Here is a 72089-nt window from a genome sequence, read left to right as displayed (position 1 = left end):
GGAGGAGAACTCTTCACTTTTACAACATTTTAAGACTCAAGAACTCAAGATTATGCCAATACTTTTTGTGCCCTTTCATGCAAAAAAGGATGGGGTTTTTATAGGCCTCAATGGCTTTAAAATTGGAGCCAAAAAGTATCTCATCCCGAATTTCCGGGGTACTAGCGGTACCACCGCCATTACTGGGCAGTACTACTGCCTACACTTTGACATTGGGCGGTACCACCACTTAACAGAGCTCGAAGACCGAGCTCTGACGGTACCATCGATGGCAGTAATAACTGCCAGCGGTACCACCACCTAGTCTGGGCAGTACCACTACTCAGATAACCTAGGGCACTGCTTTCTAGGCGGTGCCACCGTTGGCCAAGAATTCAGGGGCTGAATGGGATGCTCAATTCGGCCCAATTCTGTTGAATCTCGTATTTTGATGATGAAACTACTTGATATATGTTTATGATTTAATCTGCGTTTTGAGTGACGCAGGATGCTTCGATCAGGTTGAGACAATTAAAGCAGGAAAATCATGTTGTGCCGGAGGAACATGTCAGAAGATTGGACGTCGGGCCGGTGGATCGGTCGACGTATCGACAGAAGGCTTCGGGCCGTGGACTCGGGCATCGGGCCAAGAAGAGCGGGTATTGTGCCAAGGATATCGGAGTTGCGGAGCCAACTGGCCGATTGGGCAATAGGCCGCAGGAAAGAACGATGCGCCGAAGAATCGGACGAAGCGTCGAGGGACCAATGACATGCCGGACAACTTGGTTAATCGCTTAGGATTAATTGTCTCGATCGAAGTTTTTGTTTTGAGTGTGCAGGATTAACTACGATGAAAGTTAGACAAGCAGCAGGAGTTGCGTGGGAGTCATGACAATGATCATGTTGGGAGTTCGAGAGCTCGACGGAAGTTCGGACGGTCGTCGGAGGTTCTGCGAGAACAGATCCGAGAAGTCCAGAAGCTTGCCAAGCGAAGCTCGTCGGAACTCGCCAAGTGGATCGTCGCAAAGTCCAGGAGTTTGCCGGAAGTCCGCAGGAGCATCACCGAGGGTTCATCGGATGATCGACGGAAGTTCGCCGGAAACTCGCCGGAAGAAGCGATTGACGCACCGAAGCAAAGCTGCAGAAATTGTCTTAGATCTAATCGTAGTTAGCACGTTGATTAAGTTGGAAAATGGGAGGTGATCCCATTAGCTTAATCTTGGGGCAATTGGGCCCCTGAAAGACTGAAATTGGGCCGAATGGTGCTACCTATTCGGACCCTGATTGCACCAGGAGGTGCAACCGCCTAGGCCAGGAGGTGGCACCGCCTGGGCTAAGCCTCCTAGCGAGACTGGGCGGTGCAACCTCCCCAGCCAGGAGGTGGCACCGCCTGAGCTCAGTCTTCGAGCAAGACTGGGCGGTGCAACCTCCCTGACAGAGAGGTGGCACCGCCTGAGCTCGGTCTTCGAGCTCTGGCAGAGAGGTGCAACCGCCTCAGTCAAGAGGTGGCACCGCCTGGGGCTCAGTCTCCGAGCCAGACTCAGGCGGTGCAACCGCCCCTGACAGAGAGGTGCAACCGCCTGGGCTCAGTCTTCGAGCTCTGCCAGGCGGTGCAACCTCTCCAGTCAAGAGGTGCAACCGCCTGATCCCGGAATTCCGGGATTTGATCGTTTTGAGCTCCAAATTTGAATTGGGTTGGGGCCTATAAATACCCCACCCATTCAACACTGAAAAGATACAGACCTACACCGAAATCTTGATCTTTTCTGTGATTCTAAGAGTTCAAAAGTGTTATAAAGCCTTTAAGTCTCCTCCTTCTGTTCTTCAAGTTTTGAGTTGTAAAGTGAGGAGAGAAAGGTCTGTAAAGGTTGTCTCCTGAGCCTGTCAAAAGGAGAGAAACTGTAAAAGGGCAGTTGGCCTTCGCCTATTGAAGGAAGGCCTCTAGTTGACGTCGGTGACCTCGTCGGTGGAGGAAGCCAAAAGTGGAGTAGGTCAAGACTGACCGAACCACTCTAAATCTCTGGTTTGCGTTTATTTTGAGCACTTTATCATTACTGCAAACCTCCTTCATAACTACTGCTCTCTGCGCTTTTACGAACAAGTTCTAAGTGCTGTTCTTTCCGAATCTGCATTCAGACGTAAATCGGTGTTTTCGTACATTACAGTTTACGTTTACGTTTTGATTCTGCAAAACTGTCTTCTGCGCCTTCACGAACAAGTTTCTAAGTGCTGATCTGTCCGAATCTGCTTTCAGACGTAAACCAGTGTTTTCGTATAATATTTACATTGCAGTTTATGTTTACGCCTTGATTCTGCAAAACTGTCTTCTGCGCTTTTACGAACGAGTTTCTAAGTTCAGATCCCTTTGAAACTGCGTCTAGACGTAAAATTGCGTTTAGACGTAAAACTGCCCAAACTGTGTTTAGACGTTTTTAGACGTAAACTGAGTTTAGACGTAAATCTGTGTTTAGACGTAAATCTGCGTTTAGACGTAAATCTGCGTTTAGACGTAAAACTGCGTTTAGACGTAAACTACTTTTAAACGTAAAACTACGTTTTAGACGTAAACTGAGTTTAGACGTAAATCTGCGTTTAGACGTAAATCTGCGTTTAGACGTAAAACTGCGTTTAGACGCAAATTGCATTTAAACGTAAATTGTGTTTAGACGTAAATTGCGTTTAGAAGTAAAACTGCGCTTAATCTTAAGTAATCGTAAAATCGGCTTTTACATCGAAATCGTTTTTATCGAACGAACGCAGCTTTCATTTTTAATCGCTGAAAGATTTCCGCTGCACTAATTCACCCCCCCCCCCCTCTTAGTGCTCTCGATCCTAACAATTGGTATCAGATCGGGGTATTTCTCATTTCGGATTTACACCCGAGAGAAATGGCTCTTCAAGAGGGCTTTTCGGTCTTTCGTCCACCATTCTTTAACGGATTGGACTACACTTATTGGAAAACTCGAATGAGAGTTTTCTTGATTTCTCTAAATCTGGATTTATGGATTATCGTTGAAAACGGTTTTCAACTTCCCTCTAAACCGATGAACGAATGGTCGGATTTAGAGAAGAAGTATTTTTCTTTAAACGCAAAGGCTATGAATGCCTTATTTTGTGCTTTGGACAAAAATGAGTTCAATCGGGTTTCTTTGTGCTAAACGGCTTTCGATATTTGGCGCACTCTTGAAATCACGCACGAGGGAACTAGTAGAGTTAAATACTCGAAAGTTAATATTTTACTGCATGATTTTGAGCTTTTTCATATGAAACCAAGCGAAACCGTTGTTGACATGTACACCCGTTTTACGGATGTCGTCAATGGTTTAAAATCACTTGGTAAAAGCTTTTCGGACTTTGAACTCGTTAACAAAGTTTTGCGCTCACTTTCTAAAACTTGGGATTCAAAAGTTACTGCTATTCAAGAATCGAAAAACTTGAACCAATTTCCACTTGAAGAACTAATTAGTTCATTAATCACATATGAAATGACGTGCAATGCACGTGAAGAACTTGAGAACCACCTTCCAAAGAACAGGAAGGATTTGGGACATAGAACATTTGAAGACCACTCGAGCATAAGCTCAAGTGATGGTGAACTTAAACTACAAATGAAACGAAAATTAAAAAGCAAAAAGAATCGAACTACTTGCTTTAAACGCAAGAAGAAGAACAAAAATTGGGATGAATTGAGCTCCTCCGAAGAAGAGAAAATCAACAAAAGCAAGGCGACAAACTACGCCTTAACAGCCTACAATGATGAGGTAATCGAAATCCCCCTAATTTATTTTGAAATTACTTGATGCTTTCATGATGTATTTTTCTCTTTTAGTTTAGAATTAATTTTCTTAAAAATTACATGTTAAAAAAAAAATTATTATGATCATACTAAGTAATTTCGAAAATGATAATATTACATATTTTATGATAAACAAATAAAATGATCTTGATTGAAAATATGAAATCATGGTTAAGAAGTAATAATGTGTATTACATTGATTTCCATTGTTATTTCTCGATTTTGATTAAAGATCATGTTTGATTTGAAGAAATGCATAATGATGAAATTAAATATTTTGATTAACAATTTTATGCATGAGATTTTAAGCCGATGATAAGCATGTGTTATTCTCATGAGTATATTTGAAAAACTATGGCAAAAATGTGCTCGAATGCATGAACGTGTTAAGATTATTTTTCGGACATTCTTAATTCAATGTTCAAAACACTTAATTGCCATGATGATTTTTACACTATAACATGTTGGAAATTATATGTTTTGGATACATAAATTTTTATGATCATGAGCATGTTTTATCTTCATAATTGAACTTGAAAATCTATAGCAAAATCTTATCCGAATGCATGAAAGTACTAATTTTATTTTCAGATTCACTTAACAATTGGTATCCTAACAATCGGATTTTCTCATACACTTTTGAAAAATATTTTTCTAAAATGGATTTGATGAAATGATTCCTGCTTATAAATTCCATCTTGAAATATGAATGATAGTGTCTTTGCTTGCAAAGATTTGTTTCACATACATATCTCCTATGATTCATATGCAGAAAAAGAATTTATAAATCATAATACAATGAGATTTCTTATGCAAAAATAAAGTGCTTTTGTGATTCCTTGCTAAAGAGAATAATTATTAAAATCATGATCTTGATAATTATAACATGAAGCTCTTTATAAATCAAGATCGTTCATTATGCTCCCTACATTTATCAAAAAGGAGTTCTTCAAATGAAATGCAACTTGTCTTTTGATTTCATGATATTTTGTGAATTTCGAAATTAATTTTAATGACTTGATTATGAGTTTCAAGTTGACGATTTGATTTGAATAAGTTATGTCTAAATCATAATCATGATCTTGCAAAATTGAAATCACAAATAATATCTTTTGGTATTCATGAATTGATACTCACAATATGAAAGTATTGGTATTCATGACTTGATTTTGATTGAAACATTACATGCTTAAATTAATCATTCTTCTATGTTTCAAAAATTCTTTAAATGCCTTATGTGATGACTGAAAATTAATTTGCTTTATGATGAATCACGAATCATGACTTGATCTATGATATTGAAATATTTTAATCATGATTCTTGGTTATATAATTCCTTTGCCCTATTAAAAGGATTTGTTGAAAGGATCATATCCTTCTTGAACTTTCTTGATATCATGACAAGATTTTGTAATATGGCCTGTATAATAATTAAAAAATTTTGGCCATTAATTTCTCCCTTCTTTTCGACAAAAACAAAGGGGAGAAAGCTTTTGCGAGTTAGAATATGCAAAGAAAAGCAATTGCAATCTTGCACATGAAGCAAGTGTTGAATTGCCATGATTGAACCTAAGAATCTTGCTATGCTTTTGTGCTTATATGTCGTGATGAAAATATAGCTTCATGTTATAAAAACTTGCATATATTTTAAAATAGCTAGAGCTACTTCTCCTTTTGTTGATGATAAAGGGGGAGAAATATATGAATTGATACTATAAGTGCCATATTTGAATTTTCATCATGTTAAGATATCAAGAACTTGCATCGTAATTCTACTTGATGATATCTTGCCATGTGATGAAATGCTACGATTTGTTGCTAAAATGATGCATGCAATACTTATGCTTTCTACGTAATGTATTGCATATGATATGAACCTTGATTAAAATTGCCTTGATTTGAATTCAAGGTTTATCTCAATTATGGAATTTTTAAATAAAAATGATTACTCACCTTTGTCATGATTTAGAAATTGACAGAAAGGGTTTTCCCTTCTTTTTGACAATGACTAAGGAGGAGATAACTTGCATGCACAATTCAAGAAGAAAGCAAATTTTCACTTCTCAAAAGAGAAGAAATTGCTATCTTGAACATCTTAAGAAACAAAAAGAACAAAGGTGCTATCTTGCCTATCTCAAGAAGCAAAACATGCTAACTTACGCATCTAGCAAAGTGGACAAAATTTGCTAGCTTTTTGTTGCCTTCTTGAACATCTCTAATTTGCTAGCTTGCATGATGTAGAACTTGCTATCTTGAACATCTCTAATTTTCATACCAAGTGCTATCTTGTATGCTATAAAACTTGCATATCTAAAACTTGATAGCTTGAATATTCTAAGCATGATTCAACACTTGCTATATTTTCTAGCAAAATTGCATGATGATAAAACTTGATATTATGTTTTTCATGCAATGAGTTGAACCAATATCACAAACACTTGATTGTGATACTTCTCCTTTTTGTTGATGACAAAGGGGGAGAAGTATGTTGATGAAAGTATGTTGATGACATGACATGTGATGCATAAGTTTATGCATATGTTCATGTTGACGTGTTGCAAGTATTCATGATGAATATTGCAATGACTTGAATTCAGTTTGAATTCAAGGTTCTATCAATATGGCATATTGATAGGGGGAGTTTGTTTAAACTCTGGGAGTTAAGTTTAACTCCGTCATCAAGTGGTTGTCATCATCAAAAAGGGGGAGATTATTGAATCTCGTATTTTGATGATGAAACTACTTGATATATGTTTATGATTTAATCTGCGTTTTGAGTGACGTAGGATGCTTCGATCAGGTTGAGACAATTAAAGCAGGAAAATCATGTTGTGCCGGAGGAACATGTCAGAAGATTGGACGTCGGGCCGGTGGATCGGTCGACGTATCGACAGAAGGCTTCGGGCCGTGGACTCGGGCATCGGGCCAAGAAGAGCGGGTATTGTGCCAAGGATATCGGAGTTGCGGAGCCAACTAGCCGATTGGGCAATAGGCCGCAGGAAAGGACGATGCGCCGAAGAATCGGACGAAGCATCGAGGGACCAATGACATGTCGGACAACTTGGTTAATCGCTTAGGATTAATTGTCTCGATCGAAGTTTTTGTTTTGAGTGTGTAGGATTAACTACGATGAAAGTTAGACAAGCAGCAGGAGTTGCGTGGGAGTCATGACAATGATCACGTTGGGAGTTCGAGAGCTCGACGGAAGTTCGGACGGTCGTCGGAGGTTCTGCGAGAACAGATCCGAGAAGTCCAGAAGCTTGCCAAGCGAAGCTCATCGGAACTCGCCAAGTGGATCGTCGCAAAGTCCAGGAGTTTGCCGGAAGTCCGCAGGAGCATCACCGAGGGTTCATCGGATGATCGACGGAAGTTCGCCGGAAACTCGCCGGAAGAAGCGATTGACGCACCGAAGCAAAGCTGCAGAAATTGTCTTAGATCTAATCGTAGTTAGCACGTTGATTAAGTTGGAAAATGGGAGGTGATCCCATTAGCTTAATCTTGGGGCAATTGGGCCCCTGAAAGACTGAAATTGGGCCGAATGGAGCTAACCATTCGGACCCTGATTGCACCAGGAGGTGCAACCGCCTAGGCCAGGAGGTGGCACCGCCTGGGCTAAGCCTCCCAGCGAGACTGGGCAGTGCAACCTCCCCAGCCAGGAGGTGGCACCGCCTGAGCTCAGTCTTCGAGCAAGACTGGGCGGTGCAACCTCCTTGACAGAGAGGTGGCACCGCCTGAGCTCGGTCTTCGAGCTCTGGCAGAGAGGTGCAACCGCCTCGGTCAAGAGGTGGCACCACCTGGGGCTCAGTCTCCGAGCCAGACTCAGGCGTTGCAACCGCCCCTGACAGAGAGGTGCAACCGCCTGGGCTCAGTCTTCGAGCTCTGCCAGGCGGTGCAACCTCTCCAGTCAAGAGGTGCAACCGCCTGATCCCGGAATTCCGGGATTTGATCGTTTTGAGCTCCAAATTTGAATTGGGTTGGGGCCTATAAATACCCCACCCATTCGGCACTGAAAAGATACAGACCTACACCGAAATCTTGATCTTTTCTGTGATTCTAAGAGCTCAAAAGTGTTGTAAAGCCTTTAAGTCTCCTCCTTCTATTCTTCAAGTTTTGAGTTGTAAAGTGAGGAGAGAAAGGTCTGTAAAGGTTGTCTCCTGAGCCTGTCAAAAGGAGAGAAACTGTAAAAGGGCAGTTGGCCTTCGCCTATTGAAGGAAGGCCTCTAGTTGACGTCGGTGACCTCGTCGGTGGAGGAAGCCAAAAGTGGAGTAGGTCAAGACTGACCGAACCACTCTAAATCTCTGGTTTGCGTTTATTTTGAGCACTTTATCATTACTGCAAACCTCCTTCATAACTACTGCTCTCTGCGCTTTTACGAACAAGTTCTAAGTGCTGTTCTTTCCGAATCTGCATTCAGACGTAAATCGGTGTTTTCGTACATTACAGTTTACGTTTACGTTTTGATTCTGCAAAACTGTCTTCTGCGCCTTCACGAACAAGTTTCTAAGTGCTGATCTGTCCGAATCTGCTTTCAGACGTAAACCAGTGTTTTCGTATAATATTTACATTGCAGTTTATGTTTACGCCTTGATTCTGCAAAACTGTCTTCTGCGCTTTTACGAACGAGTTTCTAAGTTCAGATCCCTTTGAAACTGCGTCTAGACGTAAAATTGCGTTTAGACGTAAAACTGCCCAAACTGTGTTTAGACGTTTTTAGACGTAAACTGAGTTTAGACGTAAATCTGTGTTTAGACGTAAATCTGCGTTTAGACGTAAATCTGCGTTTAGACGTAAAACTGCGTTTAGACGTAAACTACTTTTAAACGTAAAACTACGTTTTAGACGTAAACTGAGTTTAGACGTAAATCTGCGTTTAGACGTAAATCTGCGTTTAGACGTAAAACTGCGTTTAGACGCAAATTGCATTTAAACGTAAATTGTGTTTAGACGTAAACTGCGTTTAGAAGTAAAACTGCGCTTAATCTTAAGTAATCGTAAAATCGGCTTTTACATCGAAATCGTTTTTATCGAACGAACGCAGCTTTCATTTTTAATCGCTGAAAGATTTCCGCTGCACTAATTCACCCCCCCCCCCTCTTAGTGCTCTCGATCCTAACAATTGGTATCAGATCGGGGTATTTCTCATTTCGGATTTACACCCGAGAGAAATGGCTCTTCAAGAGGGCTTTTCGGTCTTTCGTCCACCATTCTTTAACGGATTGGACTACACTTATTGGAAAACTCGAATGAGAGTTTTCTTGATTTCTCTAAATCTGGATTTATGGATTATCGTTGAAAACGGTTTTCAACTTCCCTCTAAACCGATGAACGAATGGTCGGATTTAGAGAAGAAGTATTTTTCTTTAAACGCAAAGGCTATGAATGCCTTATTTTGTGCTTTGGACAAAAATGAGTTCAATCGGGTTTCTTTGTGCTAAACGGCTTTCGATATTTGGCGCACTCTTGAAATCACGCACGAGGGAACTAGTAGAGTTAAATACTCGAAAGTTAATATTTTACTGCATGATTTTGAGCTTTTTCATATGAAACCAAGCGAAACCGTTGTTGACATGTACACCCGTTTTACGGATGTCGTCAATGGTTTAAAATCACTTGGTAAAAGCTTTTCGGACTTTGAACTCGTTAACAAAGTTTTGCGCTCACTTTCTAAAACTTGGGATTCAAAAGTTACTGCTATTCAAGAATCGAAAAACTTGAACCAATTTCCACTTGAAGAACTAATTAGTTCATTAATCACATATGAAATGACGTGCAATGCACGTGAAGAACTTGAGAACCACCTTCCAAAGAACAGGAAGGATTTGGGACATAGAACATTTGAAGACCACTCGAGCATAAGCTCAAGTGATGGTGAACTTAAACTACAAATGAAACGAAAATTAAAAAGCAAAAAGAATCGAACTACTTGCTTTAAACGCAAGAAGAAGAACAAAAATTGGGATGAATTGAGCTCCTCCGAAGAAGAGAAAATCAACAAAAGCAAGGCGACAAACTACGCCTTAACAGCCTACAATGATGAGGTAATCGAAATCCCCCTAATTTATTTTGAAATTACTTGATGCTTTCATGATGTATTTTTCTCTTTTAGTTTAGAATTAATTTTCTTAAAAATTACATGTTAAAAAAAAAATTATTATGATCATACTAAGTAATTTCGAAAATGATAATATTACATATTTTATGATAAACAAATAAAATGATCTTGATTGAAAATATGAAATCATGGTTAAGAAGTAATAATGTGTATTACATTGATTTCCATTGTTATTTCTCGATTTTGATTAAAGATCATGTTTGATTTGAAGAAATGCATAATGATGAAATTAAATATTTTGATTAACAATTTTATGCATGAGATTTTAAGCCGATGATAAGCATGTGTTATTCTCATGAGTATATTTGAAAAACTATGGCAAAAATGTGCTCGAATGCATGAACGTGTTAAGATTATTTTTCGGACATTCTTAATTCAATGTTCAAAACACTTAATTGCCATGATGATTTTTACACTATAACATGTTGGAAATTATATGTTTTGGATACATAAATTTTTATGATCATGAGCATGTTTTATCTTCATAATTGAACTTGAAAATCTATAGCAAAATCTTATCCGAATGCATGAAAGTACTAATTTTATTTTCAGATTCACTTAACAATTGGTATCCTAACAATCGGATTTTCTCATACACTTTTGAAAAATATTTTTCTAAAATGGATTTGATGAAATGATTCCTGCTTATAAATTCCATCTTGAAATATGAATGATAGTGTCTTTGCTTGCAAAGATTTGTTTCACATACATATCTCCTATGATTCATATGCAGAAAAAGAATTTATAAATCATAATACAATGAGATTTCTTATGCAAAAATAAAGTGCTTTTGTGATTCCTTGCTAAAGAGAATAATTATTAAAATCATGATCTTGATAATTATAACATGAAGCTCTTTATAAATCAAGATCGTTCATTATGCTCCCTACATTTATCAAAAAGGAGTTCTTCAAATGAAATGCAACTTGTCTTTTGATTTCATGATATTTTGTGAATTTCGAAATTAATTTTAATGACTTGATTATGAGTTTCAAGTTGACGATTTGATTTGAATAAGTTATGTCTAAATCATAATCATGATCTTGCAAAATTGAAATCACAAATAATATCTTTTGGTATTCATGAATTGATACTCACAATATGAAAGTATTGGTATTCATGACTTGATTTTGATTGAAACATTACATGCTTAAATTAATCATTCTTCTATGTTTCAAAAATTCTTTAAATGCCTTATGTGATGACTGAAAATTAATTTGCTTTATGATGAATCACGAATCATGACTTGATCTATGATATTGAAATATTTTAATCATGATTCTTGGTTATATAATTCCTTTGCCCTATTAAAAGGATTTGTTGAAAGGATCATATCCTTCTTGAACTTTCTTGATATCATGACAAGATTTTGTAATATGGCCTGTATAATAATTAAAAAATTTTGGCCATTAATTTCTCCCTTCTTTTCGACAAAAACAAAGGGGAGAAAGCTTTTGCGAGTTAGAATATGCAAAGAAAAGCAATTGCAATCTTGCACATGAAGCAAGTGTTGAATTGCCATGATTGAACCTAAGAATCTTGCTATGCTTTTGTGCTTATATGTCGTGATGAAAATATAGCTTCATGTTATAAAAACTTGCATATATTTTAAAATAGCTAGAGCTACTTCTCCTTTTGTTGATGATAAAGGGGGAGAAATATATGAATTGATACTATAAGTGCCATATTTGAATTTTCATCATGTTAAGATATCAAGAACTTGCATCGTAATTCTACTTGATGATATCTTGCCATGTGATGAAATGCTACGATTTGTTGCTAAAATGATGCATGCAATACTTATGCTTTCTACGTAATGTATTGCATATGATATGAACCTTGATTAAAATTGCCTTGATTTGAATTCAAGGTTTATCTCAATTATGGAATTTTTAAATAAAAATGATTACTCACCTTTGTCATGATTTAGAAATTGACAGAAAGGGTTTTCCCTTCTTTTTGACAATGACTAAGGAGGAGATAACTTGCATGCACAATTCAAGAAGAAAGCAAATTTTCACTTCTCAAAAGAGAAGAAATTGCTATCTTGAACATCTTAAGAAACAAAAAGAACAAAGGTGCTATCTTGCCTATCTCAAGAAGCAAAACATGCTAACTTACGCATCTAGCAAAGTGGACAAAATTTGCTAGCTTTTTGTTGCCTTCTTGAACATCTCTAATTTGCTAGCTTGCATGATGTAGAACTTGCTATCTTGAATATCTCTAATTTTCATACCAAGTGCTATCTTGTATGCTATAAAACTTGCATATCTAAAACTTGATAGCTTGAATATTCTAAGCATGATTCAACACTTGCTATATTTTCTAGCAAAATTGCATGATGATAAAACTTGATATTATGTTTTTCATGCAATGAGTTGAACCAATATCACAAACACTTGATTGTGATACTTCTCCTTTTTGTTGATGACAAAGGGGGAGAAGTATGTTGATGAAAGTATGTTGATGACATGACATGTGATGCATAAGTTTATGCATATGTTCATGTTGACGTGTTGCAAGTATTCATGATGAATATTGCAATGACTTGAATTCAGTTTGAATTCAAGGTTCTATCAATATGGCATATTGATAGGGGGAGTTTGTTTAAACTCTGGGAGTTAAGTTTAACTCCGTCATCAAGTGGTTGTCATCATCAAAAAGGGGGAGATTATTGAATCTCGTATTTTGATGATGAAACTACTTGATATATGTTTATGATTTAATCTGCGTTTTGAGTGACGCAGGATGCTTCGATCAGGTTGAGACAATTAAAGCAGGAAAATCATGTTGTGCCGGAGGAACATGTCAGAAGATTGGACGTCGGGCCAGTGGATCGGTCGACGTATCGACAGAAGGCTTCGGGCCGTGGACTCGGGCATCGGGCCAAGAAGAGCGGGTATTGTGCCAAGGATATCGGAGTTGCGGAGCCAACTAGCCGATTGGGCAATAGGCCGCAGGAAAGGACGATGCGCCGAAGAATCGGACGAAGCATCGAGGGACCAATGACATGTCGGACAACTTGGTTAATCGCTTAGGATTAATTGTCTCGATCGAAGTTTTTGTTTTGAGTGTGTAGGATTAACTACGATGAAAGTTAGACAAGCAGCAGGAGTTGCGTGGGAGTCATGACAATGATCACGTTGGGAGTTCGAGAGCTCGACGGAAGTTCGGACGGTCGTCGGAGGTTCTGCGAGAACAGATCCGAGAAGTCCAGAAGCTTGCCAAGCGAAGCTCATCGGAACTCGCCAAGTGGATCGTCGCAAAGTCCAGGAGTTTGCCGGAAGTCCGCAGGAGCATCACCGAGGGTTCATCGGATGATCGACGGAAGTTCGCCGGAAACTCGCCGGAAGAAGCGATTGACGCACCGAAGCAAAGCTGCAGAAATTGTCTTAGATCTAATCGTAGTTAGCACGTTGATTAAGTTGGAAAATGGGAGGTGATCCCATTAGCTTAATCTTGGGGCAATTGGGCCCCTGAAAGACTGAAATTGGGCCGAATGGAGCTAACCATTCGGACCCTGATTGCACCAGGAGGTGCAACCGCCTAGGCCAGGAGGTGGCACCGCCTGGGCTAAGCCTCCCAGCGAGACTGGGCAGTGCAACCTCCCCAGCCAGGAGGTGGCACCGCCTGAGCTCAGTCTTCGAGCAAGACTGGGCGGTGCAACCTCCTTGACAGAGAGGTGGCACCGCCTGAGCTCGGTCTTCGAGCTCTGGCAGAGAGGTGCAACCGCCTCGGTCAAGAGGTGGCACCACCTGGGGCTCAGTCTCCGAGCCAGACTCAGGCGTTGCAACCGCCCCTGACAGAGAGGTGCAACCGCCTGGGCTCAGTCTTCGAGCTCTGCCAGGCGGTGCAACCTCTCCAGTCAAGAGGTGCAACCGCCTGATCCCGGAATTCCGGGATTTGATCGTTTTGAGCTCCAAATTTGAATTGGGTTGGGGCCTATAAATACCCCACCCATTCGGCACTGAAAAGATACAGACCTACACCGAAATCTTGATCTTTTCTGTGATTCTAAGAGCTCAAAAGTGTTGTAAAGCCTTTAAGTCTCCTCCTTCTATTCTTCAAGTTTTGAGTTGTAAAGTGAGGAGAGAAAGGTCTGTAAAGGTTGTCTCCTGAGCCTGTCAAAAGGAGAGAAACTGTAAAAGGGCAGTTGGCCTTCGCCTATTGAAGGAAGGCCTCTAGTTGACGTCGGTGACCTCGTCGGTGGAGGAAGCCAAAAGTGGAGTAGGTCAAGACTGACCGAACCACTCTAAATCTCTGGTTTGCGTTTATTTTGAGCACTTTATCATTACTGCAAACCTCCTTCATAACTACTGCTCTCTGCGCTTTTACGAACAAGTTCTAAGTGCTGTTCTTTCCGAATCTGCATTCAGACGTAAATCGGTGTTTTCGTACATTACAGTTTACGTTTACGTTTTGATTCTGCAAAACTGTCTTCTGCGCCTTCACGAACAAGTTTCTAAGTGCTGATCTGTCCGAATCTGCTTTCAGACGTAAACCAGTGTTTTCGTACGATATTTACATTGCAGTTTATGTTTACGCCTTGATTCTGCAAAACTGTCTTCTGCGCTTTTACGAACGAGTTTCTAAGTTCAGATCCCTTTGAAACTGCGTCTAGACGTAAAATTGCGTTTAGACGTAAAACTGCCCAAACTGTGTTTAGACGTTTTTAGACGTAAACTGAGTTTAGACGTAAATCTGCGTTTAGACGTAAATCTGCGTTTAGACATAAATCTGCGTTTAGACGTAAAACTGCGTTTAGACGCAAACTACGTTTAAACGTAAAACTGTGTTTTAGACGTAAACTGAGTTTAGACATAAATCTGCGTTTAGACGTAAATCTGCGTTTAGACGTAAATCTGCGTTTAGACGTAAAACTGCATTTAGACGCAAACTGCATTTAAACGTAAATTGTGTTTAGACGTAAACTGCGTTTAGAAGTAAAACTGCGCTTAATCTTAAGTAATCGTAAAATCGGCTTTTACATCGAAATTGTTTTTATCGAACGAACGCAGCTTTCATTTTTAATCGCTGAAAGATTTCCGCTGCACTAATTCACCCCCCCCCCCCCCCCCCCCCCTCTTAGTGCTCTCGATCCTAACAAATTCAACCTTGTTAAGGGCCCAATTTGCCCCTAATTAAGTTAGTGGGATTACCTCTCAATCTTAACTTAATTTATGCTCTAACTACGATAAGTAAGACATAATCATAGTACTTCTTGTTCCGGTGCGTCAATTACTCTTCCGGCGAGCTTCCGACATACTTTTGATGAACATCCAACTAACTCTCGGTAATGCTCTGGCAGACTCCCGGCAAGCTCCTGGACTTTACGATGATCTTTTTAGCGAGTTCAGATGGACTTCTTTAGCAAGCTCCTAGATTTCTCGGTTGGTTCCGACAGAACTTCCGACGAATGTCCGAACTTCCAACGAACTCTTGAAATCTCAATGAGATCTCGATCTTGACTCCAGCACAATACCTGCTTTATGTCTTACTACTATCGTAGTTAATCCTACACACTTTTCTCAACATATAGATTAGATCAAACAATTTACAATTGACTTCATCATCAAAATCCAAGATTCAATATTTCAAACCAAAATAAGAGTGACCTAGCTTTGATACCAATTATCAAGATCAAGAATGGCACTAAGAGGGGGAGGAGAGGGGAATGGGGGTGAATTAGTGCAGTGGATAAAAATGATCAATTTAAATAATTTTGAAAAACTTCATGAAACTCTTAGTTCTATAAAAAATTATTTTGAGAATATATTTAACTTGAATAAACTTGTAAGTGAGTAGAGAAAAGGAGATTGGACAATCTGCAATGAAGTAATGTAGCAAAAGTAAAGTACGCACCAAAAGCAAGCCAATTTTATAGTGGTTCGGTCGTCCGACCTACATCCACTTCTGATTCCTCCTCCGTTGAGGTCATCGACGTCCACTAATGATCTTCCTTCAATAGACAAAGACCAACTACCTCTTTACAGTACTTTCTCCTTTTCACGAGTTTATGAGATAACCCTTACAAGCCTTATACATCTTCTTGAATGATTGCAAAACTAAAGAGAGAGAGGAGGACTCTTTGCACTTTTATAACACTTTTACACCCCAACACTTAAAAGATTTTTTTCACACTTTGATTGCACTTTTTTGCCCTTTCATGCATAAAAGGGAGCGATATTTATAGGCCCCAATAGCTTCAAAATTGAAGCTAGAAAGTGTCTCATCCTAGGTTTTCGGGGTACTGGCGGTACTACTACTTGTGTTGGGCGGTACTATTGCCTATGTTGGGTGGTACCACCGCCTGCAGTACTGACACTGGGTGGTACCACTGCCTAGTCTGACGATACTACTGCTTGATAGAGCTTCGGAGACTAAGCTTTGGCGGTACCATCGCTTGGCAGCATTAACTGTTGACGGTACTATCGCCTAGACCACTTGGGAGGCTGAGCCTCAAGTGGTTCTACCGCCCACTTGGGTAGTGCCACCACCTGACAAGGTTCAGCAACCTGTTTGGGCCTTGAATCCAACTCAAACTAGTCCAATTACGGGTCTAATTGGCCCTTAACAGGGTTAATGAGATTACTTCTCAAACCTAACCCTAATCATGTGCTAACTATGATTTTTAAGGTATACACTAAATAAAACAAGCCTGGTAACTTGAGCGTCGGAGGAATTGGGTCAAGAAATTACCCTCAACGTTAACCTTTTATAAGGATTCCTAAGAGACCAAAACCTACCTTACCTAATATTAAAACACACCTCGGACACTTGAAGACCCTTCGTAGATCATCTTGGAGCCATTTCGGATACCTTAGTTTTACAACGATCACCTCACTAGACTATCATGTGGGCCACACGAACAACTTCACCCTTCAGACAACTCTTGGTGTTGTCTCGGTCGACGATATCCAAGCAACAATAATTGGTAAGATAAAAAAAAATCACTTTTGTGAGGAAAAAAAGATTAGGTAAGAGATATTTTTATTGACTAAAAGAATATTAAAATTATACAAATAGGAGATTTTTAGCTTTATTAATCGTGTTCATGAACTTGTAATTAAGGATGATCACATGATTTTTTAATTTTTAATAAATCTGCGATATATACAAAATTAATCTGCGATATAAACAAAATTAAGACAAAATTAATCTGCGATATATACAACATAACGGATGTGTAACGAAACTGTTATGATTTCCGCTTTTTTGCCCGTTCCGATCCCAATCAAAATAAAGATGGTTAAAGTACTCGCTTCCCTCGGCTTTCTTCCTCGCCCCGATTCCTTCGTTGTCTTCTCTCCAAACCCTAATCGATCGATATTACTCCTCACACACAAGGCTACGTTTCGCCCATTCTTTGTAGATCTGTTGATCCACGAAGGTAATCCGTCCCTTCTTGTCGATTCCCCTCTTGCCAATTCATTTCTCGACTTTTTTCTGCTTTTATTTTTTGATCGGATTCACCTCAAATTACCGCCATGGTGGTCGGCGACGACGAATCCTCCCACGAAGTGGAACAAGACCCTAACCCAGTTGCGCAGCCAGCTTCCGATGCCTCTCTAGCGGCGGCGGATGCGGCTGTTTCCGTAGAGGGCGATGGGGAGATCCAGTCCCTCGCTCGTAGGATCCAAGAGGCGCTCTCCGTCGGGAAGCGGCACCGTTTCTGGGAGACCCAACCGGTGGGCCAATTCAAGGACGCCGGCCGCGGCGGACTCCCAGAGGGCCCCATCGAGCCGCCGACCGCCCTGTCCGCCGTCAGGCCGGAGCCGTACAACCTCCCCGCCCTCTACGAGTGGACCACCTGCGACATGGACGATGAACAGACCTGCGCCGAGGTATACAATCTTCTCACCAACAACTACGTCGAGGATGATGAGAACATGTTCCGCTTCAACTACTCCAAGGAGTTCCTCCAGTGGGCGCTTCGCCCGCCGGGTTACTTCAAGGCATGGCACATTGGCGTTCGGGTGAAGGCCACAAAGAAGCTGGTTGCCTTCATTACCGGCGTGCCCGGGAGGATCCGGGTGAGGGAGGACATCATCCGGATGGCCGAGGTCAACTTCCTGTGCGTCCACAAGAAACTGCGGTCGAAGCGGCTCGCCCCCGTGATGATCAAGGAGGTCACCAGGCGGGTTCATTTGGAGAACATATGGCAGGCGGCCTACACGGCCGGAGTCATCCTGCCGACTCCCGTCACGACCTGCCGTTACTGGCATCGTTCTCTGAATCCCAAGAAGCTGATTGACGTCGGGTTCTCCCGGCTCGGAGCTCGGATGACTATGAGCCGAACGATCAGGCTCTACAAGCTTCCAGAAGCAACTGCGACCCCTGGGTTTAGGAAAATGGAGCTTCGTGATGTTCCGGCAGTCACCCGGTTGCTAAGAGAGCATTTGAGCCTGTTCGTAGTTGCACCGGATTTGGATGAGAATGATGTGGAGCATTGGGTTCTTCCTCTGGAGAATGTGGTGGACAGTTATGTGGTCGAGAGCCCTGAGACTCATGAAGTGACAGACTTCTGTAGCTTCTACACTCTTCCTTCTTCAATTCTGAATAACCAGAATTATTCGGTGTTGAAGGCTGCTTATTCTTTCTATAATGTGGCTGCAAAGACTCCTCTGCTCCACCTGATGAACGATGCACTTATTGTGGCGAAGCAGAAGGACTATGATGTCTTCAACGCGCTTGATGTCATGCACAATGATACTTTCCTGAAGGAGCTGAAGTTTGGGCCTGGTGATGGGCAACTCCATTACTATCTTTACAACTATCGACTCAGGAATGATTTAAAACCAGCAGAGCTAGGACTCGTTCTTTTGTAGGTTGTTGTGGCCATCTTGGAGAACTGGCAGGTAATTGACCTTTCATTTTTGTTCATCTTTTTCTAGTTGCAATTTGCTGCTTTATCTAGTCAGTTTACTGATTGTAAGTCTGAATCCGGATCTCTGTGTTGAAACAGTCATGAATTTGGCATTTGTTTCATGTATCTTTTGCATTTACTGTTGGAGATGTGGTTGGAACTCCGAAATATTTTTGCCTCTGTTTGCTGACGATGACTTGTTATTCCTCTCGGGTTCCATGTCCGAAACTTTTAGCTAGATGGCGGATGACCTTTTACTAGAGAAAGCATTTAACACTTATTGGTTGATACTGTGCTGAAACTAAAGTGTAATGTTTGAGCAACAATGTCTTCCATTTTCTATCTTCAAATTGTATGTACTTGTTCTTGCAGAAGTTAGTGGGAACTTTCAGATGTATGTATAATATATCTGGAAACACTTCAGAATTAGGGAATTTTAAGTAGCCTTAAAATCAATATTAGAAGATGTTTTAATCATTTAATCAAGTTGGTGGAACTAAAAAATGACGAGGCTCTCATGAAAAATGAAAAGTTTAATCGTAGATATTGGATAGATATAGCTCTAAAGATTATTAGAAAAAGCATGACTAGTAGTCAAAATGTGAAAAAATGAATATTGGCAAATAATACTTTATCTAAGCCCAAAGAAGTTACGGTGACAATTGACAAATAACCCATAAGATCTCCTATTTCGCGTTTTGTTTGAATTCAGTGAATTTTGTTTTTCATGGTTGATTGATGTGGAGTTTTGTATGAAATGTTTCACGAGGTGCATCCATTGACTGGCATTTTCTTGTATTTTGCATGTTTAGGTAAAAATAACTCTCTCAATGTGGAGATAGCAAACAAAGTTGTGTATAACTTGACATTGACATTGTTTTGTCTTGAATCCCACTCACTGTTTTTATTGGGTAGTAATGACTGGTTGACTTTTTATCCAAAAACCACTTTGCTCTCCTCTTTGTTTTCCTTTATGAACTTTCTTTTTTCTATATATGTTATAGCTGTTAAAATTAATATGTTTTTCCGTGCAGGACACATTCTAAGCTATAGCAACTACTAATATATGTGACAGATTTCATCTCCTTTAAGTCATCTTATTCAATAAACTACAAAAATCTGTATGTGTGTATCATTGAGCAGATCTTTATTCCATGAATGCAGTCAATGCACCATCACATGGGAAACCCGAGTTCCAGCACAATGGGTAAAATGCATTTAGAAGATATTTCATCTTCTTGGAATACATATTCTGTAATTTATTACTTCAGAAAAAACAGAAACCACTAGAACTTTGACAAGTCATTCTTATAAACTTTTGGATTTATATGAAGAATAGTTTTATCATTATGATACGTATGTCCTCTCTAACATGGTGGTCCATTTCTCACAAACTTTATGGAGTTACAATTTACTTGCTTTGGATTTGTGTTTGATCGGTGCTTAGGGTGGTATCGTCGCTCAGGGTGGTAGGCAGTAGTATCGCCTAGTGCAAATGGTGGTACCGTCAGTTTCTTGAAAATATGATGATTTCAATTTTTGGTTCTATTTCTGAAGTTATTTGGGATCTATAAATATCCTATTCATTTTTGCTTGGGATAACAAGAAAAGAGAAGAAAAGGGAAAGAATTCTTGAGTTTCTCAAGTGTGTAATCTCTCTTAAAATGTTGAGTCTCTTCCTCCTAAGGTTTAGAAGTCTTTCTAAAGGAGGAGTGAGGTTTTTTTTTTGTAAAAGATGGGTGTAAAGGTTCTTTTTTTGAGCCCGTGAAAAGAAGAAAGGGTTGTAACAAGGATAGTTAATCTTCACCCGTTGAAAAGAAGATCGATAATGAAAGTCGATGGCCTTGAGAGAAGAGGAATCGGGAGTGGATGTAGGTCGAGACGATCGAACCATTATAAATATGGTTTGCATTTATGTTTATGCGTTTTCTTGCAATCATTTACTAATTTTGTTGCTCACTATTTTTTCTCACATTCCAAGTTAAACGTATTTTCGATACGGGTTTCATCGAACGTAAGTTTTCAAATCATAATTTTTCGTAAGCACTAATTCACGCCCCCTTCCCCCCCTCCCTTCTTAGTGCCTTTATGGTTCTAATATTATGTCCATAGTTGTTGAGTCGAGTGAATTATTATGAAGATAATAATTCATTAAGTCAGAATGAGTTTTGATATGTGCGATTTATGGAACTCGATATTAGGCCTAGAGGGTCACACACATATGATAGGTGTTGCGTCGAGTAAAGGTTTGGATATAAGATATTTGTTGAACCTTTATCTTACTAGATATCTAATTAGTCCTTGTATTATTGGATTCTTTGAGTGAAACCCAATAAGAGCAAATAATGATTATTAGATAGAGATCTATTAATCTAAGAGACTTTGGTAGTTGGATAGAGATTTAGTATCTAATATTACATGATACATTAGGGTTAAGTTGATATGAACCTCGATAAATAGGAGGGAACCAAAGGGGCATATGTTGAACTTTTTTTGTTGTCATCTCATATTCTCCTCCATTTCTCTCCTCCTCAACCGACAACCCTATTTGGGGCTTGTGGACAATAAGAAGGGTTGACCCTTTCTTGATCTCGGCGTAGTCTTGTGATGCGCAAAGGAGAGGAAAGATCACACTGCGAAAGGATTATCGTCTCATTTGTCATGTGGATCACCGCTAGAGAGGAGGACATCTAACCTCCTTAATCTAAAGATTTGGATATGCGATTTTGGTGATATACAATCTTCCTTAGGTAAATCATCTCACACGTGTTATGCGATTTTTGATTTTACGAATTTTCGCGTACCAATCTTCACACGACAATTCAATATTGAATTTTTGGGAACTTATTTTGTTTTCTATGTTGAATCTCAGATTTTGATGATGAAATCAATTGATGAATTTATGATCTAATCTGTTGTTTAAGAAAAGTGATGTCAGTCTAACTTCGATCATAAAAGGCAAAACGATTGAAGTAGAAGAATCAGATGTTGGGTCGGAGTTAGAGATCGGGCATCAAGTTGAAAGAATCAAACATTGCACCAAGATCGGATATTGCGGGAGTCAACATGCCGATAGATCGGGCGATACGTCGAAGATTCGAATGATGCGTCGGAAGTTTGGACAAAGTTCAAATGAACCAATGACATGCCGAGCAATATAGAACTCTTGTCTTTAGTCGGTTATGTCTTAATCATTATAATTAGGTATTAAACTAAGTTAGTTTTGAGTGTAACCTTACTAACTCAATTAGAGGCTAATTGGGCTTCATCTAGGGTTGAGTTGGGCCCATTGGGAGGCTCATTCGGTGACCCATAGTTAGGTCATGTGGTGGAACCGCCTATAAGCTGGAACATACGAAGTGTACATTTTTCGAAAGACTCGATAGTGGTACTGCCTAGACTGGCGGTGGTATCGCCCAAACTGGCGATAGTATCGCCAGTACACAGTCTCCCATGTGTCAAGTGGTAGTATCGCCCAGACTAGGCGGTGGTACCGCTAGTTGTTAGTCCTGCAAGCTATGGTATTGCCTAGTACTAGCAGTAGTCCCGTTGGTACCTTGAAAATCCGAGATGAGACTTTTTTTTTGCTTCAAAGCTATTTGGGGCCTATAAATACTCCACTCATTCTTGCTTGAGTAAGCAAGAAAAGTGAACAAAAAGGTTAGTGATTATGAGTTGTAAAGTCTAGTTTAAGAAAAGTGATGTCGGACTAACTTCGAACATGAAAAGGCAAAACGATTGAAGCAGAAGAATCAGATGTTGGGTCGGAGTTAGAGATCGAGCATCGGGTTGAAAGAATCGGACATTGCTCCAAGATCAGATATTGCGAGAGTCAACATGTCGATGGATCGGGCGATACATCGAAGATTCGGACGAGACACGTCGGAAGTTCGGACGAAGTTCAGATGAACCAATGACATGCCGAGCAACATAGAATTCTTGTCTTTGGTCGGTTATGTCTTAATCATCATAGTTAAGTATTAAATTGAGTTAGTTTTGAGTGTAACCTTACTAACTCAATTAGAGGCCCATTGGGCTTGATCTAGGATTGAGTTGGGCTCATTGGGATGCTCATTCAGTGACCCATAGTTAGGTCATGCGATGGAACCGCCTATAAGCTAAAACGTACGAAGTGTACATTTTTTTGAAAGACCCGGCGGTGGTATTACCTATGTCAAGCGATGGTATCGCCCAGACTAGCGGTGGTATCGCCCAAACTTGCGGTAGTACCGCCAGTACATAGTCTTCCATGTGTCAGGTGGTAGTGCCGGCCAAACTGGGTGGTGGTATCGCCAGTTGTCAATCTTGCAAGCGGTGGTACTACCGAGTACTGGTGGTGATACCGCTAGTACCCTGAAAACCCGAGATAAGATTTTTTTTAGCTTCAAAAGCTATTTGGGGCTTATAAATACCCCACTCATTCTTGCTTGAGTAAGCAAGAAAAGTGAACAAAAAGGTTAGTGATTCTGAGTTATAAAGTCTTGAAAAGTGCTAAGTGTCCCCCTCCTCTTTAAAGTTTTGAGTTTATTCTAAGAGAAGTGTGAGACTTATAAAAGTTCTCTCCTAAACCTGTGAAAAGGAGAAATAGTTGTAAAGAGGATAGTTGGTCTTCGACAATTGAAAGAAGATCGATAGTGAATGCTGATGGCTTCAACGGAAGAGGAATCGGGAGTGGACGTAGGTTATGATGATCGAACCATTATAAAATCAATTTGCATTTATTTTATGCTTTCATTCATATTACAAACTGATTTACTTGCTCACTACTCTTATGAATGTTTTTAAGTTAAATGCATTTTTTATACTGGTTTGATCAAACGAAATTTTCAAATCGATGTAATTTTACGAAAGCACTAATTCACCCTCCTCGCTTAGTGCCAATACAATCCTAACATTTTGTTCTTTCACTGTGCATGTGATGCTGCCTAAGGTTTCCCAGCAGCATTCATCTCCTCCATCAGAGTAAACTGTTTTAATTGTAGACTGAAAGAAGTTCTCGACTAACTTTCTAAAGTGGGTAAAGATTATGGAGACTTTAGATTTTTGTTTGAGAGGATATAACCATGTATACTTAGTAAAGTATTCTATGAAAATAATAAAATATAAAATTATCAAAAGAAGTGGTTGGGGCAGGGCTATAGACATCGATGTAGATAATTTTAAATGATTTGAAGTAGATATGGAAGACATTCTAAAAGGTAGTCTATGACTTTTATTATTGAGACAATCATCATAATGAGTTATAATTATACTTGATTTAGAAGTTGGAAGAGAATAATGAGAAAGTAGTTGTTGTTGAATAGATGATGATGGATGACCAAAACGCTGATGCAATACATCGATTGGAGTAGCAACTGAAGTAAGAGCAGTTGGTTGGGTGATTTGTGAAGCTGATGATCACTCATAAATGTTATCTTTATTTTGGCTTCGAACCAAGGATTACGTTGTACTCAAATCAAATCCTTCATGAGAAACGAGTCAGAAAAAAATTCAACAGAGGTATTATTTTGTTTACAGAATTGAGAAATGGAAATAAGATTCCTTTTAATGTGAGGTGCACACAAAACATCGAGTGTAAAAGTGGTGTGTAAATTAAGTATTGTGGAACCAGTGTGAGTAATGAGGATTCTATTATCGTCACCAATGATGATGTTTTCATTGCCTTTATAGTCGTTGTGGATGGATAAGTTTTGTAGATTAGAAGTAATGTAATAAGAAGCACCAAAGTCCATAATCCAATTATTTGTACGAGCAATCTGAGTAGTCATGATATTTGCTTGAGGTCAATTGGGTGTAACAATAGGCTTGGGTCGAGACCGATAGACTTTTGCTATGTGTTCGATTTTGTTACAAAACTAGCTAACGACTCTTTGTTAATTGTTATTGTTGGGACGCCAAGGCTATTGATAGTTATTGAAGTTGTCACTTTGATTGAAAAGTTAATAGTGTAATAGAGGATGATAGCTCTACGTGTTACCTATGTATTCAGGAGACATTTATTCAGTCCGTTGTTGAAGTTCTTATTGTTTTGATTGTGCTTTTTTTTTTTTTTATTGGCTTTAGTTATGATGGTTGGTCCTATCATCCTTTCTTTTCTTTTCAGTTATGTTTTATAATCAATAAACTTGTCATATAATTCTTCAAATGACATTGGTGAGTCGCGTGCTCGAATTGCTGTCGTAAATTTGTTATTTTCTTCTCCTAGACCATTGAGAGTATGGATGACTTTTTCACCGCTCGTAGAATGATCTATTAAAGTCAAGTCATCTATTATAACTTTTATAGTTTGCATATAATCAATAATAGTATTGACCAAATCATGTCAATATTGACCAGATCATGATCCGGTGGAGTTGACAAATCATGTCAGCATTGGCTGAGGTAGTAGATCAACATTGTTGGACTGACCAGATTTGTTGCGTTATGCTTATGGCTACATATTTGTGAGCAGTGAGAGAGATCGACAACACCAAGATGCGTCCGGTGGCTAACTTTGAAGTCAGGGAGCAATTGCCCCATGAACGTCGCTCCACACGATTGTCGCCTATCTCGATCCCTAATGCGAGGTTCGCCATTGAGGAAGAAGAGGGTGATCGAGGTAGAGAGTGCTGGGAGTAGTGATTGGGGGGTAGGGAATGCCACCTGAGGGAGGAGGAGGAGCAGTAGTAGTGAAGATGGAGAGCAGCATTGATGAGTGAGCAGTAGAGGTGCCACAATGAGAAACTGGTCGCAGTAGAGGAAGGAAACTCCTCAAATGCTCTGCCTTAATGTGGAACAACCAAGGTCACATAGTGGCAAAACTAGGTCCCCAATCACTAGTTAACAGGGAAGGGGGGATGTCGTCGGGTGAGCAGATATTGCTTCGCCGACAAAGAGCACTTCGAGGTAGAGAGCGCTCGATGAGGAGGCGGGTGCTTCGTCGGTGAGGAGGATCGACTGCGGTAGAGAGGAGGAAGGGCGAGCGCTTGAGTCTGAGGGTAGCATAGCAGTTCTATGAAGAGAGGACAGTGTTGTTGTTACAACGACGACAATAGATCAATGGTGTTTGATGTAGATCGACGATGAGAACCAGCAAGGAAGCATGGGGTGAAGTCGTCGAGCAGAGAAGGAGACCAAGCACGACGATCAATGGAAAAGAGATATTATTGTCATCGGACAACAAGAATTCTTGCTCAAGGCAAAAGGACTATAATACTATGAAGAATTTAGATATTATAAAAGAGATGATAAATATTTATTGAAGTGATGAGTAGCTTTGAAGGAGAGATTTTCGGTTTCATGATCAATCAGTTATTCAAATGTAAAATTATCTCTATCTCTATCATAACCTTCGTGATCTTCTACCAAAAAGTAGCAGTTATAAGCGCACATAGTCGTTTAAGCCGACGGGTGCTAAATGTTTGAACGAGAACAACAAAGATGATGTGCTACTCATGAGTTGGTGGTGAAATGACTAATGTTGTAAAGAAATTGGTTGATTGAAGAACATGCAAAGAACTGACCAGAAGACAAAGAACTGTCCAGTTTATCAAGGTGAGATTAGTAGACAAAGAAGAACATGCAAAGCTTTCTACGAATAGATGAAAAAAAGAACTGACCTTGCATTTCTGACATTTGATTTTATTTCTTCAGGTGATTGATTTAAAGCAGTCCAATGATGAGCAGTTGATCTTCAGGAGCACATAGGACTGGATGGAAGAACTAATTGTTACCCTTTGAGATCTGCTCCTCAACTTACCAATTAACAGAGGATTGATGATTAAACAGAACCAGATTTTTAAGGATTATAATAGATCAAAATGATATTGCAATGGGAATCAGATCTGTGCAATACTAACTAGTAAAACAATTTTAGGAACATCTAATATGCATAAGTTTTCTGAATTACTTATTGCATCATTTGCACTTCTTCTTTCTGAATTATTTGCAGGACCTAACAATTTATTATTTTTATAGTCCAAAATCATGCACAATAAGATTTTAACTACCGCATCCATTTATCTGAACATAAATTACTCCCATGCTCTGCACATAACTTGTTGGATTACCGCACCATGCCGCATGGCCTGCCTGTGTCAATCCAAATAAGCTTACCCTTATGTGGAGCACTAGGTTGCCACGCTCGGCTTCCATGTATGGCTATGGTTGCTTGATGTAAGGAGATTTAATATTTGTGTGACGTCTGATGGGATGTGATAATTGATCTGAATTTGAATTACGCAATCAAGATGCTTAAGTCTAAGTTAATTGTAATAAATCCATCATGTTTATGAAAGTCGATTTAATATTAGGACATGATGAAAAATTCCAATAAAACAAATTAATCATAAATGAAATTAAAAGGTCTCCTAAAGTCACCACTAGGGTAAGCCTCATATGCATCATGTTATTTAAACATCATAATATCATAAAATAAAGTGGATAATAACTTAAATTGACTTAGAGGTATAACGATTTGTCACGGTCTTAGTTGGAATTGCCTAAGGCGTGAGGTACTCTTGCGGCAAAGACGCGAACTTAGCTTGCGTTGCCTAAGTTGCGCTTCGCCCTTGCAATTTACGTCCGCAAAGATCAGCCCACTTGTAACCTCTCGTAGGTCCCGAAGGACTTGTAAAAAGAGAAAGTTGATTAGTTCGAAGAACGAGCGACGGATAAGTCCTGACGTCTCGCGAAAAGGGGAAGCTTTACAAGCAATTCAGCGAGCACCTTACGTGCACAAGAGAAAAGAGGGAGATGGGGAAAACAAGGACTTTAGAAGGTTGAACTAACAGTTGCAAGTCCACAAACAGCTGCTCACCGAGTGCCGGGCGCAACAACAAGTTTTCGTCAAGGTAACGTCCGAACTTGCGAAAGATTGTTCAACGCCCGACACTATACTAAAGCACCATCCAACCTTGTGCCACCCGGGTGGTTCTTGTTGGGAAATCTTGGGGGCAACATCATATGCGCAGCGGAAAAACAAGAATACAAAATCCCTGATTCCCAAAGAGATGTTCGTCGTCGTGCGAAGATTGGTACGCAAAATCCGCGAAACTTAAAACTGCGTATAGAGTATATTGTGTTACCTGGGGAGATCGTATATCCCTGTATCCTTGCAGATCCTTAGGAGAGGGTGAAGGAGGTCAAGCGTCCTCCTCTCTAGCGATGATCCACACAGTAGGGTTGCGACGACGCTCCTCAAAACTTCAGGCCTGCTCTGAGGTGGAGAGGGAGAGGAGAATAGGAAAGACAAGCAAAGGCTCTAGCCTATGAGGCTCTGAATCCCTCCTATTTATAGAGGTCCCCTATCAAACCCTAATGGGTCCTCCCCTAGTGGGTATTGGATCTGCATCCAATAAGACAAGGGCTCCATCGGATATCTCATATCCGAACCTCTACTCATCGCAATGCCTACCATATGTGTGTGACCCTCTAGGCCCAATATCGAGCTGGCCGTGAGTCATACCTGTCAAAACTCCTTCTAACTCAGTGAATTATTATCTCTGTAATAATTCACTCGACTCATCGACTATAGACGTACTAGGCCACTACGCCGTAGTCCCCAAACGATACAGGGGAATCCAATCCATTGGACCTGTCTGTCCTCAGTTACCGTGTACCTATAGTCCCTCATCCACCTAATATCCCAGAGACCGTATATCGAGCATGGTGTTGTCAGACCCATATGGTTTCTACTCGAGTCTCGCTCTAATCGGATTCTCCCGAAGAACTCTTTCTCTCTCAACCCGAATGACCCTGGCTAGGGATTTGTCTGAGCAAGAACACATGGGATATTCCTCTCATGACGCCGAGAGTGGATGATCCTCTATCGACACTCAATAGCCCTCATAAGGTCGACTACCACTCCCAATGACCAGTTGTACTAGATCTGGGACAGCCAAACCTATAAGTCTGGTATCAAAGAGTGGAGCACTCATACAGGATATCCTTGGTGTCCAAGTCTAAGGACCAAATACACCACTAAGACTACGGAATCGCTGTCTGACAATAAGGTATCATCAACCATCCAGCATTCCGTAAGCGGATCAATCAGTGAACTCACTCTCCAATGAGCACCTGTACTGTATCCCTAGTGTCCCTACACGAGCAGCTATAAGACCAGCTGCATCCATCATATGGATGGATATACAGCACACCAGTTTGTCCGGTTATCACGATATCCCTCTCGAGTAACCTATGACCGGGATTATTTAAGATCTTTGTTTAAAGGTGAATCGATCTCATTATCGTGATCTCATCACGATCCGATTCCCATTGCACAAATCCAAGGACATCACAATATATATATATGCATTTATACAATAGTTATAAAGTGATATACGTCAAAATATAATAAGCAAAAAGATTATGTATCAAGTCACACGTGTCATCACTCACGTGATTGGCTTGTTGGGAACCTATGACTAGCAATCTCCCACTTGACCTAAAGCCAATCACATATGTGTCTGATCCCCATCAGACCCCTATGACGCTCAAAGACAATCTGAGACAACGGCTTTGTCAGTGGATCTGCAATGTTACCTTCGGATGAAACTCTTTCCACTGCTACATCTTCTCAGGTTACGATCTCTTTGATATAAGCTGTAACCTCCTCAGAACACTTCTGATGAGACCCGGGTTCCCTTATTTGAGTAATCGCCCCATAATTGTCGCAATATAAGGAAGTCGACTCCTCGCTACTCGGCACGACTCCCAAATCTGTGATGAACTTCTTCACCCAGACTCCCTCCTTTGCTGCATCTGATGCAGCAATGTACTCCGCCTCTGTGATCGAGTCAGCAGTAGTATCTTGCTTGGAACTCTTTCAGCACACTGCTCCTCCATTCAAGGTGTACACATACCCTGAATTCAACTTGCTATCATTGACATCAAACTGAAAACTTGAGTCAGTGTAGCCTTCAACCTTAAGGCTATTACCTCCATATACTAGTAAAAGATCCTTAGTCCTTCTCAAGTACTTAAGGATACACTTTACTGCTTTCCAGTGCTCCAAGCCTGGATCCGCCTGATACCTGCTCGTGACACTCAAAGCATGCGCTATATCAGGCCTAGTACATAGCATGGCATACATGATAGACCATATTGCTGAGGCATAAGGTATCATATTCATGTTCGCCCTTTCTTCTGGAGTCTTTGGGGACATACTCGTAGAAAGCGATATCCCATATCTCATCGGTATGAGACCTCTCTTAGAATTTTCCATGCCAAACCTTTTGACAATGGTTTCTATGTACTTGGACTGGGACAAGCCAAGCATCCTCTTGGATCTATCTATATATATTCTAATCCCCAAGATATAGGATGCTTCCCCTAAGTCCTTCATGGAGAAGTGTCTAGATAACCAAGCCTTTACTGTGGATAGCATTCCTACGTTATTCCCAATGATCAGGATGTCATCCACATATAACACCAAAAAGGTGATAGCGCTCCCACTTACCTTCTTGTACACACAAGGCTCATCTTCGTTCTTAACGAAGTCATAAGATCTGATTGCCTCATCAAATCTTATGTTCCAACTTCAGGAAGCTTGCTTTAGTCCATAAATGGATCTAAGCAACCTACACACCTTATCTGGGCAGTTCTTGGACACGAATCCCTCAGGTTGCATCATATACACCTCCTCCTCGATGTTCCCATTGAGGAATGCGGTTTTCACATCCATCTGCCAGATCTCATAATCATAGTATGCTGCAATAGCCAATAGAATTCTGATGGATTTTAGTATTGCTACGGGTGAGAAGGTTTCGTCGTAGTCAACATCTTGCTTTTGACGATACCCCTTAGCCACTAGCCTTGCTTTATAGGTCTCTACCTTTCTATCTACTCCGATCTTTTTCTTAAAGATCCACTTGCAACCGATGGGTACAATACCTTCGGGCGGATCAACTAGGTTCCAAACCTTATTGGAGTACATAGAATCCATCTCAGAATTCATGGCTTCTTGCCACTTCCCGGAGTCTATACTCATAATAGCCTCCTCGTAGGTCTGAGGATCAATATCCTCAATATCCTCTCCTCTGATATGTCTCACATATCTCTCAGGAGGATGGCTCTATCAAACCTACGTAAAGTTGAAACTTGTGTATTATGTACCTGAACAGACTCGGGTTGTAGAGTGGTGCTTGAGCTTGGTTCTCCAACCTTGCTCAACTCTATCATTCTCCCACTGTCTCCGCCAAGAATGTGTTCCTTCTTAAGGAATACTGCTCTCTTAGCTACAAAGACCTTTTGGTCCTCGAGATGATAGAAACAATACCCACAAGTTTCCTTGGGGTATCCCATAAATTTGCATCGCTCTGTCCTTGATTCTAACTTATCGGGGTTGTGTCTTTTAACGTGGGCAGGGCAGCCCCAAATCTTAACAACCTTAAGATTAGGCTTCTTCCCTTTCCATATCTCATATGGTGTAGACACTACCGACTTAGTTGGAACTCTGTTCAGAAGGTAAGCTGTGGTCTCTAGGGCATATCCATAGAATAAGATGGGTAGGTCAGCGAAACTCATCATGGACCGTACCATATCAAATAGCGTACGATTCCTCCTTCCAGAGACACCATTGAGCTGAGGTGTATAAGGAGGTGTCCATTGGGATAATATCCCATGGTCCTTGAGGAACTGATTAAACTCTGTACTTAAGTACTCACCTCCTCGATCTGATCGAAGAGTTTTGATACTCTTTCCAATCTGGTTCTCTACCTCATTCTTATACTCTCCGAATTTCTCAAAAGCCTCGGACTTGTACTTCATTAAGTACATATATCCATACATTGAGAAATCATCAGTAAAGGTAATGAAGTAGGAGTAACCACCAATGGCATGAGTTGACATGGGTCCACATACATCACTATGTATGAGTTCTAATAGCTCAATGGCTCTCTCTTCAGTTCCACTAAATGGAGAGTTGGTCAGTTTTCCACGAAGGCAAGGCTCGCAAGTTGCATATGACACATAGTCGAATGGATCTAAATATCCATTATTTAGCAACTTTTGAATCCTTCTTTCATGGATGTAACCTAGCCTACAATGCCATAGGTATGCATTGTTCATCTCATCTCGTTTCCTCTTGGACACATTTACATTCATGATATATGGAGTAGTGTTTAGCATAAACAAACCTTTATGCAATATTCCTCTCGCCAATCTCCCCTCGGCTTTGCTAGAATTTACAATAAATTGTAGATGTGATAAGCAATACTGGTATCCAATACCAATGCACTATCACAAAAATCTGACAATTGGAGATTGATCATGAATGTACCTGAAGCTTCTCCAAGCTTCTATTTCGCCCTCTCTGCAAGGTACTCTTTGCAGTTCCTCTTCCAGTGCCCATCTTTACCACAGTGGAAGCACTGGCCTTTGTCCTTTGCTGGGTCTTTCTTATCAACATTTGCTTTACCTGGTTTGCTCTTGCCCTTTCCCTTCTTAAGGGTCCTTTCTGCTTTCCTTTTCTTTCTGGTCTCACTAGTGTAGAGAACTGGCTTCTCTTTCTTAATAGTATTCTCTGCCTCCCTCAACATATTGAGGAGCTCTGGGAGAGTTACCTCAAGCTTGTTCATATTAAAATTCATTATGAACTGTGAAAAAGAATCTGGTAGGGACTAAAGCACAATGTCCACACACAAGTTATCCTCTAGGACCATTCCTAGACCTATGAGTTTCTCTATCCACTCAATCATCTTTAGGACATGGTTCTGAACCGGTATCCCCTCAGTCATCCTAGCGCGGAAGAGGCTCTTGGATATCTCATATCGCTGAGTCCTTCCCTGTTCCTCAAACAATACGCGGACATGTAGGAGAATGGATCTTGCATCCATCTTTTCATGTTGTCTCTGTAACTCAGGAGTCATAGAGCCCAACATATAGCACTGAGCAAGAGTGGAGTCATTAATGTACTTCACTGTATCAAGGACGTACACGATTTTCTCCGCTGTGAGAACAATTCTCAAGTTACGGAGCCAATCCGTATAATTTGGACCGGTGAGGCGGTTGACATCAAGTATGCCACGTAAGGGATTTGAAAGCGACATTTTCTGAAAATAAAGATGCAGCAGAAATGAATAACATTCAAATTTTGCGAGAAATAAACTATCAAGATATAGACTTCTATCTTAATATGCTCCCACTATTTTACTAACGAGTCACGCGACACCCTCAGCACATGAAACGGAAGTCTCCGATAGACTTCTAGTGGGGATCAGGATCCAATCAGCGTTTTAGTGTAACCTCGAGGGACTCGACCAATCACACTAAGCCTAAAAGGTAGGCAACTCTTGCCGATCACAACTCCTTGTGATTCCCGTCCTGTTCAGCCTCCGAATCACCATGGCCTCGAGGGACTCGACCAACCATGATGCTCGGTTAAGTCAACACCTTCGTTACAAGATGAGTCTGATTTGATGATATACCCTCGAGAAACTCGACCAAGCATACCATGCCCTCAGGTTACCGATGACATCTCTATGTCATAAGCAAGATAGCGAATCACGATATAGGTGAGTCTCGAGGGACTCGACCAACTCAACCTACACCGGGAATCGGTTCCTACTCGTAACGATGGAAAGCCACGTGGGTCAATCTAATTGCCTCACGTTTACCGACTTAATATTATCGAGAGATGTTTCTATGATTTGGTCTCCTAATATGACATGTCACACATATACATATTTAATATATATCTAAATCGCATGCAAATATATATACATATCTAGTATGTGTATAACCAATCACACCAGATGATCATGGACCACAACCTAATGTGATTAGGCCCGAGCCAGTAGGCCTAATCACTCACATCAAGATCTATGTGTGCAACGGTGCATCTCCATGCCCTGTGATCGTCCATCTCGTCCTCGTCGGTTCCGTCGACATCTTGATGCATCTTCATGCATCGCGATCGTCCGTCTCGTGGGTCCCGCTATCGCATCCACGCTCCCGCTGCGCCTCCTCATGTGATTACAACTTAATCATAGGCATGCAGGCCCGATAATAAACAAGAAATATAATGGAGGCTCGCAGACCTCAATAATAATAATCACAAGTACACACATCACACGGTCCATGATCATCCGTCCACACATCATACATCATATGTATAAATAATCATCATCATGTAGGACTACTAGATAATAATAAAAATAATAATCAACTAAACCTTTTAATTAATTAATATTTCTGAAATAAGGGACATGTAGGGAATTTCTCAATTTATAAGGGTATTTTCATAATTTGGATAAAAGACAGAAACTGAAATTTCTCAAATTCATAGGGGCAAAACTATCCTTTTGCCCAAAACCCTAATTCCCTCTTACTGCTGCCGCCGTCGCCACTCTGCTGGCGGCGGCCTGTGCGGCGGGGCGAGGGCGCTGCCCTCGCCTGCAAGCGACACGCTCGCTGGCGCTGCCGCTGTAGGTGGGCGCCTCCGCGGGCGGTTCTGTCGGCGGGGCAACGCCCACAGGCAGTGTTGTCCCGCCGGGCGGTCGCCCTTGTGGGGGGGGGTTTCACCCGCGGGAGCAGCGGCGCCTCACCCCGCGGGAGAAGCAGCCGCAGGCGCCTCTGCCCGCGGGCTGCCAGCCCCGCCGGACGCAAGCCTGCTGCAAGCAGGCCGCCGGCCGGCTGTTGCAAACGCAGCCCCTGTGCTGCCCACCTTCGGCTGCGTTGCACGCACGTAAATCGAGGGCAGCAACTGTTGCTGTCGTTCCTTGTTTTTGCGTCAACGATTTTGACGTCAAAATTCTTCCTAAACACAACACACGCAGTTCAAAATCAATCATTCGCACAAACAACTTGGCTCTGATACCACTGTTGGGAAATCTTGGGGGCAACATCATATGCGCAGCGGAAGAACAAGAAAACAAAATCCCCGATTCCCAAAGAGATGTTCGTCGTCATGCGAAGATTGGTACGCAAAATCTGCGAAACTTAAAACTGCGTATAGAGTATATTGTGTTACCTAGGGAGATTGTATATCCCTGTTTCCTTGCAGATCCTTAGGAGAGGGTGAAGGAGGTCAAGCGTCCTCCTCTCTAGCGATGATCCACACAGTAGGGTTGCGACGACGCTCCTCAAAACTCCAGGCCTGCTCTGAGGTGGAGAGGGAGAGGAGAATAGGAAAGACAAGCAAAGGCTTTAGCCTATGAGGCTCTGAATCCCTCCTATTTATAGAGGTCCCCTGTCAAACCCTAATGGGTCCTCCCCTAGTGGGTATTGGATCTGCATCCAATAAGACAAGGGCTCCATCGGATATCTCATATCCGAACCTCTACTCATCGCAATGCCTACCATATGTGTGTGACCCTCTAGGCCCAATATCGAGCTGGCCGTGAGTCATACCTATCAGAACTCCTTCTAACTCAGTGAATTATTATCTCTGTAATAATTCACTCGACTCATCGACTACGGACGTACTAGGCCACTACGCCGTAGTTCCTAGACGATACAGGGGAATCTAATCCATTGGACCTGTCTGTCCTTAGTTACCGTGTACCTATAGTCCCTCATCCACCTAATATTCCAGAGACCGTATATCGAGCATGGTGTTGTCAGACCCATACGGTTTCTACTCGAGTCTCGCTCTAATCGGATTCTCCCGGAGAACTCTTTCTCTCTCAACCCGAATGACCCTGGCCAGGGATTTGTGTGAGCAAGAACACATGGGATATTCCTCTCATGACGTCGAGAGTGGATGATCCTCTATCGACACTCAATAGCCCTCGTAAGGTCGACTACCACTCCCAATGACCAGCTGTATTAGATCTGGGACAACCAAACCTATAAGTCTGGTATCAAAGAGTGGAGCACTCATACAGGACATCCTTGGTGTCTCAAGTCTAAGGACCAAATACACCACTAGGACTACGGAATCGCTGTCTGACAATAAGGCATCATCAACCATCTAGCATTCCGTAAGCGGATCAATCAGTGAACTCATTCTCCAATGAGCACCTATATTGTATCCCTAGTGTCCCTACACGAGCAGCTATGAGACCAGTTGCATCCATCATATGGACGGGTATACAGCACACCAGTCTGTCCGGTTATCACGATGTCCCTCTCGAGTAACATATAACCGGGATTATTTAAGATCTGTGTTTAAAGGTGAATCGATCTCATTATCGTGATTTCATCACGATCTGATTCCCATTGCACAAATCCAAGGACATCACAATATATATATATATATATATATATATATATATATATATATATATATATATATATATATATATATATATATATATATATATATATATATATATATATATATATATATATATATATATATATATATATATATATATATATATATGTATTTATGCAATAGTTATAAAGTGATATATACCAAAATATAATAAGCAAAAAGATTATGTATCAAGTCACACGTGTTATCACTCACGTGATTGGCTTGCTGGGCACCTATGACTAGCAGTTCTAAGGGGCTGAGATGGCTAACGTTTTGTGAGTGGAAGCGGACTGTAGAAAACAGCCCGTGGCACACGAAAACGAAGCTGTTTTGGGGTTATTTTGCTCGGTTCGGTGAGCGATCGCTTTGTAGCGCTGCAACATGTTCGAACTTACATTTTTACAAGCAAAATGACTCAAAACCAAGACAAAACATGCTGTCAAGCAGCTGTACATATAGATGAGAGCGACGAACGGTACGTTGAACGGGGTTGTTGCGGGTGCGCGATGACCGTTCGTGACAGATTGTTAACTTGAACTTAAACATTTTGGATTAATAGTTCAATCACTTATAGGCCCGGCATTGTAATATTCAAGATGACATTGTAATATCCAACATTTCTTTAAATCGAGTTTCCAAATCATAATTGAATCTTGAAATTTCTACAGCTATTGTGCACACAATCTCAAATTTTAAAATATTAAATTAGCCGGTGGATTTCACAAAATTGGACAAGGGGTTGTTTATCCAACCATGTAATATGTGGGTATGCCCTTGAAATTGGATGTATAAAATCTGATACCAAATCCTATATTATTGTTAGAATCGAATCAGCAATTGGATCTTCCATTCCCTAGTGGATCAAAATCCAAGGTGAACCAATTCTGATTCCAATCCAATAACTCTCGGATGCGTACAATTTCTAAATATATCTTATTCCTCAGAGAACAATTTGATGAGAATTGGCAATTTTTTATTTATATTTCATGAGAAATCCTGTAAATCTTCATCCAATCGAGCGACATAACCAACTTTGCACCCTTCTCTTTGCAATTTTATCTCATTATTCATATTAAGCGTAATTCTAGGACATATCTCCTATAATCACACTCATTATGAGAGTTTGATGGTCAAGAGTCCAATGAATTGCATGTTTCCTACGCTTGATTTATACATCCATATAATTGATAGCTGTGAACAACATAGCCATGGCATTGTTGGTGTGGAAGATGATTTGACCGTATTCTGCCAAGAACAGCAAAGGGGAAACTTCGCTTCCAAAGATGCATTAAACATGTACAACAAAGATCTATTGGTGTCTCCACCAAATTGAACATATTCAACAAAGATCTATTGGTGTAACATCCCTGATTAGTCCCACATCGAAAGTGGACAGAATTAAGATTGACTTATAAAAGTCTGATGAGTGTACTACTATCAACTTCAGCTTAAACATTTTGGTCGGTGATTTAGATTAAACGAAGTTGATAGGTCAGTTAGCCCATCAGACCCGAGTCATAATATTTGGTATCAGAGCCGACCTAGCATTTGGGCATGGTGAGGGGGCTCGAGTCATAATAATTGATGTATCTCCACCAAATTGAGCCCTTATGTCACACTGTCATAGAGTATGACCAAACACAAATAAATGCAGAAGATTGAATGGCACAAAAAGCTATCAATCAGAATTTATATATATATATATATTTTCTTCATGTATCAATTAGATTTTCCACTTAAAAACATATTTAATGTTTCAAGAAATATGAGCACATGAACATATTCTAAAATGCTAGATTTTGCAAGTAGAATATTATTCTAATAACAACATTACAGATTATGATTGAGGTCAGATACATATGTGAATTTCATACAACTAATATTCATTGTTTTTAACTTGGAGGCAGTCTACAACCTGTTGGAGTTTGGACTGCTTCAATCTGTTGAATTTGCAAAGAAAGAGTTACATCTATTGTCTAAACACCACTGTGTGCAAAATCCAATAAAAATGTTGAAGGAGTTAACATATGCTCATCCTGATTCATATACAAAACACATGAGAAGTAATAACTTTAATATCATAGGAGAATTGCTAACTCACAAGTGCCAGATGCAACCTTCGAACCTAAAATATAATATGGTAAAGGTTTCAAGTTGACTTGCAAATGTAAATATCTTCACATCCTTTTGCCCTAGAAAACATATGATATTGTGCAAGCTAAAAGAGTCCCACAAGGTAACCAGGCATAGTAGGGCATGGCTAAAATAAAAAAGTTAACAATAGAGAAGAATCTCGAAGAAAAATTGCACCAGGACTATTGACTTTGTCAGAAGAAAGCATAGCATGTTTTTTCATGCATAAGTATATTCCATACAGATGATATATAGGACACATGAAGAATGCCTATTGCAACCATAGGCATAAATACTTCTCTTAAAGCCTTTTACAGTGATGAGAAACAAGAATGGTTAGTGCTGCTAAAAGCACTGGATAACCTTGATGGACTGTTAGATTGACAAGTTCCAGTTACTACTGTGTAAATTCTGACACAGAAACTCTCACACCAACCCTTAAAGCAGTTGCCCATCACAGTCAATAACTCGATATAACCTTTTTCCGATCTCTTATCCACATAATAACTCAAGTTAGCAAGTATGATGACTCAGAGATTGAGTAGCAATCCATTCTTTACCCATAGTCGACCAATGATAGGATTTAGCATAGTGTTCATTGAGAAGTGCATGTTATCATCTAGTCTTCTAGAGTTGCATCACAACTTGAATTGCATAGCATCCATGATGACTCCTTGGTGCAAGAAGAATAATTGACGGTTTGCAAGAAATTAAAGTATGCATACTTAATATCAAACACCATGTCATACCCTGAAATAGAAAGAAAAAACGAAAGAAAGACCAATTAGCCAGCAATCTTTAATTGCACATGGTAGAAAGAAAAACAGAAACAGACTACACAATTCATCAGACATGGATCTGTATATGTACAAGCACTAGTAGTACATCTACTTACAGTAATTAATAGCAATTGTCTTCCCATTGCAGTCAGGTGTTTGCCTGACATGATGAAACCACATACTTGGCCTGCATTATAATTGACAATTGTTTTCAGTCGATCAGATTTCAACTAACTCTAGTATCATTCTTTGCAATGAGAGCACAACATTTGTACTAAAGTTTTCATTCATCAAAATTCAATCTAAATTGATTGATATTTTAGATTGTTCTCATGTACAAAGCAAAGTCTTTTTCCTTAATATATGTGGACAACAAACTTCAAATTAAAGAGAAGTCAAATTGATAATTTTGAGCTGATCATCCTCACCATGAAATATACAGCAAGCATATGAGAATCAAAATTTCAAGTCAAGATAGGTTTTTCAGTGCCAAGGGGAGAAGAAGAAGTAACTATATAGGAAAGGCACTCTTGAGGGGGCAAAAAGAAGCATATTAATTTTGCAGTGTCCACAACCCAAAAAAAAGAACAACAAGTTTGAGAAAAGGATTAGCTTTATGGAAACAGTGTAACACATTCTTTAGAGCAGGTAGCTAAGGTGGTGCTTACAGGTAGAGCATCTCCCCTGCTTCAACAGTGCATTCGAATGGCCTAGGGCCCTCGAAGTATAAAGGGAAGGATGACCTGTGCTCCGCCATGGCCTCCGGTGATGGAGGGTATGGATCGACGCTACACCAAGGAACAAGTGTCTCAGGCTCCAACATTTCCAGCTTCAGCTCTCCCATATCCTGCAGCACATCGTACCAATAAGAAGAGAACAAGCTGAGGAGAACGCAGTGGCCAATACAGGGAAGAGTACCTCAGAGGAGGAGGAGGTTCTGGCGACATACTGGGCGGCAGGATAAGAGCGGACGTAGAGGCGGTGTGCCTCAGTGGGGGGCAGCAGGAGGAAATGCTTCTTGCCGGTCACCACGACGTAAAGGTTCTCGTAGTGATCCTTGTGGAACGACGTCTCCGACCGTCCATTGCCGATCCATAGGTTGACTGCCTCCGGGAGGCAAGCGAGCGCCTCGGTGGCCCATGGGATGTGCGGCTCCACGTCCGCCGCCAGAGCCGAGTACTCCGCCCGGAAGCAATCGTGCTGCTGCTGGGCGTAGGCTACGACCGGGGAGGACGGCGATCCAGTGGCGGCGATTAGGTGGAGGGCCTCTGAGAACTCCATGCTCCGGGAGCAGGCGGTGGCGAAGCAGAGGCCCCGGCCGCCGCCAGGCGCGGACGGCAGGGGGACGAGGGAGTCAGCGCGGCCATGGGGGGTAAGGTGGACGGAGACGGAGCGGCCGTTGAGGGCGCGGCAGAGATAGGCGTCGTGGGACCAAAGGGACCGGGCGATGGCGGGCCAGTGGAGAGTGGCGGCGCGAGAGATGACGCAGGGCTTGTTGGCGGCGACGTAGTCCCGGAGGAAGCGAAGCGGCGTGGGCGGAAACTCCAGCCTCTCCACCTCGCCGGAGGTGCCGAAGCTTAGCTCCCGCGCCTCTCTCCAAAGATCCCTCAGTCGTCGCTCCTCCATCCCCCGGTCTCCGTCGCCCGTGACGGCGGCTCTCACACATGGAACGGCCACCAAAATGTAGGGAAATTAACGGGTCGGATTTAGTTAAAAGGATTCGAATCCGATTTGATATCGCAACCCGTTGTTATGAACGAGGATCCGCTAGGAACCCGATCGCCTGTCTTCATCCGTCTCCTATTCGCTGTACTCTCGTCAACGACCATATTTAACGACGACGACAACGCCGCACCGCTCCGCCACACCCGCGACGTTTCCCCTCGTATCGGTTCCCGCCGCTTCCTTCCCTATTAAAAGCCCCATTTGGCGACGACCGCCATTAATAAATTCGCGCCCTCGGATCCCTAGGGCTCGTCCTCTTTCGATCTACCCCCTCTCTTGCGGCGGCGCGGCAACGGTTTCGGTTCGGGGATAGAGTTATAGCCACCATGAACGGCGACAAAGATAGCAACCTAAATCTCTCCGATCTCAGCTCCGCCCTCCCCTCCGCGTCTCGCACCGGTCTCTCCGCTTTCTTGATGTATTTCTTCTGTCTCTGTTTTTCTTTTTATGCTTATCATTTCTAGGTGTATGTTGTTTGTGATGCGTAGCTCTAAGCGCGAGGGACAGAGCGGGCGTGGTTGAGGCTATAAAGGTGCGTCCTTTCTCCACTTTTGCCCCTCTATGATTCCCTTATTTGCCTTTTCTTTGTTTGTGTGTGGTTGACGTTAGGATTTTGATTGTTGGAGCGCAGAGTAAGGTTGAGAGTCTAGCGGAGCAGCATCCGGTTATGTTGGACAGTCTCGCCCCTAAGGTCAGGAAGCGCGTCGAGGCCCTTCGGGCGATCCAGGTCCCTTTGTTTCTCCTAATGCTTAATCTTCGGGACGATTCCTGTTTGTCTCCTCCTCTCTTCCTCTCTATATGTAGATTATATATTCTGTTTAAGATCTTTGTTTGGAGATAAATAACAGCATCTTTTATGCTTTGATAGCTTGGTGTCTTTGTATTCTACATTATTAGATTGTTGGTTGTTTGATCACCTGAGGAGACAGTATCCGGTGTTGCATGGAGAGAATTTGCCCTTGTATATGGACTACATTTTGCTTTTATTTAATCCTTATCCTCTCAGCTGCTACTGTGCTTTGGTTTTTTATGCTAGTCATCAGCCATTGTGAGTTCTTGACGGTAAAAAGGGATGTTAAGTAGTGCAAAAGGGTATGCTTGGAGAGAGAAGAGAAATTTCTGTACAGAAGGAACGATATATAAGTTACTTTTAGCAAGTGGAACCTGATGATTGTGATGATTTGTTCACCTTCCAACACACAGGTCTATTGATTAATTCTGTAACTTGGGACTTAGTAATGATCCAGTATAGCGATGCTCTGGAATATGGTATATCACATTATCTTTTAGTTGCATGTTTTTGTTTCTTTTGTATGTGTGATGTTTAAATGTATGCTAGCATGAACTTGATGTTCTGGTATCTCCCTATACGGTTACTTATCCTACTTACACCTCTTGGCTTTTGATTAAGTTCTGAATAATTCCTTCAAAGTGTTAAATATCTAGTTCATTCTATGTTATATTTCATTTTCTTTTGTTTTCATTCATTTCCTTTTGCCTCATATTTTGAGTTTCAAAAAAGGAATGAAGTTTCCTTATCCATTTCTGAATTGCAAGGTACTTCAGTGTTTAAAATTTTACTTGCTTTGCCGGCCTCTTTGTTCTTGACATAGAAAAGCATTTTATGAGTTGATGAGTCACATGCTTCCATGTCTTAAAGAAGAGAAAGAAAGGAGGGACCACTGACATGATCTTAAGTCAATCAGGTGGCAGTGGTGATCTCAATAATTGACTCCAATGAATTCCTTATCTCAAGTTAAAGAATATTTTTAGGCTCAGCAGGGGTTCAAAAAAACAGAGAGCACAGGTTAAAATCTTATGCAGAACCGTGAAGGTCTAATTTTCAGCTCTAGGCTCATAATGGGTGCTGAGATATAATTGTTGCTTCTGTTGATGACTTAATGGTGGACATTGACTTGTCCATGAGTTTATATCAGAAGGGTGACATAAGTGATAGAACACTGCTATCTTGGTGGACTGAATTTTTGTTAGGGTAATGGAGCTCCTCACAGATCTGATATATGGAACCCATGTCTGTGGATCTGGCTTATCCGGCCTGCGAGGAACCACATCGTTGCTGGCGAATTTGGGGGCGAATGGTCCATCTAAGTGGCTTTCCTAATTGATAATATGTAGCTTGTAGTGCTGATATATTATGCACAATGTTAAGCTGCTTGAATTGGTAGATTAGCAACCAAGGTTTGTATCTTGTCAATGATGGTAATTATGTCTTAATTAAAACTAGTACTTTAGATTTTGAATAAAAACATAACAAACTTGTATGAAAATGATGAAAAAAATTTTAGAATTGATAAAGCTAGGAGGATACTTATGCACGTTAATGAGTTCGGGTGATGAAAAAAAGCACCAAAAGCATATGAAGTTGAAGCTGTCAGGAGTGTGCTAATGGAAAAAAGAAGACTGTTGAATCAGCAAGATAGTGGTTTTCTTTTAGCATTAGCAACAGCAACAGAATATATGAAAAAAAAACAATTGTCCCTAAAACAAAGAGTGATTTTAGTTGTTGGGCTAATGTGTCAGGAGCAATTGGCTACATCTAAGCTGATACAATAGAAAGCACAGAATACTCTAATATGATAAGTGCAACCAGGCAACCAATTGTATGCTGTTTTGGAAAGTTCTGTAATGCAAAATGGTGCTGCACAAGACAGGATAAATATCTGTATAACCTAAAGTAGTCAAAATCTGTACAACTCTTTGAAAGGCCAGGGCAAAAGGCCTAGGCCTGCACAAGACAGGAACAAAGACATCGTTAACTTATATAAGCTCATATATATAACATAGATACCATCTGAAATTTCATGGATATTGTGTTTGGATGTTACATCTGAATGTAAGACTTTCTTATGATTCTGAAATCCAGAATATATGCTAATTTACATGGACTTTTGTTATCTTTCTTCAAACATCTCCTAGAGTGAATTGGAGTATTCAGATGTAGAACACCACAGGCATCTGGCATGTTCTCAACTTTGCATCTAAATCAAATGCTATTACATTCTGTTTGAAACTGATGCAAAAATCTTCTGCTAGTACAAGCATCATTATAAGAATCTCTTCTCGTTCATGTGTGTATCTCTGCATTACATCTTTACATATAGGTAGCATTCAAGTGAAGTGAAAGGACAATGTATTGATAGAATATGAGAGTTTGGTTGAATTCTTATGGTAGTTTACTTGTAGAGCCAATATGATGATTTGGAGGCAAAATTTTTTGTGGAGAAAGCAGCTCTCGAAGCGAAATACCAAAAGCTCTATGAGCCACTATATATAAAGGTATTATCCTATACTCATGTATCATTTCTGTAGTTATCTTATATGCAGGCTTTCATATTTAACATAATATCAGGATATTCTTTGAGGCTGTCTGTTTGCAGTTGTAGTCATCTTTGGAATTTTAAATCCCATGCTGTTAGGTCTTAAGGATTTGCTGCTGCTGCTGCTGATATTTCTGTTGTCTTTGGAACCCAGATTTCTTTTTTAGAAACTTTTATTGAGAGATGTAGCTTTGGATGTTTTACTTTCTTAACAAGCTCTTAACATTAGGTCTGCTAGTCTGATAATTGTATTTTCCCTGCATTCTCTTATTTATTTTTGCTGCGTGTCATTCAGCGGTATGAAATTGTTAACGGTGTGGTTGAAGTTGAAGGTGTTACAGATGAAGCTTTAACTAAGGATGCTACTGAAGGTTTTAGGCTTACCTTTTGCAATATAATCTTTTTATGTTGATAATTTGGCTGCTGATTATGATCCTTTTCTGCAGAAAAGGGTGTGCCAGATTTCTGGCTCACTGCAATGAGAACAAATGAAGTGTTGGCTGAGGAGGTAACTTGGAGGCAACATTTTCTTGTTGCCTTTTAAAATTGATTTTTAACAAGTTTCTTTTTTCTGTATTCAGATCCAGGAGCGTGATGCAGGAGCTCTAAAGTTCCTCAAGGATATCAAGTGGTGTAGAACAGATAATCCGAAGGGATTTAAGCTTGACTTCTTCTTTGATGTCAATCCTTACTTTAAGAACTCTGTCTTGACAAAAACGTATCAGATGATTGATGATGATGATGAACCAGTTCTGGAGAAAGCAATAGGGTAACCTTGTGTTATTATGGAACAACTGTTTCTTATCAATTTCTTATATTATGTTTCCCATCACAGTAACATCTGATGGATTTTGTTTAGGACTGAAATCGAATGGTATCCTGGGAAATGCTTGACGCAGAAGGTTCTGAAAAAGAAGCCAAGAAAAGGATCAAAGAATACCAAACCTATCACTAGAACTGAAAATTGTGAGAGCTTTTTCAACTTCTTCAGTCCACCTCAATTCCCTGATGATGATGATGATGATGATGAGATTGATGAAGATACTGTAAGTTAGCTACATTTTCTCTTCATTGGGAAAAATGAAACAAAATTCAAGGAGCTTGTATGCCTAACGTCGTCTTTCTTTTGCCATTTTCCTCAAATAGGCTGAGCATTTGCAGAATCAACTGGAGCAAGATTATGATATTGGGTAAAGTTTTTTCTTTTTCTCTATCTTGTTGGGTTGCACCAAGCCACCGACACGTTTATCATTTTCAAACCATGATGAAATTTTGTTCAGTTCATTGCCAATGAAATTGATGACTATATCATTTCTTTTGAGCTTTCTTCGTGATGTGGTTGCTTTTGACCAAGGTTCACTTTTTATTGGTAGCTGAAGAAAATTCTTGACATTTGAGTAGATCTTTTTAGTGGTATGATGCTGAAGCAGGTTTTGATTGTGCAGAACCACAATAAGAGACAAGATCATTCCACATGCTGTTTCGTGGTTTACAGGAGAGGCTGTTCCGGAAGATGATTATGAAGACATGGAAGAGGATGATGATGACGAAGATGGAGCAGATGATGAGGATGACGAAGAGAAAGGTGAAAACAATGCAGATGATGATGAGAAAGAAGGAAAGACCAGAAAAAAGATACACTAATTTTCAAGGTTCACTTGTAGTAACTTCTTTTTTTGGGTTTACTAATGAAAAGGAAAACTTGAAACTGATGTTGACGATTCTCTTGGTGCTTCCATTTCTACCTTCTAGTACTCCTTCTGTTACTAAATTTTGAATTAGATGATATTATTACTTCTTTTTAAGGTATCAACTCTTGGCTCTTGTCAATCCTCATGACCAGTGCCTGTGATAGTTTCTGCATGATGATAGTCTAGCCTGTCACTCTGATCATCCACGAGCGATAGCTACTACAAATAACCAATTTTTTGAAATCTAAACCTAATAAGTGCTACAACGACACAGTTCTGCTACTTGTTTTTAGAATGTGACCATAAGTAATTGCAGAACTTTTCAAACTATCTTTCCTACTGGTACTTTTCAATTTCGAGATCTGAAATTTTACTGTCTTTTTAATTTGTGAAATGTCTTAAGCAGTTGGTGATGGGCAGTAATTGAAGAATTGAAGTATCTGACTGCATAGTAGTTGTTCTTGTTCTTGTTTGTTGTTTCTTTCTTTCCTTTGGTCAATTAAAAGGCATTCATCTTACTTGCTCTTGCTGTTATGTGATACTTGCAGAAGACCGGGGATCCTGAGCGTGGAAGCAGCGAATGGTTTTCATCATGAGGTCACTACCTACGACACAAATGAATGTAAACCATAGATTCCTTTTGAGACGGTGACCGGCAGTTTTCTAACCTGCACTGTCATTTCATCGAGGGAGGGAGGAGAGAATGAAGAACGATGGTAGTGACGATGGTGGGTTCGGCTTCTGCTGTCCTTAATATTTCATCATCTAGGAATTTGTTGTTTCTTGCGTCATGTGGAATCAGTCTTTGATCGGTTTCACAATGAGGTACTCAAATGTGGTGGTTACCCTACTGGTTTGGTGATAATAAGGATGATGTTTCTGCCTGTTGTAGCTGTTGAACGCAAGTGTCCCTGTGGAAGTCTTTCTAGAACACAAATATACTTGTGAACAAAGCTCGAGCTTAGAAGATGGGAGACGGTCTGTATCTCTGTGGAGGTAGCTTCAGAAGAGAGAGAATAAAGTGGAAGCATCACACTGTGCTTTCTTCCCTTGTGAATCAATCAAGCCTTGTCCTTTTGTGCACTTTTTTTAATAAAGGAATATATTGATTGAACTGTAAAGTTATCACAAAAAGCTGAGGATTACTGCTTTGGTCCACTTCAAGATGAATGATTACAGAACTGGTTCTAGCTTGGAATGCTAGATCATGAGCACATTCGTTTATCCTTCCTTTGATATGAGTTTAGGATGCAACATCGAGTTGAGATGCCAAAGTAGTACAGTCGGAGAGTATGTTCTTTGAAGACCATGGTACTGTCGCCTTCTTGCCGAGATAGCTAATGGCTTGTACGAGTCGGATCTGACTTCCCGGTTAGCGAAACCACTTCCAGGTTTAGTGTGTAGTCTCTCGTTATGGTTGTAGATCTACACCAAAGGCTTGAACGAGTCAAATCAACGTTACCAGAGGGAAGGGTGATTTAGTGTGTAGTCTCTCGTTATGGCTATAGCTCTACACCAAAAGGGTGAAGGGATGAGAGCGGCAGTTGCGGAATGTACAATCATTCATGTTTCTCCAAAGAATCTAAAGGGAGTTTGAGGGAATGAAATCAGATAAAGGGGCTGCTGGCCACTGATTTCCCTTTATAAAGATTACATACGTGGGAAGGAATTGGGCTGATGCTTTTAAACCTTCTCCAAAGTGGTTTCCATAGGAATATTTGGACTTTGGGCAAAATGGAAAGTTTTCAAATCGTTTTCCAGCCTTCCCATCCTTAATTTTGGGTGTAAATAAAAGCTTTAGTATGCTTTTGATTCCATCAATAAGTGCAACATGGAATATAAATTGTTCACAATAGCTGATGAGTTCCATTGGTTATCAGTGATTAGATCAGAAATATAAATGTAGTTGCTCCTTTTTCCCTACATTGATGAAATGTAGGCAATTTGGATATGAGAATCCCAAATGTTAATTGTGGAGAAGTTGCTTAGATGTATTCTTAGTCCCCCATCTTAACATTATCAATCATTATAATAATTTTATGGCATGATCAAAAAAGTGTTTTTAGAGAGTTGAAGGTTCCATGGATTGATATGACCATATTTGGTAGTCAATAGGTTAACCCACATGTAGACATTAAGGTCTTTAGTAATAAGATTGAGCTTTTTAGTAGAGTCAATTGAATTTCAAAAGAAATCTTTAGTTATTTTTTTTTATTTTTTTAATGACTTTGTCGAATACCTAATTGTTCATAACCACAGTTCTACTGGCTTAGGGGATCAAACTATGATTCCAGCTTTGGATTTTGTTGAGGGCCCTATCAACCATGATGTTTTGGTGGACTTTTGAAAGTTTACCATAGTTGATAAATATACTAGGGTTTCCAAAGAGATTAGTGATTTGGTGCTTGATAGTAACATTACAATGTAAGAGAAAGAAATTTCTGATCCCTAGTAGTTAATCAATGAAAGGCTTTGATAAGATTAGTATATAATTTTTGGAGGCCATCAGCATGAGATTGAAAAGTTTTTAAATTGAAGGGCAGGATTTTTCCTTTAACAACTCATTCGTTAAGAATAATAGATAATAAGTGTTGGATAGTAATAAAAAGATAGAGGAAACGAGAGTCGCTCTAGTTTGACTATGATTCATTGATATGATAAGTGAACTATAAGAAATTAAACGAAGAAGATAGAAAGATAAAAATTATAGAAGCTATGTTTCTCATTGAGATATTCTCCCTATTTATACAGGTTACAAGGAAGGATTTTCTTCAACAAAGCAGCGAGATTTCCTTATACAGTTGCGTGAGGATACATAAGCCTGAATCTAGTAAATAAATTTAGAGAAAAAAATAAAAACTTTAAACGAGTTTACGAGCACAAGTTGTAAAATGCCTTTTTCATGTCTAATTTTTTCTTTTAGATTTTATGGATCGAATAAACAAATTCATTAGTCATGATGATGTTATCGTATGTATTCTTGCCAGGAACAAGAGCTGCTTGTTCTTGGCTAATAAACTGGTTAAGAAGGGGTTTGATTCTATTGACTAGGGTTGTGGCAAAAGACTTGTAAATGATATTACCCATTGCTATGGGTCTATAATCTTGAATTTTGGAGGCATTGGGATTCTTACATATGAAAATAACAGGAGTTTGGTGCACTCTAATGTTGAATTTTGGAGGCTATTTGTGTGAAACGAGGGTCATCAACGTTCAAGAAAAAGTAGTGAAGCAGAAGTCCAGGAGTTTGGTGCACTAAAGACTGAAACAATATTCTTCTTATCCTGCATGAAGAGGAAGCATGAAATATGTTCTACTTGGTTGAATCAAAGCATGAAACAACATGTAAATCCAGCTCAAATGAACATAAAAAACCAATGAATACTTGACTAAGTGTTCATTTAAAGCAAATATAAAAGAATAAGCATTCTTGCATTCAGGATTTTCCATGTTATATCATACAAAGATTTCCCGCTTCCATGCAAGCTTCTCACATTGTTGTGGGGTCCCTTAGAACAATCATATGGTAGTGTGCCTGTTATGAACTCGCTAGCAATTCACAGGATGAAAAAGAAGGGTTCTTTACAGCATAATTTATCAACAGAGAGGACTGATTGTAGAAATTTTAGGAGAACATATAGTAACATGATTAGCATATCGAAGATAGTAGCTGCAATTTTATCTTTCTTCGAGGCCTTCGTCGAAAGCTAGTCGGGTGCAGGCGATGTGACTGGACATAATACCCTCAACAACATGCACTTCTTCTTTCAGCTTTCTAAGAAGATAGATGATGACGGGGGATGTGACTGTGCCTTTAGACCATCACAAATATGCACTTTTCTTTAGCTTCCTGACGCAAAGTCGAAGAAGCAGATGCTGCTGAGTACCTCGAAAAAAGAGAGGATGAATCATTGGAAATCTAGGCGGAGATTCATCTGCGATGCCGTTTGCTGCTGCTTATTTCAGTAAGGGACAGCCTTCGACGGTTACTCGGAGACCATGGCTTCTTTTCAGACCTCTGGGCCTGGAACGCAGCACGGGGCAAGCAGAGAAGGACAGCAAACGGAGAGAAGTGAGATCGTTCAACCACTCCGGTAGACTGTTCATGCTCCTGCAGCAAATTATCTTTAGGTTTTGGAGGGAGGTGAGCTGGTTTATACCCTCCGGCATACATGTCAGGTTGTCACATGCAGAGATCTCAAGCTCCTCAAGTGAGGTCAGGCCCCAGAATCCATCGCAGGTCGAGGACGCCCATAGATCCTGGCACGAGAAGACGGAGAGCTTCTTGACATGGCTAGCCATTGATTTCAGACCTGCTGCTGAGCGATAGAGCTTCTCGTTGTTCAGCCATATTGTCAATGTTGTAATGGATGGGAGAGGATGATCGGGTGGCTCAAGTTTAGGGCATTGCATAAATGTGACATGAGCAAGACGAGGAAACAGATTTTTCCTTACTTGCTTCCGGCGGTAAGTATAATTTCCGTCCGCATCATCGTCCTCAGGCATTGACCATCTCTTCAAGTTCGGCATTTGAGAAAGAGCGAGCCTCTCCAACGAGGGAAATGTGCCAATCTGGCCATAAAATGAGCCCTCCAATTCAACGACAGCATCCATGCCACTTATCTCGACGACCTTGAGATGAGGTAATTCCCCGAGTGGTGGTAGACTTTTGCATTTTTTCAGAGTGAACAACCTGATACGGAGGAGAGATTTAAGATGTAGAGCTTCTTTAGTCATCCATGAAGGTAATTTCTCTTCTGTGTACAGGATCAGCTTCAGCGACCTCAAATTTGGGTTCGGTTGAAGGGCGTCAGCCACGAGCTTTACCGTATCCACAGGAGCATTCTCTTTGACGTCCCAATAGAATTGTTCCCAGCGCAGTGTCAAAGCTTGAAGTTTCTCTTTCTTCTGTATCATGGCTTGTCGAGCAACTTCCGGGTCCTCTATGTTGTTGAGTTTATCTAACCAAAGTTCGCCTTCGAGGTCTTTTAGTGGCTGCAGCTCCATGAAGCTTCGTCCAGGCTCTTCACTTGCAATGTATCTTGGCAAACTCTTGAGGCTGGATAATCTTCCGACATCCGAAGGCATGCGGCTCAGCGAGGCACAGTGCAGCGTGTTCAAAAGCTTGAGATTCTTCATCACGCTCTCCGGTTTGCTTTCAGGCAACTCCTCGAGGAAATGACAACCTTCGAGGTCCAACTTCTCCAAGTTTAGGAGCTTACTGGTTGATTTTGGAAGCCTCTGAATCCTCCGACAGTAAGCCAGTATCAAGGTCTTCAAGCCTCGAAGTTTGCCGATGCATGAAATAAGTGACTTGAAGCCGATTTGTGAAAGGTTGAGGTACTCCAGTCTCGAGAGTTTGCCAACCCAATTAAATGACACCTCTGCAAGTAAAAGACAACCTTCGAGGTCCAACTTCTCCAAGCGTCGGAGCCGATCGATTGTTTTCGGAAATCTTCTAAGCTTCTCGCAGTGAGAGAGCTTCAAGATCTTTATATTACTGAGGGTGCCGATTGAGTCGGGGAGTTCTTCGATGTCACTTCGTGAGACATTGAGGTAAACCAATTTGGACTTCTCAACCCCAGGAAGCAAGTCGCGGAACGTAATTCCACGTACATGCAACACTCGCAAGAACTGGAAAGTTTTGGCCTTATTACCGTCATTGATGTCTCTGACCCAGCACTTCTCATTGGTTGATGGACCAAGCAGCAGAAGGGTGCGCAGCCACCACGGTGGGCCTTGGAAGAGCAGGTCCGTCGGAAACCCTGATGACTCTGGTTCGCAGATAAACGACAGGTGTTGGCAGATCCGTGGGTCGTCATCTTGGTCAAGCTGCAGCAGATCGAAGGAACCAGGCGACAGCGTTAAGTAGACCTTTCTGGAGCTGACGTGCTGTGCAAAGTAGGGGAGCAGGTCGCGCAGTTTGTACGCCGCTCCGCGAGGTGTGCTTTCATGATCATGTTCGTCCTGCGGCTCGCAGAGGACGAAGGCGCCTTCCCGCATGAATGCCTCAAAGCAGCCATCGGCCTCTTCCAGCGACATCGAGTTTTCTGCAGCCCACAAGTCGACGATCTCCTCCCTGCAGAAATGGTGATCTTCCGGGAACAGCGACAGGAACGTGAAGCAATTATGGAGCTTTTCTGATACTAGACTACGCTCATGATCATAGGTCAACTTGTCATACATCCGTTTCAGGTCAGAAGAGAGTCTAGGAAGATCTTGACTTACTCGAGGAGCTCCAAACTGCGAGAGGTCAGGCAGCAGATACTCACGTACTGGTCTGCATCGCATCTTCTTTGCCATGATGATCACCGACAACGGGTGGCCATGGCACTCCTCGATGATCCATGGATTCCAAAAGTGATGCTTGTCTGGCAGGTGGTGTAGCGATGCATGCTCTTTGAACAGCCGCCAGCTTTCTTCTCTCGTCAAGGAAGGCAAACTGCAGGAAGGTCTGCTCTGCGTGGTTGACTCGATATCGGTGTCGGTCGTGGTCAAGATGACCGTACTTCCGTTCCCGCCTGCTTCACGCAAGACCTGCATCAGTCGTTCCCACAAATTCGGACGAGCCACGTTGATGTCCAGCAGAACAAGCAAAAATCTCACGCCCTCCAGCGATTGCCGAATCCTATCCACTGCAGACTGGAACCGATCTGCGTTGTCAAATCGTCGCAAGGAGGGATGGCCTTCGCGATCCGTGACTGCGAAGTCGAGCGGCGGTTGGGATTCGTCTTGTTCTTCTTCTCTTACTATGAGGCCTCTTGCGGCACTCAGCTCAGAAAGTGGTAGAGGGCGACCACGGATGACACGTGGGTGAGCTGCTGCTCCATTACTGAAATTTCGACCAACGAGCATTCGAACGTCAAAGTTTCGTCGTTGATCGCTGTAAATGTACCGAGCAAAAGTCGACTTCCCTGTCCCCGCCATGCCAACTATGGGGATGACGGCGACTCGTTCGCCATGGTTGAGCGATCTAATAATCTCCTCTTTGTTCTCCTCTCTTCCGTAAAAGATTGCAGGCAACAGAGCGGCATCAAATTGGCTCGAGTCTTCCTTAGAGAACACCCTGACCTTTGCCTCGTTCGCCATTCCTTCAAACTTCCTCACCGCACTCTTCAACCTGCAACCGGCAACAAAGTTGAGCACCGGCGGGATGGAATAGAAGAGCTCACGTGCTGCGTCCGCCACCCAATCCTTCGGCCCTCGTGGCAGCTGCCCGAACTTGATCATATCCAGTATATCATCCGCACGCAGGACCGCCACCTCCAGATCTTTCACCCACGTTTCCACGTTCTTTTCGTGCTCCGGTTGCTTCTCTGCAGCTTCGCAGGCCCATTGGATGATCCAGAGGCTATCCACCAGGCACGACAACTTGCAAGAGAGGCACAGACGCTGCATCGACCTGTTCTTTGCAAGGCAGGCGGCCTTCGTCTTCAGCCGTTGCACGTCCGCTGCTAACGCTATCGACTTGGATGTCTCCATCTTCACAGTCCACCGTTGTGGCAAGAAATGGTGAGATCTCTGAATCAGGTGACAAAGAACTTGGTTATTAGCTGGTGAGGAGCAGCTCAAAGGGAACACTGGAGTAAAGAAGAGGACTGGAATCATCGCCATGCAAGGGCCTTTGATCACTTTTCTTCTGACAAAGCGGGAACAACGAGCCTGGCATTAAAAGCAACACAGTGCTTAATTGATACGCCATGTACATGCGTCCACCACCACGAACTCACTTGATCAAATAAACATGTACTTTATTCCTATCTTGCTTTGCATTTTATTGGTGGTAGAATTTAGATAAAGGGAATAAATATAATTCATGGTGGGAGTTACATGTGTGACCCATTTCTTATTATATCATAAGAAATAATACCCTAATTATTTTGCTTCCACTTTTGACACCCTGGAAAAATAGGGCAGTGACGGGCAAGCTGGGTGATTAGTTATATATCATATAAGTCGATTCCGGTAATTTAACACGCTTAGCAACCAAAAGTCAATCGGGTTGAGATCACCTTCATCAAATCGGATGTTACAAGTTGAAAGTGGCTGACTTGATAAAGTGACCTTGCTCACTGTTCATATACGGAAATTATCGACGGATGAGTCGATACCTCCACTACAACCCTTTGTGATGACCCGACTCGACCCCTTGTATGTTTAAGTTAGAGAGACGGAGAAAGATTAATAATATAAGTAAAAAAGTGAAGAGTTCTTACCCGCTTATCCTGACTTAGCCCGAGGCTTAGCTTTTATACCTAGGCGCTGGATAGAGTGGATGGTCTCTGTTAAGACCCCCCTTACCCTACGTGGCAAAGGCATTTAATGTGGGCAGCTTGTTGGCATGTGCCCCTAGGAATAATGCTTGAGGACTATCGAGGTGAGGCCTCCAATCTATATTCCTTACTTCTTTGGGTCAAACAGGGTGTGGTTCCTTCATCATCCGTCCGAAAGGGGATATAAACATAACACAATCAAACAGGAATAACCTTTGTATAGGAACAAATACTAGAAGACCAAAATACGCAGCGGAATAAAATGGAAACACAATCAAACAGAACACCAAGATATACGTGGAAAACCCCTTCAATGTGAAGGGTAAAAACCACGGAGCAAACTAGAGATAATCCACTATGAGAATAATGAATATACAAATCTCAATCTCTTGCCCAAAACCCAAGCAACAACCACAAGAGAATAACTGGGATACAAGGATCACGTTACTGCCCACAATATCTAAAACCTCCCAAGTAATCACAGCAAGAGCCTACTGTAGATTTGATCTAACCTGAGATGAGAACACTGCTAGATGATTGTGAACAGTCTCTCTGCATTGTCCTTGTCTTCTTCCCTTTCTTTCTCTTCCTCTTCTGCCTTGTTCTCCTTCTTCTCTTTGGAATCTCGTCGCTACAAAGATCTGCCTCGTTGCTGCCTTTTTATAGCTTTAATCTGCCTCTAAAACGCAGCCACCACACCCCCCTAATCTTAATTAGGGTTAGGTTAAGAGGGGGTGTGAGCTGTGGGTTGATAAAGCCCACATGGCCTGAATATGGGCCATCAGCCTAACAACCTCCCCCTTCAGCCCATAAGGGAGGCTGTCCCATGACTCCTCAATGTGAAGCCATACCGACCAACTGTCGGCATATCTCCTGTCTTTCTTTTGTTAAGGTCTTCGTCAACATGTCTGCTCCGTTGTCATCTGTATGAATTTTCTGAAGCTGCAACTGCTTCTCTTCAAATACATTTCGAATCCAGTGGTATCTGACATCTATATGCTTTGACTTGGAATGAAACATTGGGTTCTTACACAAATGGATGGCACTCTGGCTGTCACAATGCATCACATAATTTTCCTGTTTCAGCCCCAATTCTTGTAAGAATTCTTTCATCCATAACATTTCTTTGCATACCTCTGTAGCAGCAATATATTCTGCTTCTGTGGTGGAGAGAGCAATACACCTTTGTAACCTGGATTGTCATGACACAGCTCCCCCTGCAAAAGTAAGTACATAACCTGAAGTAGACTTCCTCGTATCTATATCTCTTGCCATATCTGCATCTGTGTAACCTGTTAACGCAGGTGGTCCACCTCCAAAGCTTAAACAAACCTTAGAGCTCCCTTTGAGATATCTAAAAATCCACTTCACTACTGCCCAGTGCTCTTTGCCTGGATTTGCAAGAAATCTGCTAGTAACACCCACTGCATATGCGATGTCCGGCCTCGTACATACCATTGCATACATTAAACTTCCAACTACTGAAGCATAAGGAACATTTTGCATTTTCTCCTTCTCCTCATCACTTGACGGACTCTGTTCTGAGCACAACTTGAAGTGACCTGCAAGAGGAGAACCAACTGGCTTAGCATTGCTCATACTAAATCTTTCCAATACATTCTCGATGTATTTCTCCTGTGACAACCAAATCTTCTTGTTTTTCCTGTCACGAGAAATCTGCATGCCTAGTATTTGCTTTGCTGGCCCCATGTCCTTCATTGCAAAAGACTCACTCAGTTCCTTCTTCAACCTGTCAATTTTAGACATATCTTTTCCAAGAATAAGTATGTCATCAACATAAAGTAAGAGAATAATAAAATTCTCACCAAACCATTTGATGTACACACAATGATCTGAAGCCGTTCTTTTGTATCCATTTTCTGTCATAAATGAATCAAACTTTCTGTACCACTGTCTTGGAGCTTGCTTTAGCCCATACAAGCTCTTCTTCAACTTGCAGACAAAATTATCTTTACCTTTGACTTTGAAACCTTCTGGTTGCTCCATATAAATTTCCTCCTCCAAATCACCATGAAGGAAAGCTGTCTTCACATCTAACTGCTCAACCTCCAAGTCCTGGCTAGCAGCAATACCAAGAGCAACACGAATAGAAGACATTTTAACAACAGGAGAAAATATCTATTCAAAGTCAATACCTTTCTTTTGACCAAAGCCTTTCACAACCAATCTAGCTTTGTACTTTGGTTGAGAACAATATTCTTGAGTCTTCAACCTAAAAACCCACTTGTTCTTCAAGGCCTTCATTCCATTTGGTAGCAGCACCAAATCATAAGTGTGGTTCTTCTGAAGAGCATCTATCTCTTCCTGCATAGCAACTAACCACTTCTCTTTCTGCTCACTCTCAACTGCTTCCTGGTAACTCTCTGGTTCACCTGCATCAGTAAGCATCACATACTCATCTGTAGAGTATCTTCTGGAAGGTTGACGTTGTCTAGAAGATCTTCTCAATTGAGGTTCTGCGGGAACTTGCTCTCCTACTTCTTCTTGCTCAACATGTCCTGCAGGTAAATCAATATCAGGCTCTACACTATTTTCCTGCACATCTCCCCCATCACCCTGATATACTGGAGGAATAACTGGGTCACAATCTGCTAATCCTTCTACAGAAGTCTTGGCTGGTGCCTTCTTCTTCAAATCCTCAAAGGTTTGATCCTCAAAGAAGACCACATCTCTACTCCTGAACACCTTCTGCTTTTCTGGATCCCAAAGCCTGTAACCAAACTGATCATGTGAGTAACCAAGAAAAATACATTCTTTAGACTTACCATCTAGCTTGGACCTCTCATTATCTGGAACATGTGCAAATGCACGACAACCAAACACTCTCAAATGCCTGTAGGAAACATCTTTCCCTGACCATACATGCTCTGCAACATCACCATCTAGGGCTGTACATGGTGATAAGTTGATCACATCAACTGCAGTCCTCAAAGCCTCATCCCAAAACCTTTTGGGTAGCTTGGCCTGTGAAAGCATACATCTGATCTTTTCCATGATGGTGCGGTTCATCCTCTCTGCAATTGCATTATGCTGAGGTGTACCAGGAACTGTCATCTCATGTTGGATCCCATGCGACCTGCAATAGTCATTAAACAATCCCATATACTCACCACCATTATCTGATCTTATGCATTTCAATTTCCTTTCTGTCTCCCTTTCAACCCTGGCATGAAACTCTTTGAAGACATTAATAACCTGATCTTTGGTCTTCAAAGCATAAGCCCAAACTTTCCTGGAAAAATCATTTATAAAAGTGACAAAATAAAGTGCACCACTTATACCAAGAACATCAACAGATCCACCAGGAGTTTTTGTCCTCAAAGGACCACATACATCTGTATAAACACGGTCTAAGGCATGCATTTTTCTAGACAAAGCAGCACTAGCAAATGAAACTCTATGTTGTTTACCAGCCAAACAATCAATACAAGGGTTCAGATGTATACCTATGAGATCTGGTAATACCTCTCTCTTGGAAAGAGCTTGCAGCCCCTTCTCGCTCATGTGTCCCAATCGCCTATGCCACAACTCCATACTGAAGTCTTTCTCTGTAGCATTTAACTACTCACCATAAGCTTTAGCCTGCAACCTATACAAAGTATGACATTTCTTTCCATTAGCTATAACAAGAGAACCCTTACTGAGCTTCCATTGCCCTCTGTGAAATCTGCTTTCATACTCTTCATCATCTAGTCTTCCAACTGAAATTAAATTTAGCCTCAAGTCAACCACATGCCTCACATCCTTAAGTACCAACTTACAGCCAAGGTTGGTCTTTAAATAGATATCACCCATGCCAATGATGTCTGCTGTGCCATAGTTGCCCATCTTGACAACACCAAAGTTTCCAGACCTGTATGTAGCAAAAAACTCCCTCCGTGGTGTAGCATGATAAGAAGCACCTGTGTCAATCACCCACTCAAGATCCTGACACACACAAGAAAAAATATCATCAGAAGGAGACAAAATCAAATAATCACCACCCTGCACTGTAGCTGTAGTATTATCCTTTGACTCTGTAGACTCCACTTCTTTTCCCTTTTTCTTGTTCTTCTTAGGTTGCTTACATTGGTTCTTGTAATGTCCTTTCTCACCATAGTTATAGCAAACAATATCTTTTCTTGATCTTGACTTGCTCCTACCCATACGTGAACTGCTTCTAGACTTTGACCTTCCTCTGTTCTCTGAGATAAGTGCCTGTGAATCATTCTGAGATGTTGCCGAACTCTTTCTTCTCAACTCCTCATTCAACAAACTGCTTGTTACTTGACTCATAGTGACAATACCATCTAGCGCAAAATTACTAAGGGAAACCACCAGTGTCTCCCAACTTTCTGGTAATGAACTGAGAAATAACAATGCCTGCAACTCATCATCAAGAGACATTCTCATAGAGGATAACTGGTTAGTAATACTCTGCATTTCATTCAAATGCTCAGCAATAGAAGCACCCTCTCTATATTTTAGGTTCACAAGTTTTCTGATCAAAAAAGCTTTGTTGCCAGCTGTTTTTCTTTCATAGAGACTTTCCAATTTTTTCCAAAGAGAATATGCAGAAATTTCAGTAGAAACATGGTGAAATACACTATCATCAAGCCACTGTCTAATAAATCCAATTTTTTTTCGATCTAACCTCTTCCACTCATCATCTATCATAGTTGTAGGTTTTGCACTATCCCCTTGCAAAGGTCCATACAAATCTTTGCAATACAAGAGATCTTCCATTCTTGGTTTCCATATCATCCAATTATTTCCATTCAAACTAATCATGCGAGAAATATTACTGGCCTCCATGTTCAAATACAAAAATTAAATCACCAAAACCCCGCTCTGATACCAGTTGATGGGGATATAAACAGGAATAACCTTTGTATAGGAACAAATACTAGAAGACCAAAATACGCAGCGGAATAAAATGAAAACACAATCAAACAGAACACCAAGATATACGTGGAAAACCCCTTCAATGTGAAGGGTAAAAACCACGGGGCAAACTAGAGATAATCCACTATGAGAATAATGAATATATAAATCTCAATCTCTTGCCCAAAACCCAAGCAACAACCACAAGAGAATAACTGGGATACAAGGATCACGTTACTGCCCACAATATCTAAAACCTCCCAAGTAATCACAGCAAGAGCCTACTGTAGATTTGATCTAACCTGAGATGAGAACACTGCTAGATGATCGTGAACAGTCTCTCTGCGTTGTCCTTGTCTTCTTCCCTTTCTTTCTCTTCCTCTTCTGCCTTGTTCTCCTTCTTCTCTTTGGAATCTCGTCGCTACAAAGATCTGCCTCGTTGCTGCCTTTTTATAGCTTTAATCTGCCTCTAAAACGCAGCCACCACACCCCCCTAATCTTAATTAGGGTTAGGTTAAGAGGGGGTGTGAGCTGTGGGCTGATAAAGCCCACATGGGCTGAATATGGGCCATCAGCCCAACATACCCTACGTGGCAAAGGCATTTAATGTGGGCAGCTTGTTGGCATGTGCCCCTAGGAATAATGCTTGAGGACTATCGAGGTGAGGCCTCCAATCTATATTCCTTACTTCTTTGGGTCAAACAGGGTGTGGTTCCTTCATCATCCGTCCGAAAGGGAAGGCTGGTGAAGTTGGTCGATGTTGTTGAATCTCGAATTTTTATAATGAAATAAATCGATGAATTAATGATCTAATCCATGTCTTGAGATAAGTGACCCAGGACTAACTACGATCATGAAAAAGATAAAACAATTAAAAAAAAATCAAATGTTGGACCGAAGTCAATGATCGAGCATCGAGCCGGATGAGTCGGGGGATACACCGAAGGATCGAATGATGCAGTGAAAGCTAGCCGGGAGTTCATCGAAAGCTCGTCGAAAGTTCACCGAGAGTTCGTCAAAAGATCGTCGAGAGTTCGTCGGAAGTTCATTGATATCTTATCTAGCATTCTATGAACGGATCAATAAGTGATCTAGGACTTGTTGAATCTCGGATTTTGATGATGAAACTAATTGATTGTGTTTAAATGTTTGACTACATTTTGAGTGATACAGGTCTACTCGATCAGGATTAGACAATTAACGCAGGAGGAATTGACGTTGCGTCGGAGGAGATCACGTCAGGATATTGGATGGCAGAAGGCTTCGGGCGTCGGGCATCGGGCCAAGGAGAGCGAAATTGCGCCAAGGATATCGGGGTTGCGGAGGTCAACCGCCGATTGGGCAACAAGCTGCAAGAGAGGACGATGCACCGAAGAATCGGATGAAGCGCCAACCAATGACGTGCCGGGCAACAGAATGTCAATTTGCGTTATAATAATTGTCTAGATCGGAGTAGAGTGTTTGCTTGTGTGTGCAGGATTAACTACGATAACCAAAAAACACAAAGCGAGAATACCGGAGTCAAGTTCGATAGACGTTTAAGAGTCCGAAGAATCGTCGGAGATGCTGCCAGAACCAACCGAGAAGAAATCGGGAACCTGTCGGAATTTTCGGAAGTTCGCCGAAGAGATCGTCGGAGGTTCACGGAGATCACCGAGAAGGCTCGGCTACTCATTAAAGTCATCACAAGTTCGGGAGCTTGCTAGAAGCCCGTCAGCAGAAAGTTCGTCGGAAAGCTCGCCAGAACAAGACTCGACGTTCGCGGTTGAAAATTTGCTTAGGATGTGTTTTGGTTATGTAGTCCACTTGTAATTAGGATTAGGATTAAGAGATAATCCTATATCCTGGTTAGGGGCCAACTGGGCTCAAAGTCAGAGTTGGTTTAGGCTAAAAATTAAGCTAAACCAGCGAACTAGAGAGCCAAGATTGAAGCCCAACTAGTGGCTGAAAACACTGTAGTCGGGCTGAAAACACTGTAGGCGGTGGCACCGCCTAGCTGGGCGGTGGCACCGCCAACCACCCGAGAGCTGGGCGGTGACACCTCCTGGCTGGGCGGTGGCACCGCCCAGCACCCGAGCCCTGGGCGGTGGCACCGCTTGGCTGGGCGGTGGCACCTCCAACAGCGGGAACCCAAAGAGAATTCAAATTTTGAAGCCCAAATTTGAATCCTCTTGAGGCCTATAAATACCCCTCAAATCTCAGCTGAGAGAACAACTTTTTGAGCAGCAAGTGTTTGAGAGAAAAGCCTTAGAAAAGTGTTAGCTTGTCTTGTTTTCAATTTGCTAGTGTTCACCTCCTTCTTTCTTGTTGAAAATCTGTAAGAGAGTGAACCGCTTGTAAAAGTTGTAAGAGGGGTATTCACCCTTCACTTTCAAGAGACTTGCTAGTGGAAGGTGGGAGCCTCATCGAAGAGGGGCCTCGCAAGTGGAGTAGGTCATTTGACCGAACCACTCTAAAAATCGGCGTAATCTCTGGTTTGCTTTTTATTATTGTCATTTACATTACTGCAAATCTTCTTACTGCTTTAGTTCCTTATTACTCTTGCTGCGCAACTTTAAGAACACGCCTTCAAGTTAAATTTCTCAAGTTTTGTTCTTAACATACGAAAGATTTTTTTATTAAAACCGAAGTTTTAATCCGCTGCACTAATTCACCCCCCCTCTTAGTGCCGCTCCGATCCTAACAATTGGTATCAGAGCCACGGTTTTCTACTTTGGTTTAACACCCAAATAGAAATGGCTCTTTATGGCTTTCAAGAGGGTCACTCTCTCATTCGTCCTCCCTTTTTCAATGGGACGGACTACACTTGTTGGAAAACTCGAATGAGAGTTTTCTTACTTTCTTTGGATTTGAATTTATGGGACATAGTCGAAAATGGATTTGAAATGTCTTCTCTCCCAATGAACCATTGGAATGATTTGGAGAAGAAGATGTTTTCTTTAAATGCAAAGGCTATGAATGCCTTATATTGTGCACTTGACAAAAGTGAATTTAATCGCGTTTCGATGTGTGACTCGGCTTTTGATATTTGGAGAACTCTAGAGGTCACTCATGAAGGCACTAGCCGAGTGAAAGAGTCCAAAATCAATATTCTTGTGCATTCTTATGAACTTTTCCGGATGAAACCAAGTGAGTCCATCGGAGACATGTACACCCGGTTCACGGATGTCATCAATGGACTCAAAGCTCTTGGTAAAAGTTTTTCTAATTTTGAACTAGTCACTAAAATCTTAAGATCCCTTCCAAAAAGTTGGGATCCAAAAGTTACGGCCATTCAAGAGGCCAAGGACCTTAAAACATTCCCTCTCGAAGAACTTATTGGGTCTCTAATGACCTACGAAATGAACAATGTGGCAAAAAAGAAACTCGAGAACAACCTTCCAAATGATAGGAAGGATTTGGGACATAGAACACATGAATACCACTCGAGCATAAGCTCAAGTGATGGTGAACTTAAACTACAAATGAAACAAAAATTAAAAAGCAAAAAGAATGGAACTACTTGCTTTGAACGCAAGAAGAACAAAAGTTGGGATGAATTGAGCTCTTCCGAAGACGAGGAGAAAATCAAGAAAGGCGAGGTGGCAAACTATGCCTCACCCTCTTTCAACAATGAGGTAATCAAAATCCCACTAATTCATTTCGAAATTACATAATACTTTCTTGAGTTATTTTTAATTTAGTTTAGGATTAATTTTCTTGAAAATTGCTTGTGTTATGTTAATGCAATAAAATGTTAGATATAAATATAATGCTTATACACCTAGTAAGATTAATCTTATATATGTGCTTGAGAAGCAAGAATTTGTACTTTGACGATTTCCATATTGATTTTCAATGTCGATGCATGACTTTTGAATGGAAGGTTTTATGATTTTTTTTATGAACCTTATCTTTGGTTTTCAAACATGATGTATAGTTTTGACATAAGAACAAAAATTTGAAGCATGCTAATATAAAGTCAATCATATAAAGTAAAACTAAAGAAATTTTAAATATCTATAAGAATCATTCAAAATTATGTTCAATAAAACCTTACTTGATGTTGTAATGAAACTATTGAAAGTTTTGATGCTATGATTTGATGATTTTATGCATGAGATTGTAAAGTTATACATGATGATTTTTTGGTCTTGATGGTTTTTATGACAAAATTCATTTTTCGATCCTAAATGTTGATGCACATTTTTATCTAGCATAAATGACATGAATTTAAATAACTAAAAAGAGAAAAGCATTGTTCTTGAAAATTATTTTTCTCTATCTTGTTGATTTATATGAATCCCTTGAAAATGATTTTGGTTTGATGATTTGAATTACAAATGAGTTATATCAAAATCATGATATTGATTTGACTTGAAGTAATGAGTTGAAATCATTTTTTTTTGGAATTATGTGTTGCACTTTTTTATCTTGATGATCTTTGATTTTTTTTTTTGTTTTAAAACGATGATGCATGGATTTGAAAGAAAAGGAGATGCATGCATGGAATCAATCAATAAGTTGAAACAAAAGGAGGAAAGATTTTTTATTGAAAATTTTCTTTTTCTCTATCTTATTGATTTATACCTAAGAGACCAATAAAATTATTTATGTCATTTTGAATCTCTTGAAAGAAATGTTGAGATTTTGATGATTTAGACGATTTGAATTTGAATGAGTTTTATCTAAAATCATGATCTTGATTCCGTGATATTTACAAATTAAGATTTATTATGAATCAAGATTTTTCATTAATCGATCTCCTAAGATTTTCTTTTGATTATTAATGAGTAGGTTTTTCAAAAAGAAATCATGTCTTCTGGTATTCACATGTTCTAATCCTTCATGATAAAATTTTTTATGTAATTCCTTATATTCATGAAATGTTTATCTCATCACCAATTATTTTCTTCTTGATATTCCTTATTTGGTGATATAAAATCATGCATGAAATACTCTTGAGATTATTTTGATGCATACAAATGAAAAGTTATGATCATGCATGGTAGGATGCAATTTGACAAATTAATACCATTATGATTTGAAATATTTATAATTTGGAATGATGCATGCAATACTTATGCCTTTTATTATGATAATATATGTGATGTATTGCATATGATGTGAATCATGAATGCTTTAAATGATAAATGTCTTGATATCATGATTGATGATTTTGTTCTATGCATAAGATTTTTAAAATTATGCATAATGAATCTTGTAATTTACAGATTATCGATTTTCTTTTTACCATAATGAAAGTGCCTTATTGATCCTTGTCATAATAAATCTAGCACTTTCGGTTTTAAACATGATACATGTTTTTATTTGACATAAAAAAAAGGGGAGGCATGCTTGAATGAAATAAATCACATGAATTGAAGTAACTAAAAGAGAAGAACATTTTTCTTCTTGAAAATTATTTTTTCTATATTATTGATTTTGATGAATCTATTTGTATTATTTTTATGAATCTCATGGATTATGAAAATGATTTGAATTTAATGGATTTTATTGAAATCATGATCTTGATTTCTCACAATTTTCTATTGAATGAATCAAGTTTGTTTTCTATTTAAAAGGATATTTATCAAAATTTTCATGGTCTTTTAGTATTCATGATATTGATAATTATATTTTGAAACTCTATGTAAATCAAGATTCTTCATCATGATTCTCTCGTTTTATAAAAGAGGAGATGTTCTATGTGAATCATAAGATTTTATATGCATGAATTGAGATTCTTTTTGCTATTAACTAGCAAGAAACTTGTTTTTGTAAACCATGACATGCTACTTGACATCTTGATAATTTATAACTTGAGTTTTCTTTTTGAATCAAGATTGTTTCCTATCATGTTTTCTATCTACAAAAGAAGAAATTTGTCAAAAATGATATATGTCTTTTGACATTCATTTTTCATCTTTATTATTTACCCTTATCATGATTTGAATATTATAGTAAAGAGAAATGAATTACATGATTGTATTGTTATTCCCTTCTATTTGACACTGACAAAGGGGGAGCAAAACTTGCTAGATAGCAAATTTGCTAGCTTGCACAATTTGAAAAGAGGCAAAATAGTCCATCTTGCACATCTCAAAAGATGTAAAATTTTGCTAACTTTTTATGTGCAAAAGTTGATAGCTTGTATACTATAAATTTGCATACCAAAAATACAATCTTGTTTATCTCAAGATGCAAAACATGCTAACTTGCACTTTGCAACGGAAGCAAAATTGCTAGCTCAAACATTGCAAAGGAAGCAAAAATTTGCTAGCTTACAATTTGCATATTTCAAGAAGCAAGAGTTGCTTTCTTGAACATCTCAATATTGCTAGCTTGCATGATGTAGAACTTGCTATCTTGAATATTACCAAAAGTGCTATCTTATATGCTGTAAAACTTGTATATCTAAAACTTGATAGCTTGAATGTCCCAAGCATGATGCATTACTTGCTAAATTTTCTATCTTCAAAATTGCATGATGATAAAAATTTAATATTATGTTTTTCATGCAATGGTTTGAACCCATATAATAAACACATAAGAGTAGCTACTTCTCCTTTTTGTTGATGACATAGGGGGAGAAGTATATTGATGACTTCATGCATTGAATTAAATATTTTATATATTTGCATGATAGTTTAAATGTTTTTCATAACATGTGATGAATGTTACTTGAATTTGGGATAATCCAAGTGTTCTATCAATGGCATATTGATAGGGGGAGTTTAGTTAAACTCCGGGGAGTTAAGGTTAACTCCGTTAGTCATCAATTAGTTGTCATCATCAAAAAGGGGGAGATTGTTGAATCTCGGATTTTGATGATGAAACTAATTGATTGTGTTTAAATGTTTGACTACATTTTGAGTGATACAGGTCTACTCGATCAGAATTAGACAATTAACGCAGGAGGAATTGACGTTGCGTCGGAGGAGATCACGTCAGGATATTGGATGGCAGAAGGCTTCGGGCGTCGGGCATCGGGCCAAGGAGAGCGAAATTGCGCCAAGGATATCGGGGTTGCGGAGGTCAACCGCCGATTGGGCAACAAGCTGCAAGAGAGGACGATGCACCGAAGAATCGGATGAAGCGCCAACCAATGACGTGCCGGGCAACAGAATGTCAATTTGCGTTATAATAATTGTCTAGATCGGAGTAGAGTGTTTGCTTGTGTGTGCAGGATTAACTACGATAACCAAAAAACACAAAGCGAGAATACCGGAGTCAAGTTCGATAGACGTTTAAGAGTCCGAAGAATCGTCGGAGATGCTGCCAGAACCAACCGAGAAGAAATCGGGAACCTGTCGGAATTTTCGGAAGTTCGCCGAAGAGATCGTCGGAGGTTCACGGAGATCACCGAGAAGGCTCGGCTACTCATTAAAGTCATCACAAGTTCGGGAGCTTGCTAGAAGCCCGTCAGCAGAAAGTTCGTCGGAAAGCTCGCCAGAACAAGACTCGACGTTCGCGGTTGAAAATTTGCTTAGGATGTGTTTTGGTTATGTAGTCCACTTGTAATTAGGATTAGGATTAAGAGATAATCCTATATCCTGGTTAGGGGCCAACTGGGCTCAAAGTCAGAGTTGGTTTAGGCTAAAAATTAAGCTAAACCAGCGAACTAGAGAGCCAAGATTGAAGCCCAACTAGTGGCTGAAAACACTGTAGTCGGGCTGAAAACACTGTAGGCGGTGGCACCGCCTAGCTGGGCGGTGGCACCGCCAACCACCCGAGAGCTGGGCGGTGACACCTCCTGGCTGGGCGGTGGCACCGCCCAGCACCCGAGCCCTGGGCGGTGGCACCGCTTGGCTGGGCGGTGGCACCTCCAACAGCGGGAACCCAAAGAGAATTCAAATTTTGAAGCCCAAATTTGAATCCTCTTGAGGCCTATAAATACCCCTCAAATCTCAGCTGAGAGAACAACTTTTTGAGCAGCAAGTGTTTGAGAGAAAAGCCTTAGAAAAGTGTTAGCTTGTCTTGTTTTCAATTTGCTAGTGTTCACCTCCTTCTTTCTTGTTGAAAATCTGTAAGAGAGTGAACCGCTTGTAAAAGTTGTAAGAGGGGTATTCACCCTTCACTTTCAAGAGACTTGCTAGTGGAAGGTGGGAGCCTCATCGAAGAGGGGCCTCGCAAGTGGAGTAGGTCATTTGACCGAACCACTCTAAAAATCGGCGTAATCTCTGGTTTGCTTTTTATTATTGTCATTTACATTACTGCAAATCTTCTTACTGCTTTAGTTCCTTATTACTCTTGCTGCGCAACTTTAAGAACACGCCTTCAAGTTAAATTTCTCAAGTTTTGTTCTTAACATACGAAAGATTTTTTTATTAAAACCGAAGTTTTAATCCGCTGCACTAATTCACCCCCCCTCTTAGTGCCGCTCCGATCCTAACAGGACTAACTACGATCGTGAAAAAGGCATAACAATTAAAGAATAATCGAATGTTGGGCTAGAGTTAATGATTGAGCATCGAGCCGGATGACTCGAGAGATACACCGAAGGATCAGACGATGTAATGAAAGCTCATCGAAAATTCACCAGGAGTTCACCGAAAGCTCACCGGAAGTTCGCTGGAAGTTCACCAAGAGTTCGGTCGAATAATTGACGAGTCGGATAACTTAGATTGCTTGTATCGTAATTGTTTTAGCCTTAACTATCGCAGTTAGGATTTTAGTTTGAGTTAGTTTTGAGAGAAATACTACTAACTCAATCAGGGGCCAATTGAGCCCAAAATAGGGTTGAATTGGGCCGGTTGGATGACCCATTCAGCCACTTAAAGCCATGTCAAGCAATGGCACCGGCTAGACTGAGCGGTGGAACTGCTTGAGGCTCGGTCTCCCTAGTGGTCTGAGTGATGGTACCACTAGCCATTAATGCCTACAGGATGTAGTGCCACCTAGACAAGCGGTGGTCTCACTAGAACCCAGTCTTCAAGGCTTTGTTAGGCAGTAGTACCGTTCAGACTAAGCGATGGTACCACTAGTGTAGGGTGTGTCAAGCGGTAGTATCGTCCAATACTAGTGGTGGTATCGCTAGTACCCTGAAGACCCAAGATGAGATCTTTTTTTGCTCCATTTTTTAAGCCATTTGGGGCTTATAAATATCTCTTTCATCCCTGCTCGACACACAGAAAAAGAACTTGAAAAAACTTATGTGAAACTCTATTGTAATTCTGCTAGAATTCCCCTCTCCATCTCTAAGTGTGAACTCTATTTAAGGGAGGGTTGTGAGAGCTGTAAAGGTTGTCTCCTAAACCTGTAAAAAGAAGAAAAGAGTCGTAAAATGGTAGTTGATTTTCTCCCATTGAAGGAAGATCAATAGTGAAAGTGGATATAGGTCACAATGACCAAACCACTATAAAACTGGTGTGTTCTCTTTCTTCTCTACTAGTTACTTACTTTGCAACTACTTTACATCTTCATCACTCTCTTACGAACATATTTAAGCTTAAACGTCTTTTCGATACAGTTTTATCGTATAAATTTTCACGATCGATGTAGTTTTCAAAAAGTACTAATTCGCCCCCCCATCCCCCTCTTAGTGTAAGCATAAAATCTGTAATCATGCTATCTGTAATGCGAAAAACTTTTATACCAAGATTGAAATCAAATCTTATTAGATCTAACAATATATTACGATGCATACCTTTCTTGTTGTTCAAAATAATAAACCTTATCTGATCTACAAGCGCTCCATCGTCGAATCTGTCGTCGGATCTGAAATATCAATCTACAAGGATCTGTAAAGAGAACTAGATCATTCTCCTCTCTTTCTATCTTTTCATAGGACCGCCTAGATTGAGGAAAGAGGGAGATTGAGAGAAAAACTTTAATCTCCCAATTGTTTGTTTGTTGTACTCAAATGCGTACATGACCCCTAGAGGTCCTGTCTATCAGATACGCACTTAGCTCCTAAAGGTCATATTTATTTATAGGCGAGAGCAGAGAATCTAGGATAAGTTATTAGTATAGTTCCTCCCATCAAGGGTATCTCCGGAGGAATCCTATTTTAATTGAACTTCTTTTCTATTGGCCAATAACCATAATCGGAATCCAATCATATCTATAATATATCTTACCTAATTAAATAGGGCCATATAATTTAACATTCTCTCACTTGGCCCAGTAATTGGTAAGATACAAAAAGACTTAAAAATCAAAAATAAATAAATAAATAAAATTTATTTAAAAAATAATTTGACTCATTCTGAAATTTTTAGAAAACTATATACACATGTGCAAATTTTAAAATAGGCTAATAAGTTTAATAATTATAATAATACTATATTAAGTCTGACTAACAATATGAGTCATAGCGGTTGTATGCCATCAGTGTCACACTTCCTTCTATGTACCGCAATATTGTCAGCCTTTCTTAATGCAGTCCAAAATGACCCCTATAATTTGTCTTATCAAGATAATCCTGTCATCACATTCAACCATAATATGTACATACATAATTGTGAACAGGATAGCAGAAACAAATAACTTTAAGTACATAAGCAAGAATGTCAATTATAGTATCCACTCAAACATGCATTACCATATCCTTTATGGGTTGCTCCCAAGCCCAATCATAAGAACATGTTCTTTCAAAATACCTTAGACTGTAAGTCCTAAGTGAATGGATGATCATCAATCAATATAGTGGAATTCAAGTAATTAATTGACATTGGATGTTTCTGGACTCATCTTCTCTAACCATCAAGTACTTTATACCATAATGCATATAGATGCAATAGTACTTATCATTCTTAGAGAAAAAAACTACTGCAATGTTAAAAAATATCTTTAACGACTTGGTAATTGAGTCTGACTATACCAAGTCCTGAGATAAAAATTTTACAGTCCAAAAATTTGATTAGTGACCTCAAAGCATGTCATAAAATCAACTTCTATTAATAATAATAATAAATTGCCCCTCTAATTGATATAGATATTAACTGTAAAGTGGACTTCCTATTATCGAGGTAATTTATACAATCAGCATTTGAAAAATATCATTATTTCAAGCTGATATAATTTCATACATGTGAGCATATAATCCTTTGTCCCTTCCGGATATCTTATTACTTTCTTTGTAATCCTTTAGTGTTTTTACTTCTTGGTAACTCCAATATATACCTAATATTTTAACTATAAAAACTGATATCTTTTCTAACACAAACTTAAGCATAGTCTTCCAACTACGCATATACAAAGAATATCTTCTTTATTTGATTCTTTTCAAGTCATTTTAAAGTATTTACTATTGACTAGAACTTTGCTTTTATGATTAACTGAACAAAGCTTTACATTAAATCTCTTCAAGACTCGGTTGATATATCCTTTCTAAGACAATCTTCATAATCATTTAGGTCTATCCTTGAATTACTCAATATTAATAATATAAGATGTCTCATTCATATCAACCATATTAAAACTCTTAGTCACAAATTCTTGATTTAGTATAATAAATCAAGATCACTATTGGTAAGACAAAATATTATCCATATATAAGACCAATATAATAAACTTGCTCCCATAGATATAAATACTGATTAATAGTATTTATCTTAAATCTAAAAATAATGATATCAAAAACCTTTATATATCATTATCTTAAAGCTTGTTTAAGGTCATAAATGGATTCCTGAATTTGCATACCAAACTTTATGTTTTTTTTTAAATAGTAACCCATATAAAGCTAAATCTTTTAAAAATATTTTTATATTATTGTGATATAACTAAAACTCATAATGAGTCACTAATGTCATGATGATTCTTAACGAGTTTATTAAAAATCTCGTTATGGTCGATGCATTCTTTATGAGCAAAACTTTTAACCACAAGTCTGACCATTATATCGTTCGACATTGTCCTTTGAGTCACATTTATATAATAGACTCTTTTACAATTATTGGACAATTCGATAAATTTATCAGACATCATTCTGGTCTTTAATTTTAACTCTTTTTTATTGCATCATATTACTTTTCAGAATCATTACTTTTCATGACCCATGATAAAAAAATAAGGGATCCATTCTGATTCATATATCATAATATAATTCTTGTAGATATACAATATAATAACCATAAATGACATGATTCCTTCCTATTTGAGATATTCTCAAAGTTATCAATTATAGTTGTTCTACAAGACCATTAACAATGATATCAATATAGTGTGGGAGTTTAGTAATGTTATTTTGTTGTTCACTTTTATCAAATCATTTAATGATTTGAGTAACAACAATCTCTCGAATAATAAAGGAGTATTAACTTGTATATCCTCTATATCAAAATTAAATTTCAAGATTTTCACTCTCATTGATTTGTTATTTTATAGGAATCTTACGTTACCATATTTAATTGTCATCATACTATGATTAGAGCAATAAGATATGTACCCCTTTAAACTTTTTTGAATAGATAATAAAATATTTAGAAATAATTATTAAATCTAATTTTATTTTATATGAGTTGAAGATCCTTATCTCCATAAGACAATCTCAAATATGTAAATATCTTAAGTTTGATTTCTTATCATTTCATAACTTAAAAGAAATCATGTAATTTTCATATTAGGAACATCATTCAAGATGCACATAATTGTCCTTGGAGCTTCTTCTCATATTGATTTGGATACAAAAGAATAATCCATTATGCTCTTAATCATATCTATAAAGTACGATGATATCTTTCAGCAATCATATTCTGCTATAACATATCTGGTAAATCATATACCTTATTTTTTCAAGAATCTAGCAAAAGAATTATAATTGGGTTCATCATAAATACCATAAAATTTATCACCCTTGTCAGATATGATGATCTTGACTTTTCTATCTAATTGTCTATCAACTTCATTTATATACACTTCAAGAGTGTAAACGGTCATAGATTTTACATGAAATAGATATATATAATCATATCTCAACGAGTTATTTATATGGTGATAAAATGTCCCTCTTTAATGAGATGAAAGCATAGAGTAATAAACATAACCTTAAGGAGTTTATAAAACTACATTTCACTTCAATATTTAATTGTAGGATCATTGTAAACTTATGATTCATATTAATTATGTATAGACTATTATACATAATTCAAAGGTTAATTTTATTGAATCAGGTTACAACCACCAAAAGGAAAATAATATTATAATAATTCTAGGTAAAAAACTCAAATTCCCAGAATTATAAGAACACAACATGGATTCTCAAGATTTATCAAATTGAATCATCTTTAGATATAAGCAATAAATATAAACTAATATCGCTTTCACTTTAAGATAGATTTCCTACATTGATAAATATATCATTCTCTTTTGGTTTTATCCCTTTTTATTTTTTTTAATGAATATTCAT

General features: G+C 40.0%; 4 protein-coding genes across 6 annotated transcripts; 2 read left to right on the top strand and 2 right to left on the bottom strand.

The window, feature by feature from the left end:
- Positions 1–17165: 17165 nt before the first annotated feature.
- LOC135678597 (glycylpeptide N-tetradecanoyltransferase 1-like) lies at positions 17166–20113 on the top strand. Of its 2 annotated transcripts, none has more exons than XM_065191601.1 (2): positions 17166–18746; positions 19919–20113. In XM_065191601.1, the coding sequence occupies exon 1, from the start codon at positions 17376–17378 to the stop codon at positions 18714–18716; it is 1341 nt and encodes a 446-aa protein (XP_065047673.1). In that variant the 5' UTR covers positions 17166–17375; the 3' UTR covers positions 18717–18746; positions 19919–20113. The 2 variants fall into 2 exon arrangements, with proteins under 2 accessions (XP_065047673.1, XP_065047665.1); XM_065191593.1 differs by having other exon boundaries at positions 19789–20113.
- An 18113-nt stretch (positions 20114–38226) lies between these two features.
- On the bottom strand, positions 38227–40516 carry LOC103973706 (lysine-specific demethylase JMJ32). The gene is made up of 4 exons (XM_009388347.3): positions 39764–40516; positions 39514–39692; positions 38962–39032; positions 38227–38816 (listed from the first exon to the last, which is right to left on the bottom strand). The coding sequence occupies exons 1-4, from the start codon at positions 40469–40471 to the stop codon at positions 38686–38688; spliced, it is 1089 nt and encodes a 362-aa protein (XP_009386622.2). The 5' UTR covers positions 40472–40516; the 3' UTR covers positions 38227–38685.
- A 170-nt stretch (positions 40517–40686) lies between these two features.
- LOC135678595 (nucleosome assembly protein 1;1-like) lies at positions 40687–46568 on the top strand. Of its 2 annotated transcripts, XM_065191568.1 has the most exons (11): positions 40693–40969; positions 41059–41102; positions 41202–41297; positions 43775–43867; positions 44204–44279; positions 44355–44416; positions 44490–44677; positions 44768–44954; positions 45055–45098; positions 45354–45560; positions 46148–46568. In XM_065191568.1, the coding sequence occupies exons 1-10, from the start codon at positions 40897–40899 to the stop codon at positions 45550–45552; spliced, it is 1062 nt and encodes a 353-aa protein (XP_065047640.1). In that variant the 5' UTR covers positions 40693–40896; the 3' UTR covers positions 45553–45560; positions 46148–46568. The 2 variants fall into 2 exon arrangements, with proteins under 2 accessions (XP_065047649.1, XP_065047640.1); XM_065191577.1 differs by lacking the exon at positions 46148–46568 and having other exon boundaries at positions 40687–40969; positions 45404–45554.
- A 2988-nt stretch (positions 46569–49556) lies between these two features.
- Positions 49557–53081, bottom strand: LOC135679619 (putative disease resistance protein RGA3). The gene has a single exon (XM_065193583.1). It carries the CDS (start codon positions 53079–53081, stop codon positions 49557–49559), a length of 3525 nt encoding a protein of 1174 aa, XP_065049655.1.
- Positions 53082–72089: the final 19008 nt, after the last annotated feature.

The sequence above is a fragment of the Musa acuminata genome, chromosome BXJ1-1, assembly GCF_036884655.1.
Source record: "Musa acuminata AAA Group cultivar baxijiao chromosome BXJ1-1, Cavendish_Baxijiao_AAA, whole genome shotgun sequence".
Lineage (NCBI taxonomy): Eukaryota > Viridiplantae > Streptophyta > Magnoliopsida > Zingiberales > Musaceae > Musa > Musa acuminata.
The sequence above is the reverse complement of the archived record's forward strand: the minus strand, read 5'-3'. Positions and strand labels throughout refer to the sequence as shown.

Bases quoted from the DNA above. Each gene is read 5' to 3' on its own strand.
- LOC135678597 (XM_065191601.1), top strand. From the start codon at position 17,376: ATGGTGGTCGGCGACGACGAATCCTCCCACGAAGTGGAACAAGACCCT.
- LOC103973706 (XM_009388347.3), bottom strand. From the start codon at position 40,471: ATGGAGGAGCGACGACTGAGGGATCTTTGGAGAGAGGCGCGGGAGCTA. The intron at 39,693-39,763 runs GTACTCTTCCCT...GATGTGCTGCAG, and splicing joins GAACCTCCTCCTCCTCTGAG to GATATGGGAGAGCTGAAGCT. The intron at 38,817-38,961 runs GTAAGTAGATGT...TTTCTATTTCAG, and splicing joins GACAATTGCTATTAATTACT to GGTATGACATGGTGTTTGAT.
- LOC135678595 (XM_065191568.1), top strand. From the start codon at position 40,897: ATGAACGGCGACAAAGATAGCAACCTAAATCTCTCCGATCTCAGCTCC. The intron at 40,970-41,058 runs GTCTCTCCGCTT...TGTGATGCGTAG, and splicing joins CCCCTCCGCGTCTCGCACCG to CTCTAAGCGCGAGGGACAGA. The intron at 44,280-44,354 runs GTTTTAGGCTTA...CCTTTTCTGCAG, and splicing joins AACTAAGGATGCTACTGAAG to AAAAGGGTGTGCCAGATTTC.
- LOC135679619 (XM_065193583.1), bottom strand. From the start codon at position 53,081: ATGGAGACATCCAAGTCGATAGCGTTAGCAGCGGACGTGCAACGGCTG.